Raw genomic sequence first — 68,867 nt, 5'->3', positions numbered from 1 at the left:
AAATAAATTTGCCCTCCCTGCTAAAATGCAATTCCTCTCTAAAAACTTTTGAAAAGATATTGTTTCTGTAACTCTTTTTTTTTCTACAAATCTAGTTTTAAATGATGGTTGTAAATTTCTCAGTACTTTCTGAGTCCTTTCTCCTTTGACGGGTGATACAACTGCTAGCAATAAATGAACATTAGTATTCTAATGGGTGCTATGTGATTTTTTTTCTTCCGGGTAGAGTCTATCTCTTTGAAACAGTAAAAGCTCACATAACACCTGTTGCAGTCATTTTTGTCGCTTTATTTCTTCGGTTTTACTAGCAAAAATGGCCATTTCCAAAGAGTGCCAAGCAGTTTACATTTATTATCTGATTTAGTCCTTACAACAGTCTTGTGAAGTAAAGACTACTAAACTTCTCAATTTGAAAATAAGGAGCCTAAGCCTCAATGTCATTCTGTTTCATGCCCCAGTTTACAAAGCTGGTAAGTTGCAAACATGGAATTCAAATGTTTGTCTCTCAAAAGTCCACATTCTGAACCATTGTACTAAATACCTCCACATAATTGCTAACACATGTAATGTGCTTGACCATGCACTGGGTGCTGTGCCAAGCATTTTACATCTCTCATCACCTCAGTCTTGAAGGGTAGAGAACTTGGTGATGTAAAGGTAGAATCAATGATGAGAAGCAGGAAGGCTATTCAAAGTGTGGTTTGTGGTCCAGCAACCTCAGCGTCTCCTAGGAGATTTTTAGAAATGCAGGATCACAGGCTCCACTCCAACTTACTGAATCAGACTCTTTATTTTAACAGGATTTCCAGGTGACTTGTAAGCACATCAAAGTGTAAGAAGCATTGCTATGGAAGACCTGTGAAGAATCTGACCCCAGTTGTGGTTAGATTTCTCTAATGCAGTGCTTCTCTAAATGTTGATCCCTGAACCAACAGCATCAGTTTTCACCTGGGAACTTGATTGAAATGCAAATTATAGAGTCCCACCCTAGACCTACAGAATCAGAATCTCTGGGGCAATAATCCGTTTTACTCCTCCAGGTGATTCTGATAAATCCTGAGGTTTGAAAATCCTCTTTCTAATGTCCTCAAATCCTTACATCTATGCTCAAACAGAAAAGAGGAGTTAGCAGTGACACCCAGTGGAGCCAAGCGAAATTTGCAACTTTTGAAAATGAGCATACCTGGTTCTTTTTTACCCTGGTAGGATAAAACTGTCATGATCCTTGTTCCTTGCACTAAAAATACAAGGCTGACTTCTTTTCCTGAAAACTCCTTGCTTTAGGGTCTCATTCCCATTTTGTATATGCAGATATATCCTTTAATTCAGCAAATATTTATTCACCACTAACTAGGTATAAAGAATTATGGCAGAAGTAGTGCAGAAGATATAAACCATATCAAATTGGCCCCAGAGCAGTCTAACAGCATCAGCTACCACTTGAGTGTTTGAGGTGTGACAGGCACTTTGCTAATTGTTTTCCAGAATTCACTCAATGTTTTCACGCTTGAGATACACATTTGACCATTGAACAACATGGGGTCAAACTTCACAGGACCATTTATATGTGGATCTTTTTCAATAAAAGTTACTCCTAGATTGCCTGCCTCCCCTTTCACCCCATCCACCTCTTCTGCCTCTGCCTCCCCTGAAACAGCCATACCAACCCCTCATCTTCCTCCTCTTCCTCAGCCTACTCAACATGAAGACAAGGATGAAGACCTTTGTGATGATCCAGTTCCACTTAATAAATAGTAAATGTATTTTCTCTTCCTTATGATTTTTTAACATTTTCAGTTCTCTAGCTTTATTGTTAAGAATACACTATATGATACATATAACATATGGAATATGTGTTACTTGACTGTTTACATTATTGGTAAGTCAACAGTAGGCTTCTAGTAATTTTCAGGGAAGTCAAGAGTTATACGTGAATTTCCACTGTGAGGAAGGTTGGTGTCCCTATCAGTCATATTGTTCAGCACTCAACTGTATTTGTTATTCCTGTATTTGTTATACTACAAGTAGTGTGAGGACTTATTCTAGTTTATGCTGTTAGTCACACAGCAGTTCTTAAAATAATCTCCAAGGATTATTGTTAGTAGAATCATTTAGTATGATTGTTTCATATGTAGAACCCCAGAAACCCACCAAATCAAATCTCTCGGGGGTGTGGCATATTTAGCAAGTTTCCCAGGAAAATTTTACACACACTACAGTTTGAGAACTGCCATACCACACTATATGGTCTCCATTAAAACATTGTGCTTTAAAGTATTATGCGTTAGCATCAAAGATTTGTAGAGCAGTGGGGAGAGATGATCATGTTTGTATTTTAGAAAGTTCTATGTCATGGCAGTAAGAATGGATTAGAGGTTGTTGGTGGTAGGAACTTACTTTATAGGATTATCAGAAGAAAAGAATGTTACACTGAGAATCCCAGGTGATATTCTAGTTTCATTTCCTAAGAGACTTGCTTGTTGTATGAAATCTCAAATTCTTGTCTCAGAAAAATTCAATTGTAAGAGTTACACAGAATCTGAACTAGAAATTTTGAATCAATTACTAAGAGGATGATTTAGACCAAAAAAAAAAAATATATACACACACACACGTAATCTTTAAAAGATTACATATGTATATGTATCTTTAAAAGATTACATATGTATGTGTATCTTTAAAAGATTATATATATTATATATATATAGCAAGAGAGCGAGAGATGGAGTCTCACTCTGTAGCCCAGGCTGGAGTGCAGTGGCATGATCTCGGCTCACTGCAACCTCTGCCTCCCGGGTTCATGCGATTCTCCTCCTCAGCCTCCTGAGTAGCTGGGACTACAGATGCAAGCCACCATGCCTAGCTAATTTTTTGTATTTTTGGTAGAGACGGGGTTTCACCATGTTAGCCAGGATGGTCTCGATCTCCCGACCTCATGATCCACCTGCCTCAGCCTCCCAAAGTGCTGGGATTACAGACATGAGCCACTGCACCTGGCCAAACTAATTTTTAAAAGATAATAAACATAAGGTCAGAATTGGAGCCTTGAGATGAGTCAACCTTTTAGCAAAATTTTAAAATAATCTTAGGATATGATTTAGAACCTATTTCAACTTTAAACAGATTATCTCTAAATTCTGACACTTTTGTTTTTTGCGTTGTTACTATAATTTAAAAATTTTCAGCTTTTAAGTTTCAAACCTTAAAATCCACAGCTATTTCAGCACTGGTAATGCAAGTTATGTTATGCCCCCTGGTGGCAATATGGATAGGAAGATGAGAAGCATATTTCAATCAAAGGGAGAGTGCCAACTTAATTCAAATAAGTGGCAGGCCCAGAATTTGAAATGGAATTTCATATAAAACTTTTCTGGTCTTACTAAAAATAGGAAACATCCCGTTAAACTAAAATCAGATGTATTAACTTCAGCCTGCAAGGTGCATATTTCAATTTCCCTTGCTTTGTCATAAAATGGATTAGCTCCTTGAAATATGTCAGTTGAACTTGAAATTAAATATTTGCTCTACATATAGCTAAGTACCTGAACTCATAAATGATAACTAAAGTCTGTGTCTGCACAGTATTTCCTTTAAGATCAGGCTTCACCACATGCCACATACCATGAGGCCACTTGCTTCTGCAGAGTATTGATTTTCCCACATTAATAAACTTTAAAAGATTACATGGTCCAAGTAGTCATTTTCAAGAAGGTGCTGGGGAAAATCCTAAATTTACTCAGTTATTCTTTAGTCAAAACAGCCAAATGTGGATTATACTGAAGACCTCTTAAATAAGGCTTTTTATTCTCTTTGGGGGCAAAAAGAGAAAGTGAAAATACCAAACTGCTGAAACATATGTTGTTATTCGGCATAAAAAGATGCCTAAAAGATAAAGTTTCTTGCTGGGATAAGATACACCTGGCCTCAAGGTTATATGCTTTGGTCATAGGAGAGAGACGGCTAGTCCTTAAGTAAACATTTAAGTGACTACCAGATGCTTGGTTGCATGATGGAGGAGAAATATTAAAACAGATGAGTCACTGACCTTGAAAAACCTGAAGTCCAGCAAGGTGTAACATGTGTAAAAAAAATACAATATAATGATACAAATTACAGCAAAAATAAAAGTAAAAAGAAAAGCTGACAGTTAAAAAAGTATTAGATTTGGCTAGGCACGGCGGCTCATGCCTGTAATCCCAGCATTTTGGGAGGCCAAGGCAGGCGAATCACTTGAAGTCAGGAATTCAAGTCCAGCCTGGCCAACATGGCAAAACCCTGTCTCTACGAGAAATACAAAAATAAGCTGGGTGGGATGGCGTGTGCCTGTATTCCCAGCTACTCGGGAGGCTGAGGCACGAGAATCATTTGAACCTAGGAGGCAAAGGTTGCAGTGAGCCGAGATTGTGCCACTGCACTGCAGCCTGGGCGACAGAGCAAGACCCTATCTCACACACACACACACACACACACACACACACACACACACAAACACACACACACACGTCTTAGACTTGAAAAACAAGTATTTTCCAGTTGAACAAAGGAAAGACATTATAAACTATGGCAAAACAAACAAACAAACAAAAACCACGTGTAAACACATTAAGCGTGAAGTACTGTGAATGCCAAATAGCTCAGTATTGCTCAAGGACAAAGTTCAAGTGAGAAGTGACAAGAGAAAAGGTGAGAAAGTCTAGATTATAAAGGGTTTTCAAATTCCTGTAGGTTTACTTTATCCTATAAGGGAATGCTCCTAAGCAAAATAATTAATGTTCTGTTTATTAAGTAGTTAGGTCCAGAAAACTTAATAAGCATTTATGTCCTAACAATGAATGTTTTAAAAAAAAACACAAACTGAAAGAATATTTTTATTATTTTCACTCTTAACCAGTTATTAATTGGGTATCTGTGCCTATTGGGCACCATACTACTACTCAAACCTTGGAATCAGACTAAACATTGTTATCTTCATTTCCTATTCTATGATTTTCATGTGATACTTGCTTACCTCCTCAAATTCCAAACCCAGCTCCACAAAGATAATTGTGTCCGGAATTAGTGGGTTCTTGGTCTCACTGACTTCAAGAATGAAGCCATGGATCCTCGCGGTGAGTGTTATATTCTTAAAGATGGTGTGTCTGGAGTTTGTTCCTTCAGACGTTCCGATGTGTCTGGAGCTTCTTCCTTCTGGTGGGTTCGTGGTCTCGCTGTCAGGAGTGAAGCTGCAGACCTTCGTGGTGAGTGTTACAGCTGTAAAAGGCAGCGTGTCTGAAGTTGTTCGTTCTTTCCGGTGGGTTTCTGGTCTCGCTGGCTTCAAGAGTGAAGTTGCAGACCTTCCCGGTGAGTGTTACAGCTCATAAAGGCAGCGTGGACCCAAAAAGTGAGCAGCAGCAAGATTTATTGCAAACAACGAAAGAATAAAACTTCCACACTGTGGAAGTGGACCCCAACAGGTTGCCGCTGGCTGGCTCCAGCAGCCTGCTTTTATTCCCTTATCTGATTCCACCCTCATCCTGCTGATTGGTCTATTTTACAGAGAGCTTATTGGTCCATTTTGACAGAGTGCTGATTGGTGCGTTTACAATCCTTGAGCTAGACACAGAGTGCTAGAAAGTCCTCACTAGGTTAGCTAGACACAGAGTTAGCTAGATACAGAGTACCAATTGGTGTATTCACAAACCCTGAGCTAGACACAGAGTGCTGACTGGTGTATTTACAAACCCTGAGCTAGACACAGAGTGCTGATTGGTGCACATACAATCCTCTGGCTAGATATAAAAGTTCTCCAAGTCCCCATCCGGCTCAGGAGCCCAGCTGGCTTCACCCAGTGGATCCTGCGCCAGGGCTGCAGGTGGAGCTTCCCGCCAGTCCGGAGCCGCGCCTGCACTCCTCAGCCCTTTGGCTGTGGATGGGACCGGGCGCCACAGAGCAGGGGGCGGGGCTCGTCTCCGGGAGGCTCAGGCCACGTGGGAGCCCACCGCAGGGGGAGGAGCTCAGACATGGTGGGCTGCAGGTCCCGAGCCCCGCCCCGGCCGGAGGCAGCTAAGGCCCAGCGAGAATTTGAGTAATTTGAGTGCGGCGCCGGCGGGCGATATTGCTGGGGGACCGGTGCAACCTCCGCAGCTGCTGGCCAGGGTGCTAAGCCCCTCATTGCGCTGGGCCGGCGGCGCCAGCCGGCCGCTCAGTGTGTGGGACCCACCGAGCCAGAGCCCGCACCCGCCGGAACTCGCACTGGCCCGCGAGCGCTGTGTGCAGCCCTGGTTCAGACGCAGGCCTCTCCCTCCACACCTCCCCACAAGCAGAGGAAGGCAGCTTCGGCCTCAGCCAGCCCAGAGAGGGGCTCCCAGGGTGCCATGGCGGGTTGAAGGGCTCCTCAAGCACCGCCAGAGTGGACGCTGAGGCCGAGGAGGCGCTGAGAGGGCTGCTAGCACATTGTCACCTCTCAATATGATGCCATTGAAAGGAATGTAGCATGCTTTAACATTGTAATTCTGAATGACCTTCAACTAGTAATTTGTGACGGCGTCCCACAAATATCAAATATGTTGTTTCCTTTGGAAATTTAAAATATTCCATGATTCCCCTGTGAGTTCACTAATAATACCCTGGCAGGACAATTTGAAAAGCTAAAAAACTGTACAAATGACAGACACTATCTAACTTGCATGATAGAATACTTGAATGCCTTTATAGAAATGGGTTGGAGACTGGAAGCCTGGTAAGATTATTGCAAGTACAATAATGATGAGGATGCAACTTGCAACATAAGCAAAGGAGATGTGAAAGGGAGATTTGGGTACATTAATGTGTAGTTCTTGCTAACTAAATGGATATAAGGGAGTGAGGTGTAGTAGCATAAGAAAGTGGATGAGTCCCTTTTCCACCATGGCACAAGTGTAGTTAGTGATACTAGTAACCATAATATATTTTTAAATATTTGATAATCATATTTGAATCTAATTGGTTTCCCTTTTTATCCTGTATTTTATATCATGTATTAAACCCATTATTCTGAAAGGGTCCATTATTAAGCTTCATCAGAATGCCAGTAAGTTAAATACACCTACTGGCCATTGGATATGCAAGTCTGAAAATCAGGAGATATGACAAAAGAAACATAAATGTAGTTAAGTTTACAGGTGTTTAGCTTGCGCTGGAAGCTGTGGGTATAGATAAAAGTTTTCAAGGAGGAATATAGAGGTTACAATAAGGAGAGGCAAGGGTGGAAGCACAGAGAACGGAAACACAAGAGGTGAAAACAGAATGAGGCTCTAGGGTGGAAACATTAACAGGGAATTAAGAGAACCAAAAGAGAGGTGTTACTGAGACAAAATGAAAAAAGCACTGGATAGGTAGAATTTGAGGAAAGATTAAAAAGTGTGCATGAAATTTTGGTAACTAGGAATTTTTTGGTGACCTTAGAAAGTTCAGAAGATTAGCATGGATAGAAATAACATTTCCGTGATGAACAAGGAATGAAACTAATTCACAAGTATAGATTAGGTTTTCTGGAAATCTGGTTGTGAAAAAAGGTGCAGTAGTTAAAGGTGGAGATAGGTCCAAGGGGTCAAACTTTTTAAAATATGAGAGATATTTGGTGATGTTTATACCTGTTACCTTGCCTTAGAGGCAGCCCTTTCTCTGAAGGAAAACTCATGAATATTTAAAGAGAAGCTAGGAAGGGAAAAGGCAATAGCTCAATTTTGTATCCCCATCTGTTCTTCCCTGCACACCCAGTTTTTGCTGCTCCTTCCATTCCAGGGCTTTCCCTTTCATTGAAAGCCTGGTCGCTCCCTAAAATAACATTTTATTATCTCTGACAAAGGAAAGTACCTGGAGCTTCCATGACCTTAAATACTAATAGATAAGAGCTATCGAGTATTTACCATGTGCCAGGCACTGTTTTAGTCACTTTACACATATTAACTCATTTTTCTTGAAAAAAATGCCAGTCGCATCAATGAAGAAATTGACTACTAAACTCAAACTTTCTCTTTCAGTTAACTACATTGGAAAGTGTGGTACATTGAAACCTTCTAGACTTCAATATCATACCCAGTAGAGTTCAAATTTTGCTTCAGCTATCTGATCTTTTAGGACCTTTATAATTACTTTATCTATGTAGTAATAAAAATATATACTGGATATTTTTACTGGAATTGCTGAAGTAAGGATCAAATGAGATCTCAACCACAATGCTGAGGGCACAGGCTGGACTCAATAATGCCACAACTCCCTATGTCGATAAACAAAACAACAGCCATTATAGTAACAGAAAACATATATATATATGTATTTCAAAGGTAACTAGTTTTGTTTTACTCAAACTATTTACAACAAAGGGCAGAGTAGAGACATGAATGGCTGCACAAGTTATTTTAATTATAAATTAATAAAAGCCTACATTAAATTCATCTTATTAACTACTTACGAGAGTGTATAAAAACTGATGAAGCCAACATTATTTGGTACTTCTGTTACTTCCATTTGCTTCAACTTAACTATTCTTTCTAAATGGAAAATTAAAAGATGGCAAGCCATTTGTAAAAAGACATGTAATTTTGTTAATCAGGTTGACATTTTGAACATCTTCCTCTTCAGTTCAGCTGTCTTCTCATCTATCTTAGCATAAGAGTCCTCTGCTGCCTTTTCAATACCGTCGTGGTATTTCTCCAAAGCAGTTTTCAAGTTTAGAAATATTTCCTAGGTAGAAAATGAAACAGAATAATAATTATTCCATGCAACAACCTAAACTACAAATGGTTATAAGAATTCCAAGTTTATTCATATTTATTAATATTTTAAAGCCTAAACTCTTATGCACACACATACAAATGTGCATGTCCATGTCTGCTTTTATTAAAAATTCATTCTGTAAGCTGTACAAACACATCAAAAAAGTTTGCTACTTAAAGAACAAAGGAGAGACATGAGACAAATGGTTTGGATTTTAATACATTAAGAACAAACATATTTATAATTATCAAGGAAAAATTTACTTTAGAGCTTTCCATGTTAAACATGGAAAATAACTAGATTACTGTAGATAACTATACTCTCTGCATTTGACCCTGATTATCATTTAAAATGTATGCAAACAGATTTATTAAGCAATCTATAAGACTGAAAAATATATTAATACCTTTTAGAGTTGTTTGAACAAACTGATCAGATAGTTCAAGCCTATATGGATGTGCTAAGAATTTTAAAAAAGAAAAAAAATTTTATAGATGAAATAAGAAGCAAATTAGCCTGTACACATTTTCTTCCATTTCATACTTGTCAAATACAATATTGATCCTCCTTTCATTATTTATTTCTCTTAGACAAAACAATTCTCAAACTGTAATATATGTAATACCACAAGAAATTGGTATTTTACAAGGTTACAGGATGTGTTTTGCCACTGAAATAAAACAGCCATCTTTTTCCAATGGGGGAAGAAAAGCAGTATATGAATACAATGTTCTCAATTTTAAGTGTCTCTCCCACTAAATTTTTCTTAAGCCTATAATTTTGGCTACTATTTATCTTAGTTTAAATTCTAGCAGAGATACTATCTGAATAAATTACATAGATTATAATTTGATATAGTATAAATTCAGTGTTCCGAAAAAGAACACTATTTCCAGCAACTCTGCCACCTATGCAAGTTTGAGAGCTATTACTACAGATTAAGTGAATGTAAATATATGCTTAAGACTAAACATTCTCCAAAAATCCAAACATAGTTATTAAATCCTAACACAAAAATAGAAGAGTGTGTTTATATTTCTGAGATCTAAGCAGGTATCAAATTACTACAACTATGATAGAATATGAACCAATAGGAAAATAAATCAAAATTTTTGAAGGCTTTATTTCTTAAATCTTGTAGGAAAAATAAGGTGAATTAGTTGCTAGCTTGTGTGAATGTCATTATAAAAAAAAAAACAGCACATTCAGCAGCTATAAATCAATTTAATTTTCTAGTTCTATATGAGTATATGTTTATTCATTCCAAAAAAGAAAGCTGAATAAATTTGGTAGAAAGATATTACTTATGAGAAACTATCAAAACTAAGTGTGACTAAATTAAGATATACCATCTGTATGTATCTGAACCAACCATTTCAAAATACCCAAAGGAATACTTTCCTTCTGAGAACAAATAACACGCTCAAGGAGGAGCAAAATCCTGCTGGTAGAGCCACAAGTGAATGAAACATTAAGGTCCAATTCCAGTGGCACAGGCACAGAGACAAAAACATTTGAAGTTCTAAGCCAACCCTCACAAGATGTTTAATGGTGACAGATCGTATCCCTGACAAATACTATGTATTTTAGCATTTTCAATTAAATTCTATATCCAAGTGGAATTTTATAATATTAATCCACCCTAATTCACATATAATAAGTAAGTCTTACTGTGATGGCCTCATTGAAGCTAAATATTTTTAAACTCAAAGGCTAGTTCTGTGCTGTCGAATATAGCAACCAGTAGACATATGTGGCTACTTAAATTTAATAAAATTTAATTTAATCAAATGAAATTAAAAATTCAGTTCCTCAGTTGCAACAGTCACACGTCAAGGACTCAACAGCCACATGTGCCTACTGGCTACAGTATTGAGTAATGCAGAAGAACATTCTCATTACAGCAGAAAGTTCTGTTGGACAGTGTCAGTCTAGATAACTATCTCACTTTTCAAATCAGAAATATTTAAGACTATACACTATCCATGGAGTCTTATAGCCAGTGTAGCCATTTATCACATACGTATAAATTAATCAACCCAATATATTATTGAGTACTTTGTATAAGTAGCACTGTAAATAGTACAATAGTACAATGAAAGACGCCAGTTATGCTTTCTTTCCTAAATGAACATATAACCAGAACAGACTGGATATTGAGCACCTGAAATATAGCTAGTGCAAATAAAGAACAAAAATTTTTTATTTTATTTCATTGCAATTAATTTAAATGTAAATGTAAATAGCCACATATTACTAATAGCTATCCACTGGGCAGCACAGATCCAGATTATTTGAAATAGACTGAGAGTGCTATAGTATTTGAGAGAGGAGAGAAAGATACTTCAAAGAAGTAAAAGAAAGTTATGTGGAAGAAATAATTTCTACTCGGCCTTAAATAATGGAAATGATTAGCTTAGATAGAAAATTTTAAAAGTCCTAAGGTGGAAATCATTCCTGCCTTGTTCACAACTTACTCTCTGAATCAGGTGTGAAGCCTGACACCTAGCAGATACATTGGTCATTTGTTGAAATACTGACTGGGTGAATGAATGAACTGAAAGAAAATGGCCCTGGTTTTGAACAAGAAAGTGTAGTATTGAGAATAATATTTTAGCAGGATATATGCAGTAGTACTTAGTATTCAAGGCATATTTGATGCAGAAGAATCTAAAATCAAAGAAACTTGGCAAATGTTGCTGTAATCCATGACTACTACAAAATTATGTGATAGATGTATAATAGTAAGAGCGCTGTATGTATGAAGGGCTATGTACATGTATGAAGAGTACCACCATGTAAAAGCAATCATTAAATTAACTTAGTGATTATCTGGATGTCAGGATTATCTAAAGCAAGTCCAAAATTTCAGTGTTTTGTGATAGAAAATGATGCCATTGAGAAATACAAAGAAATTTATGAAGAAGTTGAGCAAAAGAGAGAAAAAGAAAAGGGAAAGACAGAAAGTGAAGAAGAGGTCAGATGTGGGAAAATGTTTAATGTAATTTTAAAATATTATTTTTGTTGTGAGTGGCCAGAACAAGAAACATAGATTTTTGAAAGCTATCCAAATGAAGATAATAATTAAAACTAGAAGAGATAAATTATCTATGGGAAAGAATATTTAATGAAAAAAGACTATGATGATCACAAAATGCAACAGAACTGCACAAAGAACAATTTGGCAATCATAATATATCCTTTTTTCTCTTCAAGGATGATTATAAAGTAAGCTAAGGAGAGTTCTTTGACACAAAGTATTTGATTTTACCAAAGTATTTAGAGACCTTCTCATTTGTGTAACAAATAGATATCACAATGTAGCCTGAATCAAGGTAGGTAAGAACAACTTAGCAAGTTGAACAATTGTACCCAAAGTTTTGATCAATAGTTCTATGCCTCTAGGATGAAAAAATTGCAATGCAGCAAAGGACCTTGTTCTAGTAAACATTTTTATTTTGAAGAAAAATGCATGCAGATCAAATCTGAGGTGACACTAAGCAATGAGAAATAGTTACGGTGGAAGATAGAATGACAGATTTAAACTAACCTTGACATTTTGAAATCTAGGTTGAAATAAATAAAATAAAACCTAAAATAGTAAAATTCTGAATTAAAAGTAACAGTTGCACTAAAGTATGGTGAAAAACTCTTGACGTGGCAGAACTGTATGTGGAAAAGACAGGAGTCCTTTAGTTGATCACAGGGTCAATATGAGTCAAAGGTGAGATGCTGTTGCTAAAAATTCACCCCAATATTATGCTTTATTAAAAATGTGCTTTGGATCTTGTTGATCACATCATTATTTTGGAAGATTGTGTTTAGCACTGGGTTCTAAACCTTAAGCAGAATAATGACAAATAGGAAATAGAGATGACAATAAATAGGACAGTAATAAATCTGAAAATGAAGCTATATAAAGAATGGTGGAAAACTGGGACTAATTATCCTGAATATGAGAAGGCTGAAAGAAACCATGATCATTATCCTCAAATGTCTGAAGGGTTATTAAGCAGAAAAGGATACACATTTGCTCCACAGAGAAGATCTGGGCTGACTACAGAGTACAGAAATAAATATTTTAAACTCAAAATAAGAGACAGAATTTTAACAATTAAAGCTGACCTAGCAGAACAGCTTGGGTGACCACACCCATTGAAAACTCTATACCACTGAAAACAATTAAGCCAAGCCTATCAGTGGTTCTCAAATGCCACATTAAAAAACACAATTTCATGGGCCCCATTGCTGGAGATGCTAATCAATGTGTTTGGGTGAGGATTTGTTCATTTTAAAATTCTTCACTGAATTCGAATACACAGCTAGTTTTAAGAAACACCATGCTAGATGACCTTTCAATTCTATAAATATTTATGGAAAGCATACTACACATAAGGCAGCATTCTAGGAATGGTTTGACATGATATGCTAAGGTTAACATTAGACAGTTGCTACTGTTAAGAAATGGAAAATGTAACTGGCAACACATACAGGCATAAAACTCAAAGTAATATAAGGTAGGCATGGGTATATCATAACTGACAGACAAAGATGCCTCAAATTTCAGTTAGTAACTAGTTACTAATTTGTTAGTAACTGGTTCACTAACTGTTCCTAGACCACGTTATAACATATAAATATTTTTTGATTAGATTTGGTTAAGAAGCAGGATTAAATATCTGCTAAGTCTTCCTAATCGCCATACTAGACAGACTGACTCTTGGTGAATACCAAGTTAAGAGGCAGGAAAAAGAAAATTAGTTGAGGTATACAAAAAAAAAAAAGGAAAAAAAAGAACAGAAAAAAGCAGGCCAGTGTATTGGGAAGACCATGGAAGTGAAATCCCAACCATTTTATTTCTTTTACTTCCAGTTTCCCTCTTCCTTTCCTTGCTCCATTCCCTTTTCTTTCCTTCCTTTTAACGTTGCCTTAAGATAATGCTCACATATGCAAGTGCTAACAACACAATTTTTCTGGGGGATAAGGTGCTGAGAACAGATAAGGCAATTGTCTATTGTGGCTCTGTTAGTATTAAGAATTTTTACAAATTGGGTGTGGATAGCAGAAAGTAATGGCAGCAGATGTTTAAATATTTATCAGGTATCAGCAGTTTTAGAAATCTGGATGTAAGTTGTCAATGTAGACAAGGTAAAGAATGAAAAAAAAAGAGGCTAAGGGATTTTGCATAATAAATAGCAATTTTTTGTGATTTCTGGCAGAGCAGTTTGAATTATTGTTCTGGTAGAACACTCTTGAAGATATAAATCAAACTTCAAAAGATAAGGAGAGAATAAATATATAATAAATATATCAGAAATAGACTACTTGTTAGAGACAGTGGCAGTTAAAAGGATAGAAACAGGTAAACCTTTTATGTTTAGCATTGTACTAGCATTTTAAAGATAAAAATGTAGGAGACAAGACACCTGTTCTCATTAAACTTAGGACTGTTTGTGAAGCTTTATGGTAAATATATTCAAAACAAGAATAAAGAGTAAATAATTTTAGGTATCATTAAAAGTCTCATTACACACAGAGACCAAGTAAGCTGTTTTGTTTCAGTTAACAACTCAAATACATATGAGATTATCTGAAATTAACTTCTTATGAACACATATTCACCTGGGACTTCAGTTTCTCCCTTTCAGCAGCATCTTTTAGTTGTTGAATTCCAAGTTTAATTTTTTGGATTTCTTGATTAATTGTGGTTACTCGTTCATAGACAGCACCTCTTTTTTCTTGAACTTTATTGCAATCCCTAAAAGAAAATCAAGACAGCTAATATTTAATCTTCAGTAACAAAAAAGGCAAACACAATTCTAGTTTTGATTCCAAAGTGACCATGTGTCAGTATTTGTTTGACAAACCCAAAACTCTTCTCAAGATACAAAAGCAAAGGCACGAAAACCCCAAAGAGTGGTGCTATAATCACATCATAACATAGCATGAACTATTTCTCTCAATATATTAATGAGATTTTTTTTTTTTCCTCATTGGTGGGTCAGTGAATGAGTAAATAAATAAATAAACACATTTTTTAAATGAAGATTTTTTAAGTTACATTTCCCCAGTTGTACACACTTAGGTGTGAATCAGTTTAACTTTTCTACAAAGCAGTTTGGCAACAAATATAAAATCCTTAGGTTCTGCCCTTTTTCATCTGCATGAGGCAGTATGAAGGAAATACTCAATGATCTCTAACATACCTTTTAGGAACTGAAGGAATGGCATCAGAGACATATCTGGGGCAGGTATTTTAAAAACACATTCTTACAACTGATGGGTACTTTACTAATAAAGGACCCTAACATACTGGCTAAAAACATACTTGCATACTTAGGAAAGTATTACTTCTTACCTGAATATAAGACTTTTTCCTCAAAACACAAATGTTGTAACTCTAAAGACCAGCTGGACTATAAGATAGGCCAGTTAGTTCATTCTGATGCAAGCTAAACCACTATCTCTAAAGTGCACTGAAATAATCAGTAGCATCAGAACCCTTCTGAAGAATGATGCAAAGGAATTGGAACTGTATATCTAGGAAAAGAGTAGCTAAGCCATCTCTATATCTAGACATAGCAGTGTAAGTTTTATAATTAACTCATCTATTTTAGTCAACTAAAAGTGAAATAAAGATAAAACTGTTTAAACTCTTTTTTTGAAATCCTGGGGGAAAAATGTATTTGCTTTTCATAATCGCTTTCTAATACACTAAAATTGAAAACAACTTCATACTCAATTACTGTGCGTTTGTATTGCTTAACGTCTTCATGTTTCTTATTTATTTTGAATTGTGCTGTGGCAAGTTTCTCCTTCTTCACAATCATCAGTCTTTTGAACGAATTTTCTTCAGTCTTCAATTTCTTCAGTTCTGACTCATCACTCTCAATTTGGTCCTCTAAGTTCAGGCTCTGTATTTTATAAGAAGTATTTAAAGTCAACATAACCAATGAAGATTTATAAATAAAATGAAAGAGTATTTTCTAGGATGAACTATAATTAAACACAATTTTTAAAAGAGATAAAACTCTAAAGCCTGAAAGCCTGGCAGAAAAATGCAGACGAACCAGAAGAGACAACAGGGGGGCACCAGAGATACTGAGAAAGGACATGACAACTAGAGAGGTGTTTTCATCACGTTATTCTATCAGCACAGACTGAAAGGGAGACATGTTAAGAAGATTAGCTAAGAGACTAGAGTTGAGGGGGTTAGGATCTGAACTCAAGTAGTAAAAATAAAGGGAAAAGGGTAGGTGTTAGAAACAATTCAAAGCAGTAGATACACATCTCTTTTGGGTGACTCAATGGCAGATGAGGGGACTATGTAGTTGGGAAAGAATACTTGGGGCAATCTCACCTTCTAATCCCTACTTATCTCAAAAAGGAAATTGTTTATCAAATGTAATGTTAGTTATCCTGGAGGTGCAGTCTGGATGAAGATATCAAGTTAAGAAGTAAAAAAGGATTTCCAAGCTTGTAGCCTGAGAAACTGCCATTAGCTCTCATTTCTTCAGGGCAGAGGACTATGTCATAAACTTTAAATTTCTCCATAGGTCCTAGATACAGTGTTGGGCACTAAGTTGGAACTTTCTTTCTGATGCTAACGTCATTTCCAACTGGTAGAACAAATTTAAAATCCCATGACAGTAGTTCGTTCCCTTATCCATGGCTTCACTTTCCATGGTTACAGTTACCCCTGGTCAACTGTGGTCTAAAAATATTAAATGGAAAGTATTAGAAATAAACAATTCATCAGTATTAAACTGTGTGCTGTTCTGAGTACTGTGATTAAATCTTGCACCATCCTACTCCATCCCACCCTGGATGTCTGTGTGTGTGTGTGCTTTTGAGATGGGGCTTCACTCTGTCACTCAGACTGGAGTGCAGTGGAACGATCATAGCTCACTGCAGTCTTGAATTCCTGGGGTCAAGTGATCCTCCCACCTCAGACCCCCAAGTGGCTGGGACTACAGACATACACCATCATAGCTGGCTAATTTTTTAAATTTTCTGTAGAGATAGCATCTTGCTATGTTGTTCAAGCTGGTCTCCAACTCTTAGTCTCAATGGTCCTCCCTCCTCAGCCTTCCAAAGTTCTGGGATTACAGGCTTGAGCCACCATGCCCAGCCCTGACCCTGGAAGTGAATCATCCCTTTGCACAGCAGATTCATGCTGTATACACTACTGGCTCTCCAGTCATCAACATCCAACTGTCAACATCATAGTGCCTTGAGGATCTAGGATCACATGAAGCAGATGATCCTTACTCTGATGTATGGTCAGAAGGTTAACAGTAGCCTAGCAATATCTCACTTCAATTATTTATCTAGGCATTTTATCATCTCACATCATCACAAGAAGAAGGGTGAGTTTAGTACAATAAGATATTTTGAGAGAGAGATCACATTCACATAACTTTTATTACAGTATATTGCTATAAATGCTTTTATTAGTAATTATTATTAATCTCTTACTGTGCCTAAGTTTTAAATTAAACTTTATCATAGGTATGTACGTATAGGAAAAAACATATATATAGGGTTTGTTACTATCCACAGTTTCAGGCATCCCCCGGGGGTCTTGAAATGAATTCCCTGAGGATAAGGGGGAGCTACTGTACTATTTTCCAAAATATACACAGCAATGTGCTGGGTTAGTTATTAATTTCATCTGAAGGTTAAAAATCGGGTCTTGCTACTGCTATATTTAAAAAGAAAAGTGTCATTTTCATAGCATACACTGCCACATCTATTATATAGTAGAATGACCCTGCTTTTCTTTAGGAAAACAGTAACAAAAAGTGAAAGCAAAATCCAAGGAACTATAGTAAACTGTATATAACAAAGACATAAAAATTCCATACAATACAAACCTCCTTTAAGATACTGGCTAATTTTTCCCTATTATCTGAAAGGTCCTGTATTTTCTTTTGATATAACTGCACTTCCAACTGACATGAAGGCAGGCAGTCAACTGAATCTCCATAGATTTCATATTTCTCCACCACTTCTTGCTTTGAAAGACAAAAAACAAAGACCACAGTTTGATATTCTTCTTAATGAAGCTGCAGTAATATCAATTTGTTTGCTCTTAAATAATTTCTGCATTTAATAGTGAAACCTTAAGAGCAGGGAATAATTAAATTTCTAGGTCAGTAATACAGCATTATTACTGACATGTGTTTAAGCACAAATAATTGTTTTCTAATTGCCAAGTATCTTCAAAGGAAAAGTGCCATAATTTTACTAAATTACTCGATGAAATACCTTCCAAAAGTTATTAATGATGACATTAAAATAGTTTATTTTGCTAATATTCAAACTATTTCTGATTACTCCTGGGCTATCAATCATATTACTCATTTATAATCTTCCTATTCATTTGTATAATAACAACTACTACAGTTAATTCTTTTAAAAAGATTAACTCCTCATCTAAAATTACAAAATGAACATATATTTACTACAACCATGGTAACAATGCAAAGACTCCTTCCCTTATTCTCACTAGCCTACCCCTCGATCTACCTTGTTTTTTTCTTTTTCTTAGTAATTTGTAATCTTTGCAAATCATGGATATAATCCCTCTACCTGTCATATGCACTGTAATTATGTTCTAATATGTCTACTTTTCTCTCTAGATTTTCTGTTTCCAATCTTAATTTAAAAAATCTATCCCAGTCCAAGATTATATAAATGTTCTCCTAAAATCAGTAAAACTAAAATTTTTTAAGGTAAATTTTTAATACATAAAAAATTTATTTTTGTAAAAGAGCAAAGTATAGGCCCAACACCCTTTTCTTCTAGATGAATAGCTAATTGAGCCAGAACTGTTTCTTAAATAAATCATCCTTTTCTCATTAATACTCAAATCTATTTCTGGGTTCTCATTTCTGTTCTGGTGATCTTTGTCTATTCTTGTGTGATAATCTTAATTTTCAAGAAAGAATTAGATAACAAATTCAAAGACAAACCACATATGTTTTTTAAATTAATAGTTTAAAAACAATGCTTCACAAAAGCTGGTAAATTGTCTGCCCACTTCTAAGTTTGTATTGCACCACGTCAATCCATCTCCTACATAACCCATAATCTTGAACATACCTTACTCCCTACTACCTCACAGAATTCACATATGCTGTTCCCTCTGCCTTTCATGTTCTTCCATACACAATGAATTGGGCCTTGGTATTGCTATGTTTAAAATGAAAAGTGTCTTTTTTTAATGCTAGCATCTGAAGAATGGTAGCATTCTTCCTTCCCTCTTCCACCTGTACTTCCAGCCCAATACTAAACTGGGCTCTCCTTATTACATTATTTCAAAGCACTCTATACTTCCTCTCCTCTCTTTCTGATACTATTAATAGATTTTAATTTTTCAAGCAGTTAGACAGTCACAGCAAAATTAATCAAAAGGTACAGAGATTTCTCATATACCCCTATCCACACACATGCATACCTTATACTTTGTTATAGTATATATTATAATTTATAATTACAATTGTTTGTAAAATTACTTAATACTTTTCTCCCTTGTAATAAAGTAATTAAATCTCACGACCCAGCATTTCTGTTTTGATCTCCCAGAGCAAAGCCTCGAAAAATTGTTGCATAATTGAACAAATGTCTTGAAATTATATTTATTTTCCCCATATCCACTCTAGAGAAAAGCTACAAAGAAATAAGGTCAAAAAAAAGTTTAAGAGGAAGTATAGATAATTCAGAAATCCAAAAAATAACACATAATTAAACAAGAATTTGCTTTTTTTTTTTTTTAAAGATACAAATGCATTAAAATAAAAAGAAAACTCACTCTGGCGTTTTTAAGCTTCTGGACCGTATCTTTCATTTTTTCTTTATAATTCTTTAGCTTCTCTGGAGAATCCACAATTTTTGTTTTCAAACTCTCTTGTATTTCTTTCAAAGAAACCACTGACAATTTTAGTTCATTCTGTTGAGAAAACATTTTTACATATTAGATATAATAAACTTGGTGATTTACCATTCTAGTATAATGGGAAAGAACAAAGAAATTAGGTTCATGTTCTCTGTAATGGGGGTAAAATTAAATTCTGAACACATCACTTACCTACTTAATTGCTCACATTTGTCTGTAGGCCAAAGATCAAGCTCCTCCTTAGCAGGACATTCAAAGCCTTTCATTACATGGCTCTTCCTCTCTTCCTGTCTAGTCTCATCTCCCACCAGTTCCCTACTGCACCCTACAATCTGGTAATTCTGACCTTATGTTTAGACAAGTATAAGTGTTTTTTCTTTGACCAGTAGAGTCTCCTAGAATATCATTATCCCACTCCTGTCTACCTGCTAAATTTGTACTGATCCCTGAAAATCCTGCTCCCATTTTCTCTACATTTCTTCTTTAAACAGTACAATTTTTGTACGTGCAACTCTATAATTTTGTACTTAATATATGTTTCATAAGACTGAGCAAATTGGAGTTGTGAAAATGTATCTTGGTTTTCCAAGTACCCAAATAAAGTTATAGCACTGAGAAGGTGCTCACTACATGCTTGCTGAATGAAAACAAATTCCCTTCTCCTGAATTTCAAAAATGAATGTAACTATTCAAAGGATCGAAGTGAAGGGTGGTTGGAAATTATCTTGAAAGTTTGTTGTTTTAAGTCTGAAATTATGTCAAAAAAATTCCTATGAATTTTCTTCTCAGATATTTGTTGATAAGTTGTATTTACATTGTCTGGGGACCCTCTATGACTCTATGTACTAACAGGAAAGATTTTCCAGATACATTAAGTGAAAGAACCAATTCACAGATCAACATATAAGACACAAATACATTTCTATAAAAACAGAACAACAAAATAGTGATACATGATTATGTGCCTCTATATGTGTATGCATATGGTGTTGGAAAAAGGAAGGGAATAGTATTACCTCAAGGTAAAATGGGCTGAGAGGAGGCCTTTCACATTTCGTACCCTTCTCTCTCTCTCTATATATATATAGATATGTATACTCCCCTCTCTCTATATACATACATACGTGTGTGTGTGTGTGTGTGTGTATGTATGTAAAGAGAGAATATTTCATAACAAGAATGTATTACTGTGTTGTGTAATTTGTCTAAATATTTTTAACTTAAAAGAAAAGATTCTTACTTTTTGATCAGCTAACTCAGAGGCCAAAACTGCATGTTCGATATAATGTATTCCTGTAATTTCTGTATATTTTGTTATTTTATTCTTAGAGTTCTGCAAATCACATTATCTACTCTCTTTTAATGCTCTACAAGTTAGAAGTTATTTTCCTTACAATAGTGTTAACTTTCATCACTTGTCTCCTCTTTATAAAAGGTCTAAACTTGATAAGTACAAAGTGTTTGTTTTAACTTGCATTTAAAGGGGACAGAAAGAAGTAAATAATAAAATTGAGCCATAGTAAGTACTACTCAGATGAAAGCATTTCCCAATTTAAAAAATGATAGAAAAATAAGGGAAATATAATACTGCAGTAAGTTTCTCAAGGATCTAAAGTATACATGTTAAAATAACAAGGAAACTATAAAAGTATAATGAGAAAATATAGTATTAAAAAATAATCTGATGAATAGGGCAGTCCTTTCTATGTACACATTAAAGCTTAAAGGCCTTATCTATAAATTTTATTACATAAAAACATAAACCTTTTAATGGGCAAAAAATATATAAATTTGACAGACAAATAAATGGAGAGCTAAAATCCCTAATTCATGGAGTTTACTGAAAAATAAATAAGTGGCCAGGTGCGGTGGCTCACACCTGTAATCCTAGCAATTTCGGAGGCCAAGGTGGGTGGATCACTTGAGGTCAGGAGTTCAAAACCACTCTGGCCAACATGGTAAAACCCAGTCTCTACTAAAAATACAAAAAAATTAGTCGGGAATGGTGGCAGATGTCTGTAATCCCAGTTACTTGGGAGGCTGAGGCAAGAGAATCCCTTGAACCTGGGAGACAGAGGTTGCAGTGAGCTGATATCATGCCATTGCACTCCAACCTGGGCAAAAGAGTGAGACTCCATCTCAAAAAATAAATAAATAAATAAATAAATAAATAAATAAGGTACACAAACAAGTAATATACAAAATAAGAAATTACAAGAAATCACTAAGCAAGATGGCCAAAATCACTAGAATTAAAGGAATTAAATTAAAATGAGAATTTTTTGGCCTGGCATGGTGGCTCATGCCTGTAATCCCAGCACTTTGCGAGGCTAAGGAGGGTAGATCACGAGGTCAAGAGTTCGAGAGCAGCCTGCATAACATGGTGAAACCCCGACTATACTAAAAATACAAAAATTAGCTGGGCATGGTGGCACGCGCCTGTAGTCCCAGCTGGTCAGAAGGCTGAGGCAGAATTGCTTGAACTCAGGAAGTGGAGGTTGTGGTGAGTCAAGATTGTGCCACTGCACTGCAGCCTGGGTGACAGAGTGAGACTCTGTCTAAAAAAAATAAATAAATAAAATAAATAAAAATAAAATGAGATTTTTTTTTTCAATATAACAGTAACAAAGATTTTAAAAGCCTGAAAACATCCAATTTTGGCAAGGGTGTAGGGAAAGGGACAGTCTCTTATTCTACTGGTAGTAATATAAATTGGTATCTTTCTAGAAATCAGTTTGGCTGCATTGGTCAATTTTACATGTGTATTTCCTATGACCCAGAAATCCTAAACAAAAAAATTTATTTTAAATAAAAGCAGCGTGTTGCAGAAATGTATGTATGTACATATGTATGCATATGATACACACACACATATATTTCTGTTTAATAGCAAAAAATTAGAAGCAATGTGAAAGTCTATCAGTAGGGGATTAAACAGATCTACAAGACAGCATATACATATAATGCACAACTAGATGCAAGCATTAACATAAATGAGGATCTATTTAAAACTCATACCTGTGTTATATTGTTAAATGGGGAAAAAAGAAGGTAAGACGTATTGAGCCTAATATCATTTATGTAAAATTACACACATATATTTACATATGCATAGCAAATACAATCTTTGATATACATCAGATTGTATAGTGAGCTTTCAGGTGATTTTTACTTTCTTCATACATTTATGTGTTTTGGTATTTTTTAAAACAATAGTCATCTATTATATTTAAGTTGAAAAAGATTGCTTCATTTTGAGGGCAAAAAGGGAGAAACATTTGACAATAATACACACAGCTAAAATACTCCTCCACACAATATATTCAAACTTTAAATGCTAGTGAAAAGAAAAGATGTTTACCAAACGCTTGGTTTTCTCTGAAATATTTGACTTCTTTTGGGAATTTCCCTCTTGCAGCACTACCTAAGGGAAAAAGCAAACACATGTTTTATAATGATTCAAAACGTTTAGATTTAGCCACTCACTGCTGTCTCATAAAATTAAGGTAAGAAAGGAGTTAAATGTATTAGATCAGATATTCTTTAAACTTTCTCTGTTCATGATGCTCCTAAGCCAAAAGAAATATCTAAGAGCTCCTTTACTAAGTAGTTAAGTCCAAATAACGGCCTAAGTATTTATGTCCTAACATTGTAGCCCTTTGAAAAATAATACATATAAGTTGAAAGAAAAATTTTTTATTTTGTTTTTAAATAACCTTGAGTACTTCCTAGTTAGATGTATGTACCTACTGGGTACTGCATACATTCATGTACCTTGGAGCGTGTATTTCAGATTGGATATAGAATTCTCATTTCCTGTGTCACAGTGATTTTTACATTGTACTTGCTTTTACCACAGCAAATGCCAAAACCCTAGCTTCACAAGGATATGAAAGGAATGTGACCAAACATGGAAACTGTGAACTTCCTTGAATTCAAGGATATGACAGATGCTGAGTACTACAGTGGTTCCCTTGAAAATTCAAGATATTTTGACGCATTCTTGAGAGTTTACTGCAGCATCCAGGGTGCCACAGTGCATGGTTTGGAAGCAGCAAAACTAGACCTAGGAAAACCCCAAAAAATTCTATTCAATAAGACAACAAAAAACTTCGCCAACAAAACCCATCATGGTTCTAGATGGTTGAGAGAAGTATGTATCCATTATAAGGGGCACAAATAGGCACAGAAATATATTTTATTTCTTTGGTAATAGAGAAAGAAATGTGCTGTTACCTCCACTATATGTCCCACCACATCAACAAACAAATTTTATTTTTTAAAGTTTAAGGTGCCTCACAACAGATACCGTTTTCTGATGAAAATCCTGATTTAGTGATTGTTGTAGCTCCTGAATACCATCTGAAAGTTGCTTGAACTCTTCTTGCTCTTCAACTGGAACAGAACTTAACACAGCAAAATAGATTACAATACTGCTCTTCACTTTTGAAAGGCTCAAATGAAATACCTGTCCTCAAATAACTTAGATGAAGAAATCGTCTACTTTTATGTTTCTGAATTACACCCTTTCATGTGGCAACCATTTAAAATGAATGATCTGGCCTCTACTATAGGCAGAAAATAAAAATCAAATGAGCTCCTTCAGTTTTCTACTATCAAATCTATGGATCCATCCACATACATACCTATCCTTTCTAACTTCACTCCTAATGAAATGAATATTGTATTCCTTCTGGTAATGCTGATTTCTCTACCTCTGTACTGGCTATCATCGCCTCACATCTCTTACTCCCGTATCATCCATTCTTCCACTACTAGTCCTTCCTTACAACACTTACATGTGTTCAAATCTCTTCTATATGAATATTTTGAATGTTATGAATGTTTTCAAATTTAGTTTTTGCCTATCTGATATATTAGCTGTTTTTATATATTTTAAGCCTTTGTCTATTTTTTTTTAAGTTATACTTTTTCCTATCAGTTTATAGGGCTGCTTTGTAGTTTTGTATATTTGTATATTAGGAATATTACATGGGTTTTGTTATTAGAGTTGTAAGGCTTTGTGGCATGTGCTGCAAATTTTCTCTCCACTTTGTCATTCTTTTGATTTAGTTTGTGGTATCTTTTACCCTGTTACAGTCTAATGTCTGCCTGTCCCCAGTCTTTTCAGCTTACTGCTGCCTGTAAAGGCAATTTTAACCAGGGGCAGGTTAGAAAATCTCTCACCTAAAATAGATAACCTCAAAGACATCTCTATAAATTAGAAGAGATTTCAAAAATCCTGCTCAAAATCAATATATATATGAGGAAGGCCAAGAAATCACAACTGTTGAGTGATTCTTTTCCCTACATTACCTATAAGTCAAAAACAAAACAAATAGACAAAAAACTCTGTTGTAGGAGTAAACATTTGATGGAATCAACTGATCTGAAGGAACATAGTCCAGGCAGTTACTGCTCACTTACATAAGACGATATTCCAGACACAAATTAGAAGAGTAAGCTAAAGGCTTTAAACAAATCAGGCTAACACATCAACAACAGAAAAAGCCAAAGGATGTATTACATAATTAAGAGTTAGAAGAAAAACTAGTTTTTCTTTTTTCTTTTTTTTTAGAAAAGGCAAACTCAAATACTCTATTAAGAGAGATAAAAGAGATTTAAGGTGGACTATAGGGTTGTAAAATACACTTACAATTCATTTTGCATTTTGAAATTGCATTTATTTTACTTGTAAATCCCCCACTTACTCAAGTCTCTCCAGTTTCATTAATGCCTCCTGGTGTGCAGCGTTTAACTGTTGCATTTTGTCCGCAGAGGATTTCTATTAAAGCAATTTTAATCATCTCATATTAGTGCATTTTAACATAATCAGAGTGTCCAAAATGCTTACACATACTATAGTTTGAACCATCAGAAATAAGAAATTTAAGATAGAGTTAGGCCTTCATGACAAATGAATTAGGAATTTTTTTACTCAACACAAATGTCGGGCTCTCATCATAGGCACTGAGCTCAGTACTGAGAATTCTCAAGAAGACTAACTTATAGGTCTTGAACTTAAGTAGCTAAGTCTCCTTGAGGAGCCAGATACAAGAATAAAAACCCACAAAATAGCTTGTTGTTTTTAATATAATGGGAACCAACAAGAGTGACATCTAACCCAACTTGGGTGATGGCTGGGAAGAAGGGTGACAGGACATTGTAGAGGTGATATATGTCTGAGATGTGTCTTAAAGATAGTGGATGCTTAACCAAGCAAAATTGTGAGAGTGTGTGTATGTTGGCACATGAATGTGGTAAGCTTTGAAGATTATATGATGTTTAGGAGGTATAAGCTTAGCATGATTTGTGCAAAGAAGTATGGATCTATATAGCTCAGTGAAGCTGGAGCCTAGGGTCTAAGTGTTTGGAGTTACTCTGGTGCTTTTCGAAGAGTATGGTACCCCATTACTGAAGACAAATGGGAAAAATCACACAGATGACTCATAATCTTGCCAAATTCTCTAAATTGTTGATGAAAGGAAAATGAGTTTCTGTCTGTTAAAGAGATTGCCTTGGACTGAATCTGAGCAACCATGATAAACACCACCACAAACAGTCCAATTATGCCATTATTTAAAAGGCAATATAAACCTCAAATATGTCCATTATTTAATAAAAGCTACATTATGCAAACTTCAAAGAAAAAAATGTAAACATATCAATATTCCCTAACATTTCCTAATAAAGGAAAACGAGCCTCAGCTACAAGATTTCAAAACAAGCAGAACTCAGCCTCTCCATAATGTTACCAAATGTCAAAGAAAATCCGATTCTGAGATATGCTTTCCAGTAACTAAAATCTGCAAGTTCACATAAATATAAAAATGAATTCAATTCTAAAGGCAATACAGCAATTTACTATCTATGGCAATGATTTCAAAACAGATTCTAAGTTCATAAATAATGTTACTGATCTGGCATGTAACCCCAAAACATATTTAAATCTTACATATTGCCAAAGAAATTCCATATACGTCTCACGGCATGCTTCTCTGAAGTGAATAAAGTTGATAATGCCACTTAAAAACCGACTTGTCCGTTTTGCTTCTAAAATAGAAAGCAACACTCTTTAAATAAACCTTTGAACTAACATAATATGAAAATGGAAATTCATCCTCTTCCACTATATATTCTGCTCATAATACATAAAATAAAATTGCATAGGTTATAATAAAGTGTAGAAAATCTGCTCAAACTTAAAGGTAAGAATTATCTTTGTATTAATAACTTAAAAAAAAAAAAGGCAAACCACTTTTGGTCATGAAGGAATAACAGAAACCAGAATTACCCTCCCATATTAAAAAACTAGAAAAACAAATAAAAATACATGAAGCAACAAATTTTAGATGCTGGACAACAGGCAATACAGTATAGCAATCTCCAAGAGAAGCAAATGAGGTGAACTCTATTACTGCACCAGCCTATGACTGAAGAGTTTTCAGGCTGTACTCCAGAGAAAGAGAACACAAATAAAACTTGTGAATCTTGCTGGATCAAGAAGACAGAGTTTAGAGTTTGTCGAAGCCAAAGCAACTAGGATTTATGGAACTGAGTTTGAGACGAGGAAGCTGTAAATAGAAAGAGTTCTGGAAATCTGTAGAGGAACCCCCTCAAGTTCTCAGTTAAGTACTAATTAGTTCATGAATAGGAAGAAACTACTAAGGCCAGGAAAACAATCAAAAATATTTAAAGGAATAAAAAAAATCCAGCAACCAACAATGTAATTTGAAGGAATAAAAAAAATCCAGCAACTAACAATGTAAAATTCACAATGTCTGGCATGGGCTAAAAATAATCAGACATGCCAAGAAAAAGGACAATATGATCCATAAGAAAATATAATCAATCAACAGAAACATATTAAAAAATAACACAAATAAATAGATGATAGATTTAGTAGATAAGAATGTGAAAACAGTCTTTATAAATAAATAAAGGGGGCAGAGAAAATAATCAGCCATGTGAAGAAATAAAAGGAAAGATTTTTTTTAAAAGATCTGAATTAGGAGTTGAAAAATACCTGAAATAAAAATTACACTGATGGGAATAACAGTAGATTAGACCTAAAATAAAAGGATTCACGAAATTGAAGACATAATAGAAGTCATCTAAAATAAAGGCCAGAGAGAAAAAAATGAATACAATATCTGAGCTGAGAGACAGTATCAAGCAGCATAACTAATGTGTAATTGGAATCCTACAAAAAGAAGGGACAAAAAAACTTTTACAGAATAGTTGAATGTTTTCCAAATTGTATAAAAACAATAACCATATCCAAGGAAGTGAACAAACCTAAATGGGGGACAGGGGTGGAGGGGGAAGGAAGAAAGAACAGAAAAACAAACAAACAAACAAAAAACACCCAAAAGTCACATTACATTCAAACTGCTAATAACTAGCTTAGAAGGCAAAAAAAAAAAAAAAATCTTAGCAGCAGCCAGAGGAAAACAAAACACATTATAGAGAGAGAAACAAAGATAAGAAAAGCAATAGACTTATCAGAAACAATGCAAGTCAGAAGACAGTGAAGCAATATATTTAAAGCACTGAAAAAACTGTCAACTAAGAATTCTATATTGTAGTCCCTCAGTATCTGCTGGATATTGGTTCCAGGATGCCTAGAGAACCCAAGTCTGTGAATGCACCAGTCCCTTACACCAGGCATAGTGGCCAGGTACGGTGGCTCACACCTGTAATCCTAGTACTTTGGGAGGCCGAGGCCGGCAGATCACGAGGTCAAGAGATCGAGACCATCCTGGCCAACATGATGAAACCCCTTCTCTACTAAAACTACAAAAATTAGCTGGGTGTGGTTATGTGCACCGGTAGTCCCAGCTACTCGAGAGGCTGAGGCAGAAGGATCACTTGAACCCAGGAGGTGGAGGTTGCAGTGGGCCGAGACTGTGCCACTGCACACCAGTCTGGTGACAGAGTGAGACTCCGTCTCAAAAACAAAAACAAAAAACCCAAAAAAACAAACAAAACAAACACACAAAAAATGGCATAGTACACAGTCAGTCCTCCATATCTGTGCACTGTGCATCTGCAGATACAACCAACTATGGATTAAAAACTTGACTTTTCATATCCACTGAGTGCTTAAGAAAAATACCTTTTATTTATGCATTTTTCTTTCCTTCCTTCTCAAAAAGAAGCAAGTCTCACTCTATTGCTCAGGCTGGGATGCAGTGGCATGATCATAGCTCCCTGCAGTCTCAAATTCCTGGACTCAAGTGATTCTCCCATCTAAGCTGCTGGAATAGCTAGGATTACAGGTATCCATCACCATACCTGGCTCATTTTTAAAGTTTGTTTTGTAGAAAAAGGATTTTGCTATATTGCCCAGGCTGGTCTCAAACTCCTGGACTCAAGCAATTCTCCCACCTTGGCCTCTCAAAATGATAAGATTACAGGTGAGAGTCACTGCACCTGGCCTCAAGAAAAATACCTTTCAAAAATTGAAGTGAAATAAAGGCTTTTTAACAGCACTACAAGAAATGTTAAATAAAATGCTTCATGTGTAAGAAAAATCATACCAGATGGAAATTCGGTGTACTTAAAAGAATGTGAGTTAACATAAAAGACATTTTTCCTCATACAAAAAAATCTCTTTAAGAAAGAAATCGTATCAAAAAGATGAATGCACTTGTATGTTTATTGTAGCACTATTCACAATAGCAAACATATAAAATGAACCTGTGTCAATCATTGGAGGATTAGATTTTTAAAATGTGATGTGCATACACCACAGAACACTACTCAACCACTAAAGAAATAATGTATTTTGCAGCAATATGGTTGGAACTTGAGGCTATCCTAAGTGAAATAACTCAGAAACAGAAAGTCAAATACTGCACATTGTCACTTATAAGTGGGAACTAAACAATGGGTACACATGGACATACAAAGTAGAACAGACATTGGAGACTCCAAAATGTGGGCGGATAGGAGAGGGATGAGGGTTGGAAAATTGCTGATTTGGTACAATGTTCACTACTTGAGCGATGGGTGCACTAAAAGCTGAGATTTCATCACTACACAATATATGTATGCAAGAAATCTGGACTTGTACCTTCTACGTGTATTTTTTAAGTGTCAAAATAGAAAATCCTTTAAAAGATAACTGTTTCACACAAATCTAATATCGATTACGGGGTTTATGATATCTTTAAAAGTAAAATTTATGACACAATAGCACAAAGACCAGTAGTGGAGAAAATAAAAGTATATTATTGTAAGGTATACTATATTTGAAGATAGATAATGGTATGTTAAAGATATATACATATATACTAAAACTTGGAGCAAATACCATTTGAAAAAGACATATAGCTGATAAGCCAATAACAGACAAGGTAGAATATCTTTTTCATATAGAGCATTATATAAAATAAAATTTATTTTAATAAACCAAAATAAGGCAGGAAATGGAGAAAACAGAACTAAAGAACAGGACAAAGAGAAAACAAATAGTATAAAGGTGGATTTAAGCCCAATCATATCAATAATAACATTAAATGTAAATGGTCTAAGACTGATTAAAAGACAGCGATAGTGATGTTGAATTTAAAAAGCAAGACCCAACCATATGCTGTCTACAAGAAACTTGTTTCAAATATAAAGACATAAGTTACAAGGATGATATGGCATGGTAATACTAATGAAAAGAAAACCTGAAGTAGCTATTGTAATATCAAATCAAGTATATTTCAGAGCAAAGACTATGTCATCAAGAGGATATGGCAATTCTAAATGTGTATGCTTCTAAAACTAGAGCTTCAAGGTACATAAAACAAAAATCTAAAGAATAGACAAAACAGAAAAACTCACAATCATAGCTGAAGATTTTAACATCTGTCAACAGTTCAATAGAACAACCAGCAAAAAAAAGTCTGTAAGGACCCAGTAGGCTTGAACAACGCTATTAACCAACTGGATCCAACTAACATGTTTAAAACACTCCACTCATCAACAACAGTGCTCATGGAACTTTTACAAGGGTAGACCATGTGGTGGGCTGAATAATAGCAACCAAAGATGTTCAGGTCCTACTCCTTGATTCAAAAATCAAATAATGTAATTTGGTAGATTAAAAAAGAGAAAACCCAAGATTATCTCACTAGAGGCCACAAAGGCATTTTGTACCCTTCATGATAAAAACTCTCAGTGAAATAAAGTAAAAGTTGTACATTCTGATAAAAAAAAATCTAAGAAAAATCCTACAACTAATATTTAATAATGAAAGACTAAATGGTTTCCCCCTACGATCAGGAACAAGGTAATGATGACTGCTCTCATCATTTCAATTCAACATTATACTAAAAGTCCAAGCCAGTAAAAAACAAAAAATTTTAAAAAAAAAGGCATCTTGATTAGAAAAAAGCTTTGTTCTCAAACAAAGATTAAGAATTATCAATAAGGAAAATCCTAAGGAATCTACAAAAAAAAAAATCTATTCAAATAATAAGTGATTTTAGCAAAGTCAATATATAAAAACCAATTGTATTTGTCTACACTAACAATAACTAATCAGAAAATTTTAATTAAATTTACAGAACCACTAAAAATTTGATTTAGGCATAAATTTAACAAAATTTATTACACAAGGCCTGCACTCTTAAATTTATAGAACATCATTATGAGAAATTTAACAGCCTTAATAAATTTAGAGATATAGCATGCATATGGATCAGAGGACCCAATATTATTAAATTGTCAAATATCCCCCAAATGAACAATACATTCAAAGTAATCTCGGTCAAAATGGCTTTTTCAGGGGGAAGAAGAGTAGAAAGTGACAAGCTGAAAATACTAAAATACCTACAGAGATGCAAAGGACCAGAATAGCCAAAATAATCTTGAAAAAGATGAAGAAAGAGAAATAACACTGATTTCAAGACTTACTATAAAGCGAAAGTAATCAAAGTACTGCTTGACATAACGATAGACATACCGATCAATGGAGTAGAATAGCGAGCTCAAAAATAGACACATATAAATATATAGTCAATTAATTTTTAATAGACTTCCTTTTTAAAAGGAGTTTTAAGTTCAAAGTAAATCTGAACAGGAAGTAGATAGTTCCCGTATACCTTGGGTCCCTACACATGTACAAACTCCCCTCCACCAACTTCCTTCACCTGAGTGGTTTATTTGTTACAACTGATGAACTTGCACTGACACATCATTATCACCCCAAATCCACAGTTTACATTAGAATTCACTCCTGGTACTGTACATTCTGAGTTTTGACACATGCATAATGACATATATCTACCATTATAGTAGCATACAGAGTATTGTTACTGCCCTAAAAATCCTTAGTGTTAAAGGGGTCCTATTTATCCCTCCCTCACCCCAACCCCTGGAAACCACTGATCTTTTTACTGTCTCCACAATATTACCCTTTCCAGAATGATGTATAGCTGTGTAGGCTTTGCAGACTGGCTTCTTTCACTTAATAATATGCATTTAATGTTCCTCTATGTCTTCTCATAGCTTGCTAGCTAATTTCCCTGTAGTGTTGAATAATTTCTATTCTCTAGATGTACTACAGTTTGTTCATTCACCTAGGCTACTTTCAAGTTCTGGTAATTACGAATAAAGTTGCTCTGAACATCTATGTGTAAGTTTTTGTGTGAATATAAGCTTTCGATTCATTTGGGTAAATAACAAGGAGCATGATTGCTGGATTGTAAAGTAAGAGTATGATTGATGCTGTCTTCTCTATAGTGAGTGAGTTCTCACAAGATCTGGTCACTTAAAAGTGTGTGGTACCTTCCCCCTTGTGCTTTTGCTCCACTCTGGCTATGTGACGTGTCTGCTCCCCCTTTGCCTTCTGTCATGACTAAGCTTCCACAGGCCTCCCCAGAAACAAGCAGATGTCAGCATCATGCTTCTTGTATAGCCTGCACAACTGTGAGCCAATCAAATCCCTTTTCTTTATAAATTACCCAGTCTCAGGTATTTCTTTATAGCAATGCAAGAATAGCCTAATACACACACCAAATCTCTTAACTTACAATAACTTGACGGATAAATATCAAAGTCGAATTAAGGGACAATTAAAGCTAGAATTTTACATTCTGATATAACATGACTATTCTTTTAATGATAAAAGATAATTTCTTTATGGTAAATAGTAATTGTTACATTTCATAAAATTGGTATGATGAACCCACTATGCAACATCATACTTACATATTGTTTGTACTCATATTCCCAAATTTATAGAACACTTTTTAAATGGAAAGAGTTTCTAAAAAATAAGAAAAACAGCTTTTCTGTGGCTCTTAAAAGGAAAAAAAAAAATCCAACATGATATTAAAAATCATACTTAAAAATGGGATATACTTTTTAAAGCCAATTTCCTTGAAGTTGTTTTTCTTTTTTTTTTTTTTACATTTACTGATGGAAAGGTGAAGGTGAAATGGTAGATTGAAGCCAGACATTAAAATTGTTTTGAATTCTCACTTACTTGGACATAGAATATCAGCAGTCTCAAAGTCATTCACCCGACAGATGGGCAAAAATGAGTCCCTTGAAGATGAAGTACAAAAAGTCTATTGAAAAGTATTTTGCACATTAAATACTAAGCCATAGGATATAAACATCTTATTTTCAAAAAGAGATTTCTGGATATACTTCTTAAGGTCAGGGGATGAAGCCAGAAGTCTACTATAATGTATAACCCTACAGCACTGAAATCTATTTTTTCTGTATATTAATCACGTAGTCATGCAATACTAAAGTATAGTTATAGATCCTAATAAACAGTACATAAACTTGGTGACACTAAGACTCTTTTAAGAACTCAAACCTCTTCACAAAGATGGTAAACAATTTTAGACTTACAGTATCTTACAAGTTCAACTGAAAATATGCTGAGAGAGCGGCACAGTTGGAGGCAGTTCTGTTTGGTGGCAGTCTACAATTTTGAAATTTTGAATGTATATGGGATGAAATGAAGAGGAACATAGTAGGTATTCCTTCCCAAAGAAAATTATGTCTTTAAGAAAACTTAATGCAATATAAATATGAATGTAGACTAAGAAAATAAAATCACTCTTTACTCACAGATGAGTAACTAAATTGCTGAACGGTAAAAAGCCTTCCATTAAATGTGGATACATGACTTCAGAGTTCACTGGCATCTAAATGCAATAAACCACAAAATCAACCGTACACATTGATTAGACAAAATGAGAAAAATCTTCAGCTAAGATCAAAATATATTAACTTATTATCATTAAAGACCTTAATACATATTCTGGTATAAATACATAGTTTTCATTGTTATTAATGCTAGGTTCATAGTAGCTGCTTAATAAAGATTTTTAAATGAATTTTTAAAATGGAATAAGGTTAGCATTTACTAAATATCAGGTACTATGCAAATACTTAATTTGCTAAAAGCTCAGTTGCCTCATTTCAATTGTTTCAATCTTACTGCATATCTTCTACTCTAATTTGGGAGTTCTTCCTGAGAAGAGAACAATATGAAGACTTAGCTATTGTTTATTATAGTCTCTGAAGACAAATCTACAAATTTGCAACAACTGCATAGCATCAATAATCTGTGTCATTTAAGTCTTTTACTATGGTTTTCATCTTACTAAAGCTATGGATATAAACCATTATAATGCATAAGATCCCAGTGTAACTGACATTAATTTTTTATGTCTTTTAATTTGTTAAAAATAAAGTCAATAACTTCCCATGATAAAAGCCAGTATGCATTGTAAGCAGAACTGCGGCAAAACAAAAAAACAAAAAAACCCATAATTTTGCCTCATCTTAAACTTACCATGTAAAAATGCTCCAGTCGAATTCCATATACTATTTGTAAGGCTCTCATGTAGATCATGTGCAAGACTTCAGGCTACAGCAAAAACAACTTTGAATATTCTGATGCATAACTCTAAAGCTATGTCACTATCATCATTACCATACAATAGTATAGTCAATGAAAGCAAAGAAGAAAAAGGCAACAAAATTACTCCATTTCCCTTGAAATACCCCTTAATTTTTCCAAATTTTAAAACACGTTATGATGCTTAGTTTGCTCAAACATAAGTGGTCAAGGGATCAGCTGTTTAAGAATGAGAGAGCAAGTATATCCAAATCCAATCCAAGCAACCCAATCCACCTTAGGAAATGGAAGAAGAAGAGTTAGTCTTTCAGAGCAGGCTGTCAGGCATGTGGCAGAAATAATGGCACATTGAAAATGTGTGTGTGTGTGTGTGTGTGTTTGTGTGTGTGTGTTTTAAAGAACACAGGAAACCTTGTTTGCTGCCCAGATATTAAGGTTTCCTTAGATGTGAAGTTTAAGAGAACCCTTGATCAGGAGGTATAAATGTAATAGGGTTATATACGATTTTAAAAATTGGATCTTCTAAAACAGCAGTTCCTAAATGCCGGCGTGTGAATCTTTTCTGATCCATATAGTAATACAACTTTATTGGGTGAGCAGAAAGATGAGAAATATAGGGAAAATGTGGTAATCTTTTAAGAAAGCTGAATTTACTCAGTTTGAAGACATCAGTTATTCTAAAAGTATTTCTTCCATTTTCAAGAATCAAAGGGGGTGGCGATATCAGAAAGTTTGAGTTCTACATCATTAAACCAGGTTTTACTAAGTTATCACTTCAAGTCCAACACAAGAAACTGGAAGGAGACTTTGGGATTTTCCGTGACACATAAATAGTTCATTTTGTATTTAATAACTAAAGATAGAAAAAACAGTACCTGTCAAAACAAGGCAATTCCCCTGGGGCATAATGCATGAAAATTAATCTGTAAGCTTCGAAAGAGGATTATTTCTAAGCATTTTTTTTTTGTGGTTGAAAACCACTTGGAATAAGTTCCTTCAACCCCTATCAATAAATGATATTCTCAGACCACCATTCCAATAATAATAAAAAATTTAATATAGTTTAATACGTTGTAGAAGCTGTTTATTTATTTATTTTTTTAAGAAAACGATTATATTAAAGAGTTGAATCCTAATGGGAATGTAGAAGTCACCACACATATAAACTTGGTGTTATTTTTAAATTACGCTAGGTGAGAGATTCTCTCTCGATGAAAATGGTCTCCATCAAGGAGGGCATATCCCTTTCTTGCCACACTATAGACCTAGTAGCTTACTTTTTTCTTAAATACCATTATCCACAGGCAAACATAACCACCTTTTACCTTTGGATTTGGATAAAGATCATTCTTGGTGAGGTTTTTACCATCAGCTCCTGTTAAGATCTTATTGCGAATATGAATCACAATCTCAGCTACATTGTATCTGGGGAAAGACAAAGTCTCCATCTTGGAAGTTTCCTGTTAATCTGAAGGAAGAAAAAAAATATTAGAAATATCACATAATCAGTAGCTCTCATTATCTGGAAACAAATATAAGGACAAAATGAATGAGCGAAAGTTGAACTATTCATAGTTGCGTTAACTATCATCAAATATCTTAGTAAAATAAAGACAAGTATTTATAAATGTATCCTAAAATTACTTTTATTCTAAGGTGACACAGTTATTTTCTGCTAATTTTCCTAGTGTTGTTCTCTTTTGTAGGAAGAGGAAAATACATTTGGGAAGGAGGACTTTGGTTGAATACATAGATGAGAAACCATGTGCTTTTCTTTTATACGTGAGGGCCAAGGAGCTTAACAAGACCAATCCTAATAATTAATTCTCAAAGCAAGGCATATAGGTAACATCATCAGCAGAAGCTATATATAAACAACAGTAATATAGGGCATAAAAAATTGTATTCAGTTTTGACATCCTATTCAATACATATATAGTGAGACGGTAATCAGGTTGTAGATGCAAACAGAAGAGAGAAAAACAAGTGAGTAAGAATAGACGGTATAATTGGTAGGAATTCCTGTCACCAGAGTGAGAACTTTAAGAAAACGAAAAACCATTTCTCCTAATGTCTTCACGTAGTGAGTTATCCCTACCTGTGTCCCCCTAGAGTAGTAGTTCTCTAACTTTATCCTCAAGGGCACATCTGGCAATGGCTGCAGACATTTTTGGTTGTCAGCACAGGAGTGTGGGTGCAACTAGAATCTAGTGGATAAAGACCAAGGATGCTGCCAAGCATCCTGTGATGTATAGGGTGGCACCCCATAGCAAAGAAGTATCCAGTTGAAAAGGTCAATAAATGCTGATGCTAAAAAACTTTATACCTGTAATCTCAGCACTTTGAGGGGGACCAAAGCAGGTGGATCGCTTGAGCCCAGGAGTTTAAGACCAGCCTGGGCAACATGATGAAACTCTATCTCTACAAAAAACATAAAAATTAGCTAGGCATGGTGGCCTATGCCTATAGTCCCAGCTACTTGGGAGGCTGAGGTGGGAGGATCACTTGACACTGGGAAGCAGAGGTTGCAGTGAGCAGAGATTGCACCACTGCACTCCAGCCTGGGTGACAGAGACCCTGTGTCAAAAAAGGAAAGGAAAGGGAAGGAAAGGAGAGGAGAGGAGAGGAGAGGAGAGGAGAGGGGAGGAGAGGGGAGGGGAGGGGAGGAAAACCTTGTCCTAGAGCCTTGCATTTAACCCTGTTATGATACTAGTTGCAATGTACCAAAATTATGTTTAAAGAACTCTGACACTACATTGTGAGATTCCAGTAAGTCAGGATCTTTTCATTTTCTTTGTATCTCTCCCTGTAACCACAAAAATAGCAGTAGTAACAGCAAGAGGGAAATGAGCAGCAATAGTAGCCACTGCTATTGCTCTCAGCCACTCCCTTAAATACTTGTGTTACCTTCAGATCCCCTACTCTCCAGTAAAGCAAAATGATCTTAGAGACCCAATGTGAATATATTCAGTTTTGCAAACACATTGAAATGGCCCACAATTCTGAGAATCTATTTCTTTAGGCTCCTAATGTTTTTCTGAATTTTAGGGTTAAAAAGGGGAGCTTTGGCAACTTGCCTAACCTCTAATAAACGGAAGCCATTCTAAGCAATGATTAACAAATAACTTCCCAATTCAGCTTGAACATGTGACAGCATCACAGAATTCACTCTCAATGCAACTTTTCCCCACTTTATTATGGTTCCAAATTAAATAACTCTTCCTTATAGTGTGTGGAAATATGTTTTGTTGTAATTTTACCTCCCGGTCCTATGTATAGTCACTGCAACTAAATAGAATATATTAATCTCTGTTTACATGACACCATTTTCAAAAATGTGAAGAAAGCTATTACACCTCTGCCAAGCCCTCCCTTCTTTAAAGTAAGTATAATTTCTTTATGTATGGCTATATGTAACTTTAAAATACTCCTTATAACGACATTGTTTTAGAAACTACCATCTTATTCATCTTCCTCTAACACAATTTTGTAAATGTCTTCTTAAAATGTAGTGCCCAAACTGAACATGACATGGTCTGTCTAGGGCACAGTATTAATGGCCTCCGCTGTAGCACTTATTGATCAACTGAAACTCCAAGAACTTCACCATGACTGTCTTGTATCAAGACGGCTTCTCCTTGTTCTTTTTTTCCCCCCCTTTTCCTCTTTTTTGGTCACATCTGCTGGGTCACTTGTGTTCTTGTTGTATAAATTGATTATTTGAACCTTAAGCAAGAATTTATACTTTCTACCATTAAATTTCATGATTGCAAGCTTTCCTGTTAGAGCTAGGACCTTTTGTCTAATTTTTTTTTCTTTGAGGCAGGGTCTCAGTTTGTCACCCAAGCTGGAGTGCAGTGTAGCACAGTGACAGCTCACTGCAGCCTCGACCTCCCAGGTTCAAGCTATCCTCCTGCCTCAGCCTCCCAAGTAGCCAGGACTACAGCAGGCACACACCACCATGCCCTGTTAATTTGCGTGTGTGTGGAGATGGGGTCTATGTTGCCCAGTCTAGTCTTGAACTCCTGGGCTCAAGTGATCCTCCCACCTCAACCTCCCAAAGTGCTGGGATACAAGCATGAGCTACCTTGCCAGGCCATAGAGCTGGGATCTTTTGGAATCCAGATTCTGATGCATCACATATTAGATGTCCCCTTCGGCATAAATATGCATTCTACATTTTCATGTAAGTCATAGACTGAAAAGCTGTTCATAAAAGGACTGGACCAAAGAAAGACTTCAGAAAAAGTCACTTTTCCAAAACACCTGCATCTGAATTACAGAATATTGCAATAGAAAGCGTAGCTGTAAAGTATCTTCAAAATTATTATCACTCTTTCCTCTCTTCTCTAATATTTGGCACTCTACTATCAGATTAATCCTTATAAAAACACTTAATGCATCATATAATATTTGTACGAAAATACTTTAATTACCTTACCCACATCAAATTCAAATTTTTCTGCTAGGCTTCTAAAACCTTTAATAATTGAATGAAATTTGTGCTCCAAGTTAGTCTCCTAACTTTCCCAAACTTCCAGTATTTCCTTTTGGAATCTCCTCCAATATCCAAATTCTATCATTCTTTCGGAGTACCATTTCAGTTACAATTTATTCATTTAACGAGAGATGAAGAAAGACACTTTCCAACTACACAGTTTGAGCTCCTGGGTGGGATAAAGTATACAAATGACTTAATATATACGCAGTAATACTCTGTCTAACGAGTAGCAGACATTAACTGCTAATTATTCCTCTGGTTTCTCATTTATTTGCAGCACCACGATGCTGAGCAGAGTAGGTACTAAAAGTATTATCTGTTAAATTTTACACACTTTGTTTTGTTAAAATAAACTATTTGTGGACATCACAGTTCCAGGAGGCAGAGATTAAACAAAAATAAACAGAAATGACTCCCAACTTCAATGAATTAAGTAAAACGTTCCTTGAACTTTTAAAGGGAAAAAAAATGATCGCGTTACGCATGCGTAGTGCTATATATACGCTTCTCTCTTCCTTTGAATTTTAAAAGTTGCATTGAGAATGATATTTTTGTCTTTTCATTAATGGTTTTGGATTTGGTTAAGAAACGTTTGGCAACGGAGACGTGTAAAAAGCTGACAAGCATCTGCAGCCAAATAAGCTACATCACCACCACCTTTCCAAAAACCACACATAAATGTATGCCTAAGTTGAACAATTTCAGCTCAAGCTCGTCTTCTTCGGTCTATGCTGCACCAGAAAATACCCATTAGTTTCGTAGGAACTGAACTCCGGTTATTTCTGGGACTAAAATCAAATAAAAAGTAACGATGGGCCCGCCCCTCACCTCCCGGGAGCTAGTTTCTTCCGCCTCCTCCCACCGCTGAGGACAACGAAAACACCGCCAGGCCCTGCGTCCCGACACCTGCCCGCGCCTTGGGATGGCGAAGGTGTCCGCAGGCTTCCTTCCTCCGTCCTCTCGCGCTCACCTACACTGCCGGCCCCCGACAGGTAGGCAGCGAGTTCGAGGAGCAGCTACAAGCAAAGTAAAACATCAGCAAACGTCGACCGTTGTCACTTTTCAAACTTGCCGCCTCCTACTGGAAGTCCCGCCCCGTTCCGGCAAGCCCACGTCCAACCACGACGGATGCCGGTTGGGCTCAAGAGACGCCAGGCAGGTGGGGCTGGAGTTGTCATGGAAGGGGCAGGGCGCAGGGCGGAACCATTGCTCGCGGAGTTGGCGCCGAGTCGGAATCTCGGACTGCGGGAAGTGGGAGCGCCGCGGTTTCGGGGAAGAGCTGAGCGTAGAGCCCAGCTCAGCGTGACTTCCGCCGGCGTTGAGAACGTTTTCGGGGTCCGAGTTGAAGAGCAAAACCAAGTGGAGGAAACTTCACTAAGTTCAGGGTGACAAGGGAGGAAGTGCAGAGGTAATTTATAGAATTCCAGAGTAATAATAATTTGATGAACATTGATTATGTGCCGGGTTCTGTTAGATGTTTATAAGCATCATCTCATTTAGATTTCATTAAAGGGAAGAAAAGGGAGAGTGGAGAGATGCTATCATCTCCTCAGGTGAGGGCTCTGAATCAGAGAATGCAATTATCTGCGCACAAGTAGCATAGCTTGGATATGAACACACATTCTCTGACTCTGTGCTCATAAGCACGACTTCAAGAGGTGGAAGAAACGTAACAGTTCATCTGGTCAAATCCTCTCGCTTTTACAGACAAAAAAACTGGACTCAGTGAGAAGTGATTTGTTAGAAGTTATGCAGTAGGTGGTACTGTCTAAAGTAGAAACCAGGTCTCCTGATTTTAGCTTCTCCCTCTTCCATCAGCCCTCAGGAGGAGCCAGGAACATCAGGTGCTTTCCACCACTGAACTGTTCCCCAAACTTGCTCATTCCTGAGTGAGTTGCATTCTTCAGATAAGGGGCCCTTAAATCTGTATTTTTTTACATGGTATTTTGTTTGTTTTGGCAAGAGTGGAAACACTGCACTTAATACAAGTTAGGAAACCACGGCAGGCCTAGTTGTCAGGGGAGAAAGCCATTAAGTTTTATTGAGGTTTGGGACACGAGAGGTAGAACTTATATCTGGTCACAGGGTAGAGCATCATCTGGTGACAGTCGTGTGTTGGATGGGGAACCTGAACTGAATTATGTGAAAAAAGTGCTAGAAAGGTTGTGTTGAATGTAGACACAAATACCGGTGCTTTGTCCTGTGGGTTGAAGGACTAAACCTACTGATGGTGAAGTCTATACCAATTTTAAATAAAAATACATTTCATATTCATTATTTCAGGGCTTTTGTCTTTCCTTTCAATGTCTATTTACTGATGTAAGTCTCAAAGTCGGAATCTGGTAAGACTCAAAAGGAGGTGAAGAAAATAGATTTTTAAAAAATATTAGAGTCAGTGAGGAAAGCAGAAAAAAGAGACCTGTCTCATTGACACTTGCCAAATCAAATTGATTACTTATGCATAACTTCCACCAAATCATATGTCCTTAGAGGCAGGGAAGGGAGCCATAGCATAGTGACTGAGAGCACATCTCTACGGTCAGAGGGAGTTGGATTGAAATCCCTGGTTACACCATTTACTACCTAGGTGGACTTAGGCGAGCTATTTAACCTAACTGAGCTGGTTTCTGCATCTTTGAAATAGGGATAACAGTTCTACTTTATAGGGTATCATGAACATTAAGTGAATTAGTTCCCGTAGAGTGCTTAATTAAGTACTTGATAAATATTAGCTGTTATTTTGACTGTTATTATTTATACATGGTCCCTAGTAAAATATCTTGCAAGTGGCAAGTGCTTAACAAATGTGTAAGTTGTTGTTGAGAATCGAGACAAAAAAAATAAGCGATTTATGTGAAAGCCAAGATTAGAATGGAACTTGGAGAGAGAGAAAAGTGAGACAAAGGAAGAAAAGAGCAAGATGACCATTTTGTTGTATCGACAATAAATATTGTTTATTTGGGGGTTAATATTACTATTGATGTGATAATTCGTTATATTAGAAGTACATTATTTGTTTAAAAACTGAGTGTTTATTCAAATTAATTTAATTAGAAGGTTAAATCTGACTTTTAAAAACTTTTAGTTGCCTGATACTGGTCAGTGTAAGGTAGAAGGTGGAATATCAGAATTCTCACCCTAGACATTAGTCTAAGAGTTTTGTTATCACCCATAAAAACACTGACAATTGCAGAAAACTTCAGTGTTCTTTCTGATTGTAGCATCATAATTTTATACCCTCACATGTGCTACATTTGCCCTTCTATTTCATTTTCCCTGTCAGCCCTCCTGCTAATACCTCCTTTCATAGCCTAGACTGCATGGTGTATCAGCATCCAAATTTCCTGTGTCTGATGCCTCTGACCCAGGTGCCTGTCAAAATCTTGTCCCTGAATCTTGTCTATAAATCCTTAACTGGAAACATTGGAGAAAATGACACAAAGTGACATATGACAGATTGTCAGTCTCTATCTTCAGCTCTTTCCCTGATTCCTGACAAGCCTTTAATTTATCATCAGTAATTTCCCTGTCTTGTAACTTTCAGCGATTTCTCACAAACTTTACCCTTTCCTCATTCCTCTTCCCAGCCTAAATTCCTCTTTTAATAGAAAGTGACCAAAGTAGTCTTAAAGATATGTTTCAAGCAGATAATACATTCGTATGCATCTGCAATTTGTTGTGTCTATTGCCTTTCTAATTTTAATTTCATGTTCCTTTTCTAGACTGCACTTTAAATTCTGGATGACAGACCTATCAGGACTGAGTGGACCTTTGAGTGACAAGATGGGGGGTGTTCCAAAGAGACCATGGCAGCCTGCAGCTAGGACTTTATCTTTAATGCAAGTGGTGATGCTGTGATATCTAGTGCTTTAAACAAATCTCTTTTTTTAAGTGACAGGGTTTCCAAATTGCTATATCTACTTTGTTTAACAGATCAATAGGGACAAAAAGTTGATTCACTTGGTGTAATGTGGTAGGAATAGGTGAAATACTAAGATTGGGTCCTACACTCTACTTGCCATCAGGCACCCTTTCTTATGAATAGAGATTCCACAGGGGCCACAGACAATCCCAGTACTTTTTTCCCAGTTAATTGAGAAAATTAAAGCCATCATACAATATATAACTTTCTCCCTCTCCACTTCTGTCAGTGCCACATATATCCACCTGTCTTATTTGTCTGTCTCAGAAAATGTAACGTGCTTCCTCCACCAATGTATGACCACTGTTCCTTGTTCTAGACCTCTTTTCTGCATTTGGTGTCATTGATCAAACCTTCCTTGAAACTCCTTTTGCATTTCTCCCGTCTTTTTCTACCTGTCTCATGCTTCTTGGGGGTCTTTTTTTTCTCTGCCTACCCATTAAATAGTATTTCCCAAAGTTCCAACCTCGAGTTGTTTTCTGTCTGTGTCTTCCCTGTGAGGACTATCCACTCATTGCTTTAACCTATTTGCTCATGAATTCTAAAACTCCTGCTATTCCTAACCTCTTCCTTGAAGTTCAGACATTTGGGAGGCTCACGAGCCCTTCAAACTCTAATTTGTCCTTTGCTTTCATTTCTACTCCCAATTCTATCTCATCTCACTGCCTCCAGCTGTAACTACTACCACCCCCACCTACATCACCAAATCCATCTTGTAAGTAGCAGCCAGAATGACCAGTCTCAAATGTAAATCTATTTCACTTGCCTCCTTAAATTTCTGATCTCCCTCCACAGTCACGTTCAAGATAGTCTGCCTCCATGGCCTGGTGTGCTACAGTCTTCATCATCTTGCCACTGTTTTCCTTCCCAGTCTTGTTTCCCTGTCCAGTACCATCTCCCATCCTACCCACTTCGCATTCATGAGGCTGTTTTACACCTGAGACCTTTCACATTCTGGTTGACTTTGTCTGGACTGTCTTTATTTTCTTTGGCTGACTCTTCCGTATCCTTACTAATTTTTTAGGGTTCTTCCAAGAAGCCGTTCCTTATTCCATAGTCTGAGTAAGTTGACTTTTCTCTGCTTTCTTGACATTCATGGATTCATTCAGAAAATATTCACTGAACCCTTATTTTATGCTAGATACTAAGCTAGATACTGGAAATATAATAATCAAAAAGCAAATAGGGCAATAACCGATCTAATAATTTCCTGACAGAGTTTACATTCTCATCAGGAAAAAAAGAAAAAAAAAAAAATTCAGTTCAGTCTTACTGGCTCCATGCTTGAGAATAGCTAGGAATTGAAAGGGTCAAAGACAAGTGTTCTAGATAGAGGCTAACAATGTTTATGAAGAAGAACACAGTCTAGGAACTGAGAGGTTCTAGACAGGGGTGGAGAAGTAAATAGGGACCAGATCATGAAGAGCATTAGTGATGATGTAACAAACTTTGGACTCCTTCTTAAGGCTAATAGTAGCTTTGAATGGTTCCAACATGATTAGGTTAGTATTTAAATGATGGACCGCTACTCTGAGAAAAAGAACTCAAAGGGTGGCAATACCAGCAAGAAGGAAACCAGTTAGGAGATAATTGTAGTAAACCAGGGAAAGAAAGATGGCTGTTTATACTGGGGCATTGCCAGTGTGGGTAGAAATAGATCTCAGAAGAATTTTAGGAAGTAGAAATGGCAAAACTTGGTGACTGACTGAGGGCAGAAATGGGATAAATCAAGGACAGAGTTTCTTAAACAAGCTTTAGTGAAGACAGGGACTACCCCATTTGCTGTCTTGTATTCACAGCTTAGCACAAATCTTTATACGCTGGAGATGCTTGATAAGTACGAATGAAATTTTCTGGCTTGAGTACCCAGATAAATGGGATGCCAGTCTCTGATTTAGGTAACATAGAGGCAGACTCACTTGGGAGGTAACTGGTGATTCAGTTTTGAACATGTCTAGCTTAACATGCCTGTGAAACATACTATGTCCAGATACACGGCAATTGAATGAATGATTCTGAAACTCAAGAAGAGAGATCTGAGATGGATTCTTTGCATACTTAAAAAAATAAAAGTTTATGTTATATTGAAATGATCTGTTTTGTGCCTGTGCCTGTCTCCACTATCACACAGGTCTGGTTCTTAATGACCTTTGATGTTCCTGTGCCTAACACCATGCCTGGTACAAACTGCACACCCAATCAGTGTCTGTTGTTGAACTGAACTCCTTTTGAGATGCGATGCATCTAACAAATAGTAGTAGCCTCTGAGGAGGGAAATTAGCAGGTCAGAGTGAAAAAGAAATTTTCATTTTGTTGAATATATTTTAGTTCCTTTTGCGTTTTCCTCCAATGTATTTCTATTTCATGAGAAATAAAAAGATGACATAAAAAGTGTTCTAGTAGATTTATATGGACTTAATACCAAAAGCAATACTCCAACTATGTTCTAGTCACTATAGAGTAGAATATTAAAATGCTATCTGATATGATATCATATTAGTTTTTTTTTTTTTGAGACAGGGTCTCAGTCTGTTGCCCAGGCTGGTGTCATCATAGCTTACTGCAGCCTGAAACTCCTGTGCTGAAGCACCACATTACATTATTGATTGGTTTACAAATTCTGTGGTTGTATTATTGATGCCATCATTCAATTCACTTATATGAATTAGGAATAGTAATAGCAAGATGAAGTGAAATTATGAACACACATTTTGTAGTAGGGGCATGAGACAGAAAATCTTTGAAACTATGTACTGTATTATGAGATATATACAAAATCTACAAAAGCAAACAAGTGCCATTGTTTTATACCTGCCTAACATTTCATACGAGAGGAAATAATGATACGTCTCTCCTATCGGCCAACATTTCTAGCTTGCTGACATAGGTAGCATTTAATATGCAAAACCCTTTAATCACAAGTATCAGAAAGCACATCTTAACTGTAGTTATAAATGGAAAAGTAAAAATGCATAGTGCTTTTATATATTTTTGAGTTAGTATTGTACTGTATAATTTTATATAAATGGTTGAGGCCATAGATATTTTGAAAGTACACATTAGTATTTAAAGAAAACAGTAAATTCTAGTAACACTTTTGAATATACAGCATATTCACTGGGTGGCGCTGTTGCATTAATGTTAACCTGACATATTTTGAAAGTTTTATTTCATTTTCTTTTATGAAAGTAAATTAGAGTGATAAACATTGAACACAATGTTCTGGATAAAAAAAATAGATTCTAAATTTATTGGCATTAGAATATATGTTTAGAGCCCAGGCTTAAGAAGAAAAATAGCATTGAATGCAAAACAGCTATCTGCTTTTTATTACCCTTTAATCATTACAAGCCTGTTAATCCACTTGACTTCTCAGCTGTGTTCATCTTTTTTAGTGGATTTGAGAACTGAGCTGTACATTTGTAGTACAGTATCTTTGTTAAAGACTCACAGGGAATTCTTAGTTTGGAACTATAAAGTACCTATTCTTTGCTAATTTGTGATGAGCTCTAAATGAGATCTGAGGAAGCAAAAAGTTGCTATATTGTACTCTAACCTCTCTAGTATCATTTTCCCAACTTTCCCAGCAAGTTCTATTATTTTAATATAGTTAGTATAGAGAATCTTGGGAATTATCAGCTGAAACAAATTAAATATTCTTCAAAATTTTTGTTCAATGTGACTTTTTAAAATTCAATTTTCTTTTGCAGAGATGGGGTCTCACTATGTTGGCCAGGCTGATCTCGAACTCCTGGTCTCAGGCAGTCCTCCTGTCTTGGCCTCCCAAAGTGCTGGAATTACAGGAATGAACCAACTTACCCAACCTAAATTCAATTTTTATATTCTGGATATTTTCAATATCCATATTACAATATCCAGTGCTATTTTTCAGTTATTTCAAAGGAGTTAGTGAGATTCTCAGGAAAAATACTGATATTAATGTATTCTAATTTTTTTATTTGAATAGTTTTTGGAGTACAGGTAGTTTTTGGTTACATGATTGAGTACTTTATTAGTGATTTCTGAGATTTTATTGCACCTGTCACCCGAGCAGTGATTGTACTCTAATTTTTAAATTAGTCAGTTATAACACATATTAGAAGGGTGTCTTAGTTCATTCAGGCTGCTTTAACAAGCTACCACAAACTGGGTACCTTATAAGCAACAGAAATGTATTTTTCACAGTTCTGGAAGCTAGAAAGATCAAGGCTCTGGCAGATTTGATATCTGGTGAGGGCTTGCTTTCTGGTTCATACATGACATCTTCTAGTTGTGCCCTTGCATAATGGAAGGCATGAATGAGCTTTGTTGGACCTCTTTTTTAAGGGCACTAGTCCCATTCATGAAGGCTCCCATCATGAATTAATCATTTATCAGAGGCCCCACCTCCTAATACCACCTTGGGAGTTGGAATTTCAAAATACAAATTTTGGGGAGACACAAACATTCATGCCATAGCAGAAGGGGAATTTTTTAAAAATGAAACCCATAATAACTCACAAATCAGAAAAGTTTGGGGATAAGTAGGTTTCTTTGTTGTTGTTGTTTTGTTTTGTTGGTGTTTTGTCACAGTTCTGGTGCCATGTTATCATTCTCATGAATTCTTTATGATAGTGATTTATATTGTCTAGAGTAAATTTTCTAATATGGACCCTTAGGAAAAAATCGCTTCTAAGTTCTCTACGTCTTTTTCTAATCCTGTTTTCTCAAAAAGGGGTCTGAGTCTATGCATTTCTATATAAGTACCAAGTAATATTATCTCATTTCATCTTTAGTCTTTGGAAAAATCACCTGCCAGGTTTTCTTTACTCTTTATTAAGCAAATTCAACCTGGCAAGCATAGGTTGACCATATATATTCAAAATTAATACCTGAATATTGTTCCTAGGACAATCTGTTAAGATAATTTACATTTATTCACCTTTTATACAATATTTTATAGTAATGATAGTGCATATTTACAGAAAATGTACCAGGTACCAGGTCTTCTCCATGTATTACCTCATTTAATTATCACAACAACTGCATGAAGTAGTTTCTGTTCCCATTCCATTTATAAACACACACACACATACACACACATACACATATATCATATTTACTTTAAGAAGACTGGAACAACTAGCTCAAGGTCATATATCTAGGAAACCAGGAAGACAAAAGTGTAACCCAAGTAATTAGTGTTAGAAGCTCTGTGCCTAGCTCCTGTACTGTGCTTCCTAATCTCAAACCCTTACACTGGAGGAGGCAGTGTTAATTTTTGTAATCTGTGCAGCAGACCCTTTTTATGTTCTACAGATTTTATCCCTGAATCCTTCTAGAAAGGATTGTATGCCTGGATACCTACTATTCTACCACTTCCCTACAGTACAACACAAAATACCTAGACCTGTGAAGGGTTCCTCAGTTCCGTGGGGAAGGATTTAGTTGATTGGATACTTTGAATTTCTTTGCTATGCTTTGTTGTTCAAGGGATTATGTGTCTCTCTCCCTCGATAAGCCTTTGGGTGGGTTGGCAGTCTCACACAGACCTTCTAGGCCTTCAGAGATGTCCTACATATGTATTTTCTCATTCCTGACTCTTTCATTCTTCTGGCAGCCTCTATGGTCTCTCCCACCCCTTTCCTAGAACCTGTCCCTCCAAAGAGAGAATAAAGTTCTCAGTTTTCTTCCTTTGTCTTAAACATTTGACAGCTTAGTGATTTGTTGATTGCTAGTTGCCTCTTGTTCCGTTCATTGACTAGGTCTCTTCTGAAGATTTTCTCCTAGAGTTAATATTAACTAAAACAAAACACATTGAACCAATTATTCTACCCTGATGATTAATTTTTTAAAAGAAAATAACTATTTTTCTACATGAGGAATTTATAATAACATAATTATGACATTATTTCTTTAGAATAAACCAGACTATGTTGTGTTAAGAGACATTTCTACCCTGATTGATATTGAACTATTTATCTGAAGTCACTGTTGATCCCCTTACCACAGCCCAGGTGTAACGGTGTATGGGGAATTAGTACATTTTATTTCACCCTGTTATATTTTTATTTTAGGTTGAAAGACAGAAAGCAGAGTGGTAAACCATGCAGATGGTTAGCTAAGTAGAAAGTAGAAATTTAAACTAAGATTCTAATCTCAAGATAAATCAGACTTGGCAGGTATTACAAAGATTTTGTATGGATTACAAATGCAGTAGCCATCATGCCATCAACCAGACTTCACTGAATACTTGCACTTGTCAGACCCTGTGTTTTCACAACCAAAAGTTAAGACACATTACTTACCAGTACAAAATAATGTTTTCACTTTGGATTCTTCCCTGTGTAAGAAACTATAATGCTCTTATATCTGCTTGAGCCCAGATTCCTGTCTAGTAATCCATTTTTCACATCATCACAATCTACCTTTTTTATCTGACATAATCATCCAGTACTGTTTAAAATGTATTCTCTGCTTTAATCAGGCTAGCTTCCTTACACAATCCTGGTTCATATCACTGTCGTTTTTAGTAGCTTACTTCTACTCTGTGCGCCTTGCTCCTTTTCCATTTAGGATTCCCTTTGCCCTCTTTTCAACCTAGCCAAATTTAGTTCAGCTACCACTTCTTTCACCAATCCTTTAGTTTCCACTTCACTTCATACAGATCTTTCTTTTACTTAGTCTCCCATTATATATAACTACTATCTGTTCCACATAATTATTGTATTAGCCTTTCTAACACTGCTATAAAGAACTGCCCAGGACTGAATAATTTATAAAGAAAAGCGGTTTAGTTGACTCAAAGTTCTGCATGGCTGGGGAAGCCTCTGAAAACTTACAGTCATGGTGGAAGAGGAAGCAGGCATGTCTTCCATGGCAGCAGGTGAGAGAGCAAGTGAAGGAAGCCAAGGGGGAAGAGCCCCTTATAAAACCATCAGATCTCATGAGAACTCACTCACTATCATGAGAACAGCATGGAGGAAACCACTCCCATGACCCAGTCACCTCCCACCAATCCCTGACTCAACGCCTGGGGGTTGCAATTCAAGATGAGATTCGGGTGGGGACACAAAGCCAAACCATATCAATTATATATAAGCAAGTCTTGTTTTATTGCACGTCACTTTATTATGCTTTGCAGGTACTGTGTTTTTGACGAATTAAAAGTTTGTGGCAACCCCGCATTGAGCAAGCCTGTTAGTGCCATTGTTAACAGTGGCATGTGCTCAATTTGTGTCTTTGTCATGTTTTGGTAATTCTCTCAATATTTTAGACTTTTTAATTATGTATCTATTATGGTGATCTGCAATCAGTAATCTTTGATGTTACTATTGTAATTGTTTTGGGGCACCAAGAACCACACCCACATAAGAGAACAAACTTAATAAGTAAATGTTGAGTGTGTTCTAACTGCTTTATTGACTGGCCATTTTCCCATCTCTCTCCCTCTCCTTGGGCCTGCCTATTTCTTGAGACACAACAATATTTGAATTAGGCCAATTAATAACCATATAATGTCCTCCAAGCCTTCAAGTGAAAGAAAGAGTCAAATGTCTCACTTAAAATAAAAACCAGAAATGATTAAGCTTAGTGAGGAAAGCATATCAAAAGCTAAGACAGGCCAAAAGCTAGGCCTCTTGTGCCAAACAGCCAATTTGTGAATGCAAAGGAAAAGTTCTTGAAGGAAATTAAAAGTGCTTGTCCAGTGAACGCACAAATGATAAGAAAGCAGAACAGTCATATTGCTGATATGGAGAAAGTTTGAGTGGTCTGGATAGATCAAATCAGCCACAACATTTTCTTAAACCAAAGCCTAATAGAGAGCAAGGCACTAGCTCTCTTTAATTATATGAAGGCTGAGAGACAGGAGGAAGAAGAAAAGTTTGAAGCTATCAGAGGTTGGTTTATGAGGCTTAAGGAAAGAAGCCATCTATCATAAAAGTGTGATATGGTTAGGCTTTGTGTCTCCACCCAAATCTCATCTTGAATTATAATCCCCCAATCCCTTCATACTGCTATAAAGAACTGCCTGAGACTGGGTAATTTATAAAGGAAAGAGGTTTAACTGACTTATAGTTCAGCTTGGCCGAGGAGGCCTCAGGAAACTTACAATCATGGCGGAAGGCAAAGGGGAAGCAAGGCACGTGTCAGGGGAGAGACCAGTGGAGGTAATTGGACTATGGGAGTGATTTCCCCCATTCTGTTCTTCTGATAGTGAGTTCACATGAGATCTGATGGTTTCATAAGGGGCTCTTCCCCCTTTGCTCGGCATTTCTCTTTCCTGCCGCCTTGTGAAGAAGGTGCCTTGCTTCCCCTTTGCCTTCTGCCATGATTGTAAGTTTCCTGAGGCCTCCTCAGCCAAGCTGAACTGTAAGTCAATTAAACCTCTTTCCTTTATAAATTACCCAGTCTCAGGCAGTTCTTTATAGCAGTATGAAAATGGACTAATACAAAGTATAAAGTGAAGCAGCAAGTACTAAGGTAGAAGCTACAACAGATTATGCAGAAACTGTGGCTAAGATGATGAAAGTGACTACACTAAACAACAGATTTTCAATGTAGGCAAAACACCTTTTGAAAGAAGATGTCATCTAGGACTTTCATAGCTAGAGAAGAGAAGTCAGTGCCTGGCTGCAAAGCTTCAAAGGACAGAATGACTCTTGTTAGGGAAAATGGAACTGATGACTTTAAGTTGAGGCCAATGCTCACTGAAGATTCTGAAAATTCTACAGCCCTTAAGAATTATGCTGAATCTACTCTGCCTCTACTCTGTCAATGGAACAACAAATCCTGGATGACAGCACATCTATTTAAAGCATGGTTTCTTGAATATTTTAAGCTCCCTATCGAGACTCTGTTGAGAGTGGAAAAAAAAAAGATTTATTTCATATTACTGCTTGTTAATAATGTACCTAGTCACCCAGGAGCCCTGATTGAGATTTACAAGGAGATTAATATTGCTTCTTGTCTGCTCATACAACATCTATTCTGCAGCCCATGGATCAAGGAATAATTTCAAACTTCAAATGTTATTGAGAAATATATTTCATAAGGCTAGACCTGCTTCAGTGGTTCCTGTTATAGATACGGCAAAGTAAACTGAAAACCTTCTGGAAAGGATTCACCATTCCAGATGCCATTAAGATCATCTGTGATTCATGAGAGGAGGTCAAAATGTCAATTTATCATAATAGAAATTTGGAAGAAGTTAATTCCAAGCCTCATGAATGACTTTAAGACTTTAGTAGAGGAAGTACCTGAAGATGTGATAGAAATAGCAAAATAACTAGAATTAGAAGTGGCACCTGAATATGTGACTAAATTGCTGCAATATTAGAATAAAACTTGAGTGGATGAGGAGTTGCTTCTTGTGGATAAAAAAAAAAAAAAAAAAAAAAAAAAAAAAAAAAGCGTTTCCTTAGATGGAATGTATTGGTGGTAAAGATTCTCTGAACATTGTTACATTGTTGAAATGACAGCAAAGGATTTAGAATATTACAAAACTTTATTGATAAAGCAGTGGCAGGGTTTGAGAGTACTGACTCCAATTTTGTAAGATGTTCTATAGGTACAATGCTATCAAATACCATCACATTCTACAGAGAAATCTTTCATGAAAGGAAAAGTCAATTGATGTGGCCAACTTCATTTGTTGTCTTATTTTAAGAAATTGCTGCAGCCACCTAAACCTTCAGCAACCACCAGCCCCCGCCCTTTTTTTATCACCCAAGTGGGAGTGCAGGGGCACCACCATAGCTCACTGTGACCTCTATCTCCCCAGCTCAAGTGATCCTCCTGCCTCAGCCTCCCAAAGTGCTGGGATTACAGGCATGAGCCACTGCACCTGGCCTGTCAACCACCACCCTGATCAGTCAGTAGTCATCAATACCAAGGCAAGACCCTCTATAAGCAAAAGATTATGACTCACTAAAGACTCATGAGCATTAGCATTTTTTAGCAATAAAGTATTTTAAAATTAGGATTTGTATATTTTTAGACATAATATTATTGCACATTTAACAGACTATAGTGTAGACATAAGTCTTTATGTGCACTAAGAAACCAAAAAATTTGGCCGGGCGCGGTGGCTCAAGCCTGTAATCCCAGCACTTTGGGAGGCTGAGACGGGCAGATCACGAGGTCAGGAGATCGAGACCATCCTGGCTAACACAGTGAAACCCCGTCTCTACTAAAAAATGCAAAAAACTAGCCAGGCGAGGTGGCAACGCCTGTAGTCCCAGCTACTCGGGAGGCTGAGGCAGGAGAATGGTGTAAACCCGGGAGGCGGAGCTTGCAGTGAGCTGAGATCAGGCCACTGCACTCCAGCCCAGGCGACAGAGCGAGATTCCATCTCAAAAAAAAAAAAAAAAAAACCAAAATATTTGTGTCATTCCCTTTATTGTGATACTCACTTTATTGCAATGGTGTGGAACTGAACCTACAATATCTCTGAGATATGCCTATACATAATTATATACTATTTTATATTGGTTTTGAGTCATTTCATGCATGTAAATTTGAGTATCTTAATTAAATTGCAATACCTTTAAAGTCAAAGACTGAGTCTTCTTTGGACTGTGTATTCTCATGACAGTGAACTATTGACATGGCTCAGGATGTTGACCCGTTTTGGTTCCCGATGAAGTTTGGTTAATTTAAATGAGAAAAATAAGGACAGTGAAGTAAGTTTTTTTATAAAACTAAATGTATTTGGTTTATAAAACAGTTTACTATTATGCCCTTCCTATATTTTTTGTGTCAAGTTATCTCTTTTTCTAGATGATTATAATAGATGATAATTTTTAAATGTTTCTATTTGTCAAAGTACAACATTGTCAATCTGTGTCAATGTCTAACTTTTCCTTGTACTCATTTAAATAATCTCAAAGTCGGAGCTTATTAAATACTTATTGTGTCACACAGTATGCTGGTAAACATTGAAATGGGGAGGGGTTACTTTCATTCTATTTTAGAGTGGCACAGTTTCTATGGTATAGTGACTAATCTGAACTAATATGTAAAAGATTAAGAATCACTTGAGAATCATTTTCAAAGAATAACCTTTTTAAATGTAGCACACTGCTGACTTGTGTAAAAATTAAGTGTGATGCTGAACTTGTTTGAAACTCAAATTTTTGGACCCCACCCACAGACCAACTGAATCAGGATCTCTGGGTTTAGGAACTTTAAACTCACACTTTTAAAGTAGTTCTGCAAGTGATTAGGATGCAGATGCTTCACCGAGTTAAGAACAACTGCTATCCTAGCAGGCTGATACAGATGTAAGTTTCTATCTTATTTCTGCCAGTTACTGGTCATTGTTTTCTGGATAAGGTTTCTAAACATCTTTAAGTCTCAGTTTATTCTTTTATAAAATATGGTTACTAATAAGGCTGCTGTGGTGAAGGTTAAATGAGATAATGGACATAAAGTAGTGTTACAATGAAGGTGGTCAATAAATATTAATTTACTTCTTTTCCTTACTTTGAAATTCCGTTGTACTTCAGTGATGAGTAGTATAAAGAGTTTCTGATTCATGTACTAGACATTGCTTTTGGCCGCAGATCTCATCACTGAACCAATCATGTGTTACTAAAGCTCCTTTTCTTTTTTTCTTTCTTTTCTTTTTTTTTTTTTAATTACTCTTGAAGCCAAAGTTATCTCACTTGCTATTAAGTTGCAGAAGTACAGTACTTTCCTAATCCCCAGGCTTCTGCTTCTCCCATCCTTAACCGGCAGGGGACCCTGTGGAAGGATTAATGGACTAGAAATCGTTTGGGTATTGATTTCCTACTTAGTAAAATGAGGGACTTTTTCACATGATTTGATATATCCTTTCTGTTAAAAAAAAAAAAAAAGTTCTCACTTTCATGTCACGCATAAAATTGAGAAGACATTATTAAGTTCTCCCACTATTTTACCACTTGCCAGTGTAGACTCCTAGATTTATGTGGAAGAAAATTGTTTCATTTCAGAGAAGAAAATAAGCAGAGAATCTACTAGAATCAGTTTTTACTTGGCATTGTCATCTCTTTGACTTAGAAAAGGGATGTGGTAGAGAGAGACAGCAGCTAGAGGGCAGGAAAACCATGCTTTGAGGAACCTTATCCCATATCAGAATCTCAGTAGCTCTTCCCTCTGTTTCAGCCTCACCTCTTATAGGAGTTGTTCCCAAGTGGGAGGTGAGCTCTTTTTATATATTCAGAATATATATAATTCAGAAATTGGGAGATTAGAAGTAAGGTATAATGCATCGGTTTGCTAGGGCTGCCATAACAAAGGATATTGGAGTGGTGCATCTACAAGCCAAGGAATGCCAAAGATTGCCAGCAAACCACCAGAAGCCAGGGAGAGGCATGGAACAGATTCATTCTCACAGCCCTCAGAAGGCATCAACCTTGCTGATATCTTGATCTAGTACTTCTAGGCTCCAGGACTGTGAGACAATGAATTTCTGTGGTTTAAGCTACCTAGTTTGTAGTACCTATCTTCACATGGCATTCTTGTGTATATTTGTATGTCCGAATTTCCTTTTTTTAATAAGGACATTGATCATATTTTATTAGGGTAAGACCCACCCTAGTGACCTCAGTTTAACTTGATTTCCTCTACAAAGACCCTATTTACAAATAAGATCACATTCTGAAGTGCTGGGGATTAGGATTTCAACATATCTCTTTTGGAGGACACAATTCAACCCATAAAACATGGTTCACAGCATCATGAGCCAGAGGCCTTCCTGGGCAGGATCTATGTAAATAGCCTGAGGGCTCAAACCAGGACAAATATACCAGCTTGCCTCAGAACAAAATGCAATTCCTGGACTTTTACCTCCTTTGAAAACTGAGTACTAATTACTTATTTTTATATTACCAGTGCTGTTTGAGTCAACATACTGAGTACATGTGATTCATTTTATTTTTCTTAGAAACAGAGCTCTTAAAAAGCACTGTCTGGATATCTTCAGAGGGAAAAAGGAGAAAGTTAATTGGATCGGTGACACTTCAGGTCTCTCACAGAGGAAGGTAAGGTTTCAGTCAACAGCACATAGAGGATTATCCTCATTTACCCAGGACTGACAGTGTTTGTGAATTCTAAAGCTGTGCATGTAGTGAATATACAAGATAAAATTGAAATAAGAATAATGGAATAGCAGTTTAGAAATGATTAAAATGTGCCCAAGCCCTGAGTTTTCAGATAACTTGATAGTTTTCTAATAGTGAAAATGTTTAAGATGTATAGCCATAAAAAAGATTTAAAAAAGAAAGAAACAGATGTATAGCCAACTTTTAATAATCTGTGCTATACACTCCATAGCAGGTCTGAAGGTAGCTGTATACTAGCAGCAGAAGGTGTATGGTGGAGCACAGTTTTGTGGCAGTACTCCCAGCTGACCAGCTGAGGACTAGTGACCCTACTTGAGAACAACAGTTGGCTAAGAGAATAGTCAAGTGAGGGGAATGTGCTACAAGAGAATCATGGTAGATAGAGATGCCTACAAAAGGGAGTGTCTGTATTCTTGTTCCTTTCTGATCTGTAAAACCTGCAGGTTCACTGTAGAGCTCCCATTGGAGCACAGTGGAGCATGAAGAGAGAATCCTTAGGAGAGCTTACCAAGGAATTTGGGGGAAGAGTGTGTTTACAAACATGGGGGAAAGTAGTTACTTCTCATTTAGATATTCTGCAGGCAGAAAGCTTACTAGTGTAGCCAGTATTTGTAGAGCTACAAGCCACCAAAGACTACTTAGAAGAGAACCAATTTTTTCTGAAGCTCTGTGTGAAAAGATACAGTGGTCGGGGTAGGGTGCAGAATCTCTAGAGCAGCTCATACAGCCACAGGGCAAAGAGAGGGAACCCCTACACAGAAAAAAAGATTGCAGCAGGGATGGAGGGCTAGTAGTTTTAGGACAACTAGACACTTCTGTAAGTACTCTGTCCTTACAGAGACCACCAAACCAACAGAAGCCACCAGGACAGCACACAGCCATTCCAAAATTCCAAACCAGGATCATTCCAGAAAAGCCTTACATCTCAGTTTAGTATATGGATGGTTTTGTAAGATGACCTATGATTTTTCTGTTCCTCCTTCCTGCCCCTAACTTCAGAGAAACAGACTTGGAAAGAGGGAAGGGAGGAGTAAAAGAGCGTGCCATACTTTACCTTCTCCCCTTCTATTTTAAACCAGACAAATCTATATTTTAATTATTAAAAGTAACCAGAAAGTTATATGGTCTGTCCAAGATGGCATTAAAGAAAATGAGAGAGAAAAGTTTAAGATTGCATGGTTGGAGACAATAATTGTAAGAGACCAAGTAGTTCAAGTTTTATAACGCCCTGTCTTATAAACACTCTTGAACCAATAATAATCCTATTACTGGAAGACATCTTCAGGGTTGAAATGCTGCACATAATTGAAGACTACTTGTTAGACCAAGACCTTAAGAACTTCTTTACTGACAATTCCCAACATGTGGCACTGGTTATCATTAAAGAATCATTGTATTGGCTGTTAAATAACTCGGGATCCCCTGTTTAAATCAAATTAGCAAAAAACTTATTTAACAAATATATATTGATTGCCAATTATGAAGTAGATGCTATGGTAGGTATTGGTAGTATAAATATGAAGAAGACATTGTGTGTGCATATTAATGTACAGCGAATTAAACTTCAGCCGGAGAAGTACTATACTAGAAGGTTGATAGAAGTGTGGTGGTAGCTCCCAGGAGGAAGCAGTTGGCCTCCTTGGAAATGAGTAGTCTTCACAGAAAGTATGACATTTGACCTGCTTCTTAGAGGAGATGCATGTTAAACCTATTAAATCCATATCAACCTTTAACACCTTTGCTCAGATTAGTTTCTTGAGCTGTTTTTCCGCCTGGTGAGCAGATAAGAGCAGGACAGGAAAGTTCTGACGAAAGGAAGAAGTGCCAGAGAGAGAATGCCTTGCAAGGAAAGAAGCCTGGCAGGCAGGAGCCCCTGAGTATCCTAAGGAGAAGTACCAGCGATTTAGGGAACAAAATTGCTGCCAGAAGGGCAGGAAATAAAAATTATGACCTGGATCATTTTACTTACGTCTTCTCTGGTTCTATGAATATATCTCAGGTGTCCTTTTATAATCACATTTCATTAACCAGGCAAGATTAATCAGTGACCAGATTGGACAGTCACTGACTCTTAAGACTTTACGCTTTGAAACAATGTGTACAAATGTATAGAGAGACATGTATACCGGTGGTCTCCAACCTTTTTGGCACCGGGGACTCATTTTTGGAAGCCAATTTTTCCACGAGATGGGATGGCGGAGCAGGAATTTGTTAGGGGCGTTGGATGTGGGGGGTGTTGGTTTCAGGATGAAACTGTTCCACCTCAGATCATCAGGCATTAATTAGATTCTCATTAGTAGTGTGCAATCTAGATCCCTCACATGAGCAGTTCACAATACGGTTCACACTCCTATGAGAATCAAATGTGCAGCTGATCTGATGGGAGGCAGAGCTCAGGCAGGTGGTAATGCTCACTGACCGCCACTCACTTCCTGCTGTGTGGCCTGGTTCCTAACAGGCCACAGACCAGTACCTGTCTGCAGCTAGGGGGTTGGGAACCCCTGATTGTGTACCAGTAAAACAAGGGCTCATAGAGCTGCTAATGCCAGCCTCAACTGAGTGAATGAGCAAATAAAGAAGTACAGTTCAAGTATACAGGAGTTCTCTTCATCCTTGTAGCTCTCTGAAGTTTTGATGATTCTACTTTGTATTTTTAAGTTCCAGTTTTAATGCAAGGTGTGTAATTGAGTGCTAGTTGTGTGATTTGGAGCAAGTCTCTGAGAGATCTCTTTTTTAAAAAATAATCCAAAAACTAGAAGATTGGACTAAATTACCACTATGATTCTTTTCAAAGCTATCTTAATTTACGACTATTTGAAGTTACTTCAGTCAGTGCTAATGATACCGTAGTCGCAGATTTGAACCTCTGAGATGCAATTCACTTATTTAAAAACTACTTGATAAAGGTTTGTTGGGAGGATTGCTAGATAAAATATGGGACACCTAGTTAAATTTGAATTTCACATAAATTTGAATCTTCACATAAAGAATGAAGATTTTTAATGTAAGTATGTTTCATATAATATTTGAATATGTAAAAATATCCAAATATACTTAAAATTTATTTGTTCTCCATTTGAAATTAAAATTTATGTGTTCTTTCAAAATCTAGCATTCTTACATCTATGTTAGCTTCAATATAGAAGCTATGCTCTGTGGAAGACAAAATGGTGTATCAGTCATAGATCCTTCACTCAGTCTAGAGGGGCAAATGAGAGTCAAATATTAATAATCATATTACAAAAGGAGTTCATGAGAAATATACTTAGAGAGTGCTATAAAGGTTTTGCAGGAGGGACAAATTACTTCCAGCCACAAAAGAGAAGAACTTAAGCTGGGCTGAGAAAGATGGCAGGATCAAGGCTTCTGAATGTGGTGTGAGGAAGGGGTAAGGTCATTTCCAGTAGAGTGAACGGCTTGAGTAAAAGCGTGGAGATGGGAAAGCACAGAGGAAGAGAGGAGAGCTAGTCATTTGGTTTGACTGTGGCTTGATTGGGTAAAGGGAAATTAAAACAGAAAATATTAGAAAGGGAAGGCAGGGCCATACCAAGGGAGCCAGAGGTAGGAGGGATGAAGGCTAGAAATCTGAATAAGCAAGGGCATTTGATTAGATGCTTGAAGGTTTTTGATCCAGGGTGACACTGCATGCCAATAGTGACAAGGGAGGGTGTAAAGAGTCATCCCAAATGAATCACTTCCAAGAAAAACTTGGGCTATTAGTGTAGTTTTTAACACATAGCTTAAGAAACATATTAGGTGAAAAGGAAATATAGGTAAGTGGGAAAATCACAAGCTTAGGTATGAAAAGATTCTGAGTTCAAATCCACATTCTCCTTCTGTATGATTGCATTCTCCTTCTGTATGATTGTAAGTTATTTCCTATCTTAAACTCAGTTCCTTGCATATACAAAAGACTACAAATGCTCTCATTATGCTTGGAAGTTATAAGTACCACTGTATACCTGGCATATATTAGGAGCTCACTAAATACTAATTGCCACATGAGTTATTATTTACTTATTACTTATTCTCCTCTAGTCTTCAGAGTATCTTATTTTATTGTAGCAGGTGAAGATGCTCCCAAGAGATTAAAAAAAATTTTTCAAAATATTTTTATTTTTATGAAAAAAATATTTTTCTTAAAATAAAAAACAACATATCTATCTGAACTAAAAAAAAAAAAAAAAAAAAAGGAAAAATTAAGAAGCCAATATTTGGAAAATTTGGTCCAAATACTTACTTTAAATTGATTTCTTCAATACTAGAGAAAGCAAGATTTTCTTCCTAATTGAAGTATCACATGATTAAACCAGGAACCCTGGGAAAAGCTGGGGTATCTTTCGATAATTATGAAGTGAAAGCAAGAATTTCTATTTAATTATTTACAGCCTGACCAAATAGTATAGAATTTAGGTCAGCAGGTGAACCAGGGAGTCTCACGGATCCTGTGTACTTAAAGGAATAACAAAGCAGGGGACTCGTGGCCCGTGAAAGCCAGAGTGAAGGGGAGAATTGAGCAGTAATAGGCTCATTTTTTTTTTCTTTATAAAGACTCATTCTGGGCCTAGCGCGGTGTCTCATGCCTTTAATCCCAGCACTTTGGGAGGCCAAGGTGGGAGGATCAGTTGAGCTCAGGCATTTGAGACCAGCCTGGACAACATGGTGAAACCCTATCACTACAAAAAGTACAAAACTTAACTGGGTGTGATGGCATGCACCTGTAGTTCCAGCTACTCAGGAAGCTGAAGTGGCACGACCACTTGAACCCAAGAGGCCTGGGCTGCAGTGAGCTAAGATGGTGCCACTGTACTCCAGCCTCAGTGACTGAGCAAGACCCAGTCTCAAAAAAAAAAAAAAAAAGAAGACTCATTCTGAATAATTGCCCTTGTTTCTGATTTTTTTCCTCTAGAATTCTGATTTTTTCCTCCATGTATCTTTGTCCACTAAAATAGGCCACAATCATTGATGATACATTTGTTCTCTGAGATAGCACCTAGAGGAACAGTTACCAAAGTGTCCTGTGCCCTGTCAAAGGCTGAAATAACCACCATTGCTGAAATTATGTGTTTATAGATAACACCTCCCTATTTTGGCATTTTTCTTTCAAAAATGAATTATCACCAATACCTGCCTTTATTCATATATTTTCTCCTCAACCTCATTGCTGAGTATCTAAAATAGATTTGCAGCTGAAGAACTACTCATTCTCTTGTATTCCCATACCAGGCCTATAGCCTGCTTTCAAACTTATTCCTATGCACAGCACAACGTGAGCTGTATCTTAGGTTTATTCTCATACTTTGTATTTGGAGTCAATAAACTTGGTAAGTGCACAGCTGTGACACAGTAGGATTCCTACAGGCTTTAAGCAAATGTACGTGACTTTATCAGTCCCAGAAGACTAGCCCTTGAGTGATTTGCTTGGGTAACATTTTTGACACTGCTTCTTTCTTTGTTTTTGTTAATATTCTGGATTCATGTTTGTGAGACTCTCAAATTTGTTTCAGATTAGATGAAGGTGACCTTCCCCTTCGCCAAGCAGAATCTCCCATGAGACTCATGAATCCTCTTTAGGCCAATTACAGCTATCACTTGTTAACTATTGGAGTACCTTCAGTCTTAAAAGAGCTGCTAGAAAATTAAGACTGCGACATGAAAGAAGAACAAATGGTCAGGCATATCACACGTTTTTATCAAGTGATTTGGTTTAGGACTTGATAACCTGGTTAGTACTTGAGCACTGAGAGACATTTTGAATTTAAAGTAAGATGGAGAAAGTGAAGGAAGCTGAATTACAGAGGATAGAAACACAATCAATCATATTCAGAACAGAAACATCTTGGGCTTGATGTCTGGGAACAATGAGAAGATTAGGCTGCTTTAGAACTTAGCTCTCATTTGTTGTGGTGACCTCCACCTGCAAGAGGACACTCTCCCATCCCAGTGAGACTGAGGTGAGAATCACAAGACCACTGCCTTAGGCCATCATGGGATTCACTATCATCATTCACACGTCAGGAATGATATATCAGAGTGATCCCCTCTTTCCTGCTCATCTTTCTGCCTCTAGAAAAGACAGAATTTCACTGTTTACCTCGGGAAACATGAAAGTTAATGATAAACATAAATGATAGATGAAGCAAACATTGAAAGCTATAAAGTTGAAAGTAGGACCTAATACCCTGTGGTGATGTGTGCTCCTTTTAAAAAGAAAACACACATGAGTCATTTTAGAAAGGTGAATTTGTGCTACCTCTCCAAAATATTCTCAGAATAATTGCAGAGAAAAATTGTGACAAAACACTGGAGGCACCATTGGTGAAAGAAAACTGTATATTCTTGTCTTTCAATCAGGAAAGAATAATATTTACTTGATCGAAATGACTTTTTTCCTCAGAAACTGTAGTACTGGCTATTAGAAAACAGATAATTTAAACTATCATTTCTCAGAATGTTTTATCTGCATGACTCAAAGATAGTTTCCCTCCACGAGGAAATATCCCAGTGTTTGTTTTTGAGTTGTTATCAATACAAAGCAGCAGTACCTTCACATATACTGTGTTTCCAGCTTTTCAAAGCATTTTCACTTGTTTCTCAAATGTTTATTACAATAATAACCCTGTGTTGACATTATTATCTTCATTTTACAAATGAGGCAGCTCAGATTGAGACATTAAGGGAACTTCACAATATATTTAGCTTATGCTGGCAGAACCAAGGCAAAACCCAAAGTCCTTGCCAAAGACCACCTCCATTTGTCTTCAGTGGACTCCCTGAGTTTTTCATTGTTCTTCTGTGGTATGGCTGAAGCCCTCCAAATTTGGAAAAGACAAGCAAGTACAAGATAGGCACTTAGATTATCATTCCTCAACTGACTTCTCCACAGGCTTTTCCTCCTAACATATAAAAAACAGCAATAAAGGACAGAAGACTAACATTTTAAACGCTGAACTGTTGCTCAAATTTACTCCTCCTGTATAATATAATTTGTTCTTATAAGGTTGTAAAACTGCACTGCCTACTTAAATTGCATGTTTCACATGTCTATACTATTCAGCTCCTTTTCTCATCTCTGCAGTGCCTACCCCCAACATACTACTGGCTTAACAATTCCCATGAAACAGTGTTTGAATTTAAGAGGCAGGGTTGCGAGAAACACAAATGGCCATCCTCTCATATATGTGCTTCTATCACAGAAATTTGATTGTTCTCTAAAGGCAAGGATGGATTTTTTTTTTCTTCCAGCAGCTTCAAGGTAATTATCTACTTAACCTGCATAGTAGCAGTTGTTGGGGCTCAGAAAACCTGAAAATGTACCATTTTGATATACTAATTATTTAAACTGAGGGCACTTGGGAAACAGCAAATACAGGAAAGGACTCTCTCTGAACTCCCTTAAGTGCCTGAAGATAGAGCCTCCAAAAAGTAACACAATTGTCATAGGTATCCTCCCTGGGAGTCTCATCAGTGAAGGAAGATTAACTCACAGGAGATACCACCCTCCAGAAAGACTTTGTCACAAACTATCCATCACCTCTTCTTCCGAGGAGATCCTTGGAGACAATGTTTATTACCTGAGAGATGTTATCTGTATAACAAGACAACCTTTGTTCTCCATGCATTTCCTCCTCTTACTCCCCTGCAACTTGTAGAGACATCACCCCCCATAAACCACCAACCGCTACTTCTTTCTTTAGCTCAGGATTCTATAAAAACTTATATCATCTGGCCCCTCTTCAAGTCCTCTACTTTGTGGGACTCCTATGTGTAATTAAAATAGCTTTTCTCCTACTAAACTGTCTACTGTCAGTTTATTTCATAGATTCAATTATTGAACCTTGAGGATAGAAAATTTTCTCTCCCCTACACAATTATAAGAGTAATTTGGAATTTTACTTGTTGTTTTATATCATTAGTTATCTTTATTTATATACACACATATGTCCTCTCACTCTATCACTCCAAATGAAGTGATATGCACATATATATATAAAATACATATTTCATATTTCTATGTCCTGTTTTCCCTCCATCCCTTGCATTTTGCCTTGTGTATTGTTAGTGTTCAAATAAATATTTGTTAAACAAAAAGGAAATGAAAGAATGAAAAGTCCTACAAACCTATCAATAGTAAACAATAGTGGCTGTACATTTCTTTCAGAGAAACAAGTCAACAGTTTTCAAACAAAATCAGTCTTGGAGATATTTCCTAATGACTTAGCAGTCAACAATTCCCAGCTCAAAAAACTAAAAAAGATAAAACAATACATTACCTTTATCATTACGAATGTCTTCAAAAATAATTTGTTCATTATAAATTTAGTTATGATTTAATTGTTTTGTGAAACCATTGGGAATATATTTCATTTTGTTTCTTGTTCTTGTAGAGAAGAAAAACTAATTTTCTCTGTACTCTGTAGTTCTTAACTGAAATTCCTGATAACAAAAGACAAATTAAGCAGAAGTTTATTAAAATGTGTACTTAATGTTACATGTTACATGGGAGAAAATCCAGAGAAATGAGTACATCTGTGGAGCAAATCTCAAAGAAAGTTTAAACTTTAGGATAAATGCCATTGTTTTTTGATACAAGAAAGAAGGATGTAGGGAAAGAGCCAGCTAAGGAGATGACTAGGGAAAGTATCTTAAACAAAGGTAATGGAGAATCCTAATTAGGGAAAGGGAGTCAGGCTGGTGGGACCAAGGGAAAGCAAAAAGTAAAAGCAGATAAGCTATAACCCTGCCTTTCTTCGTGGTCCAGAACACATAGCTCTCCTACACAAAGAACTCACAGTCATCCTGTGTCCAGCTATCACCAGACTCTGTTGATCAAAAAATGCACGTTAGCTCACTGCAACCTTGACCCGTTATCTGTATTGCACAAAGCCCTCTTCAGCACACAGCACAAGCACCATGCTGTAAAATCACCAACAAGCCTTTGTCTCTTTGTAGTCAGCTCCTCTCTTGCTGATTTGCCCGCAGCTTTCTTACAATGTGTTTTCCTACTTTCTCTAGTAAATCTGCCTTTCTTTACCTCCAACTGTGTTGGTAAATTATTTTAACCACCCATCTGGCACCGGCCCCAGATAGTCACCATCTGCAACAGATAAGGACGATTATGCAAATTTAAGTCAATATCTTTTCCATTTTGTTTAAGAGTCATTAGTGATTTAGTGTCCTTTTCTTCCTGATGCAGGGAGAAAGACGCTTACAAATAAAGTTTCCTTTTACAGATGTAAATTTCTCTTTCTAAAAAAGTAAGGTTTTAGGGCCAATTCTGTGTCTGGTATTTCTCAAAATAACTCATTCAAAATAATATGTCAAAGATTTAGGGTGACATATTCTGTTCTTCTACAGTCATATTTTGGGATAGTGTACTTTGAGCACTGATATTCCTGTTTAAAACTTTCCCGAGAAGTTTCACAATCCAGAAACCGAGTTGGTAGATTATCCCACGACCTAGGGCTTTTTTGTGAAAACAAAAGGAAAAGGTTAATAGTTAGAATAAACTATAACCTAGTCTTTTAGTTTGGAGTGCAGACAGTCAAGAAGGTTTCTAAATGTTTGCCTTAAAGCATCTTTTACAGTTTGAATACCTCCAGTGAAGGCTGAGTGGCCCACTGCAACAAGCATGAAGGTTGTCCATACATGAGCTGTTATGATGATTTATCTGCCGTTTATATCAAGTAGTTCAGTTTTAGCTCACAGGGCGTTAGTAAAGGGGCAGTCTTTATTTTTAGCGATTCCATGTCAGAAAGGTGGAAGAAAATTTGAAATGTTAGTTTTAAGAGTTTTGCAAAGTCTTAGCCAAATATTAGAAGAATTCAGGGTCAGTTGAAGTTTATAGGTAGATAGCAAAGCCTCAGAGACAATAAACAGGAGTAGAGTCTAATAACAGGTGTACCATAGTTTTCTATTGGAACATAATTTTTCTCTCTACAGCCACCCCTACTTCTGCCAAAGATAGTTGCAGTAAGAATAATTAGTTTACAAAATAAGTCTACTGTTGTCATGTCCTGATTATTTAAGTAAGTATAGCAAGAGTAGTGATTAACCATAAAGGCTCTTTTTAAGTTGGCTTCACTGGAACTTTAATAAGAAATCTCAGATTGGACTTTTTAAAGCATCATAAGACTAAGATGCCAACCCAAGAACTTGCCATCAGATATTGTAGCAGGATAAATTTTTTTTTCCTGTCACTCCTTTTTCTGTACTCTGCCCATTTCTGTGAAAAGAGAGAGTTGATTAAAAAAAAAAAAGATTGATATTTAGCATAATAACAGGCAGTCAATATTAGCAAGAGTAAGGGGTTTTGGTCTAATAAATACCATGTTTTGAAGAAATTAAGGCTTCAAAGCCTCACTTGAAGGTTCACAATATCAATCTGATGTCACCCCTCAGACTGAAGCCAGGATATTTGCTTAAAACCTTGATGCCTTTGAAGATTCCATTCAGGATGGATTCAAGTACTTGGCATTGGGTGTGGGGGTAAACAGAGGATAGAAAAAGTATAAAGAACCTTGGAAAGAGAGAGGGAGACCAGAGGGAGAGAGAACAATGTGCATGTACTCATCTGGGAACCAATATTGTGTAGTGGTTAATGTCAGCTTCTCTAGAATCAGATGGCCAAGGTTAAAATCAGCCACCTTGTTAAATAAATGAGGAATATCATAGTCATAACATCAAATAATTATTTTAAGGGTATAAACTTTCCCAAGAAGTTTCACAATCCAGAAACTGAGTTGGTGGATTATCCCATGACCCAGGCCATTTTTATGAAAACAAAAGGAAAAGGTTAATAGTTAGAATAAATTATAACCTAGTTTTTTAGTTTGGAGGGCAGCCAGTCAAGAAAGTTTCTAAATGTTTGCCTTAAACATCTTTTTCAGTTTGAATACCTCCCCTGCTAATCACGATTTATTTTATTAGCAGTGTGAGAACAGACTAATACAGTTAATTGGTACTGGTAGACTGGGGTGCTGCTATAAAGATATGCGAGCATGTGGAAGTGACTTTGGAACTAGGTAAAAGGCAGAGATTGGAAAAGTTTGGATGGCTCAGAAGAAGATAGGACAATGTGGCAAAGTTTGGAACTCCTTAAAGACTTGTTGAATCACTTTGAGTAAAATGCTAATAGTGATATGGGCAATAAAGTCCAGGCTGAGGTGGTCTCAGATAAAGATTAGGAACTTACTGGAACCTAGAGCAAAGATGACTCTTGCTATGCTTTAGCAAAGAGCCTGGCAGTGTTTTGCCCCTGCCGTAAAGATCTGTGGAACTTTAAACTTGAGAGAGATGATTTAGGGTATCTGGAGGAAGAAATTTCTAAACAGCAAAGCATTCAAGACGTGATCTGTTTTTTTTCTGAAAGTGTGCAGTTACATGTGCTCACAAAGAGATGGTTTGAATTGGAACTTATGTTTAAAAGGGAAGCAGAGCATAAAGGTTTGGAAAATGTGCAGCCCAACCATGCAGTAGAAAAGAAAACCCCATTTTCTGGGGAGATATTCAAGCCTGCTGTGGCATAAGTAGCAGAGCATAAAGGTTAGGAAAATTTGCAACCCAACCATGTAGTAGAAAAGAAAACCCCATTTTCTGGGGAGAAATTCAAGCCTGCTACATAATCAGCAGCCAAATGTTAATAGCCAAGACAAATGACAAAATGTCTCCAGGGCATGTCAGAGATGTTCATGGAAGCCCCTCCCATCACAGACCCAGAAGTCTAGGAGGGAAAAATGATTTTGTGGGCCAGGCCCAGAGCCTTGCTGCTCTGTGCAGTCTCAGGACTTGGTGCCCTGCATCCCAGCTGCTCCAGCTCCAGTCATAACTCAAATGGGCCAAGGTACAACTTGGACCATGTTTCAGAGGGTGCAAGCCCCAAACTTTGGCAGCTCCCATGTGGTGTTGGGCCTGTGGGTATGCAGAAGACAAGAACTGAGCTTTGGGAGCCTCTTCCTAGATCTCAAAGGATGTATGGAAATACCTGGGTGTCCTGGCAGAAGTCTGCTGCAGGGGCAGAGCCCTCATGGAGAACCTCTACTAGGGCAATGCAGAAGGGAAATGTGGGGTTGGAGTCCCCACACAGAGTCCCCACTGGGGTACTGCCTAGTGGAGCTGTGCGAAGAAGGCCACCATCCTGCAGCCTCCAGAATGGTAGATCCACTGACATCTTGCCCCGTGAACCTGAAAGTGCCACAGGCACTAAATGCCAGCCTGTGAAAGCAGCTATGGGGGCTATACCCTGCACAGCCACAGAGGCAGAGCTGCCCAAGGACTTGGGAGACCACTCCTTGTATCACTGTGCCCTGAATGTGAGACATGGAGACAAAGGAGATTATTTTGGAGCTTTAAGCTTTAGTGAGTGCTCTGCCAGTTTTCAGACTTGAAAACAAAGTGCCTGTGACCCCTTTGTTTTGGCCAATTTTGCCCATTTGGAACAGAAACATTTACCCAATGTCTGTACCGCCATTGTATCTTGGAAGTACCTAATTTGTTTTTGATTTTACAGACTTGTTAGGTGGAAGGGACTTGCCTTATCTCTGATGAGACTTTGGAGTTATACTTTTGGGTTAATGCTAGAATGAGTTAAGACGTTGGCAGACTGTTGGGGAGGCATAATTGTGTTTTGAAATGTGAAAAGGACATGAGATTTGGGAGGGACTGGGACAGAATGACATGGTTTGGCTCTGTGTCCCCACCCAAATCTCATCTTGAATTGTAATTCAAATTGTAATCCCTAGGTGTCAAGGAAGGAACCTGGTGGGAGGTTATTGGATCATGGGGACAGTTTCCCTTATGCTGTTCTCATGATAGTGAGTTCTCACAAGATCTGATGGTTTAAA

General features: G+C 36.7%; 1 protein-coding gene across 3 annotated transcripts; it reads right to left on the bottom strand.

Moving 5' to 3' along the window:
• Nucleotides 1-8,265: 8,265 nt before the first annotated feature.
• NUF2 (NUF2, NDC80 kinetochore complex component) lies at nt 8,266-40,152 on the bottom strand. 3 transcript variants are annotated; one of them, XM_011933344.1, is made up of 15 exons: nt 39,844-40,117; nt 38,951-39,181; nt 35,840-35,982; nt 34,449-34,523; nt 33,719-33,795; nt 33,120-33,181; nt 26,592-26,689; nt 25,348-25,421; nt 23,946-24,042; nt 22,998-23,060; nt 19,553-19,690; nt 17,613-17,753; nt 15,475-15,650; nt 14,359-14,494; nt 8,266-8,703 (listed from the first exon to the last, which is right to left on the bottom strand). In XM_011933344.1, the coding sequence occupies exons 3-15, from the start codon at nt 35,960-35,962 to the stop codon at nt 8,569-8,571; spliced, it is 1,395 nt and encodes a 464-aa protein (XP_011788734.1). In that variant the 5' UTR covers nt 35,963-35,982; nt 38,951-39,181; nt 39,844-40,117; the 3' UTR covers nt 8,266-8,568. The 3 variants fall into 3 exon arrangements, with proteins under 3 accessions (XP_011788734.1, XP_011788732.1, XP_011788733.1); XM_011933342.1 differs by lacking the exon at nt 38,951-39,181 and having other exon boundaries at nt 39,844-40,152; XM_011933343.1 differs by lacking the exon at nt 38,951-39,181 and having other exon boundaries at nt 8,267-8,703; nt 39,986-40,118.
• Nucleotides 40,153-68,867: the final 28,715 nt, after the last annotated feature.

This window comes from Colobus angolensis, unplaced genomic scaffold, assembly GCF_000951035.1.
Source record: "Colobus angolensis palliatus isolate OR3802 unplaced genomic scaffold, Cang.pa_1.0 Scaffold126, whole genome shotgun sequence".
NCBI classification, from domain to species: Eukaryota; Metazoa; Chordata; class Mammalia; order Primates; family Cercopithecidae; genus Colobus; species Colobus angolensis.
The sequence above is the reverse complement of the archived record's forward strand: the minus strand, read 5'-3'. Positions and strand labels throughout refer to the sequence as shown.

Excerpts from the sequence above, each read along its gene's own strand:
- NUF2 (XM_011933342.1), bottom strand. The coding sequence starts at position 35,962 with ATGGAGACTTTGTCTTTCCCCAGATACAATGTAGCTGAGATTGTGATT. Across the intron at positions 33,796-34,448 it reads GACTGGAGCATTTTTACATG|ATGCCAGTGAACTCTGAAGT; the intron begins GTAAGTTTAAGA and ends TATTGCATTTAG. Across the intron at positions 23,061-23,945 it reads AGGATTTTCATCAGAAAACG|GTAGTGCTGCAAGAGGGAAA; the intron begins GTATCTGTTGTG and ends TTTTTCCCTTAG.